Source organism: Sciurus carolinensis, chromosome 19 (genome assembly GCF_902686445.1).
Source record: "Sciurus carolinensis chromosome 19, mSciCar1.2, whole genome shotgun sequence".
NCBI lineage: Eukaryota > Metazoa > Chordata > Mammalia > Rodentia > Sciuridae > Sciurus > Sciurus carolinensis.
Window position 1 is genome coordinate 16,176,132 of NC_062231.1, and position 59,876 is coordinate 16,236,007.

General features: G+C 48.2%; 1 protein-coding gene across 2 annotated transcripts; it reads left to right on the plus strand.

Moving 5' to 3' along the window:
- The first annotated feature begins 25,826 nt into the window (after positions 1-25,826).
- On the plus strand, positions 25,827-49,440 carry Ssuh2 (ssu-2 homolog). Of its 2 annotated transcripts, none has more exons than XM_047534590.1 (12): positions 25,827-25,868; positions 33,941-34,039; positions 34,377-34,458; positions 35,853-35,985; positions 37,132-37,192; positions 38,309-38,433; positions 39,648-39,710; positions 41,277-41,362; positions 41,930-42,022; positions 42,586-42,691; positions 44,847-44,954; positions 49,077-49,440. In XM_047534590.1, exons 1-12 carry the CDS (start codon positions 25,841-25,843, stop codon positions 49,221-49,223), a joined length of 1,131 nt encoding a protein of 376 aa, XP_047390546.1. In that variant the 5' UTR covers positions 25,827-25,840; the 3' UTR covers positions 49,224-49,440. The 2 variants fall into 2 exon arrangements, with proteins under 2 accessions (XP_047390546.1, XP_047390547.1); XM_047534591.1 differs by having other exon boundaries at positions 35,856-35,985.
- The last annotated feature ends 10,436 nt before the right edge of the window (positions 49,441-59,876 follow it).

Genomic DNA, 59,876 nt, shown 5'->3' on the forward strand with positions numbered 1-59,876 from the left:
TATTGCAAATCACACTTGAAACTCTACAAGGAAACCCTTTCTCACCAGCCTTTGATCATTGCCAGATTCCCTAGAGGTATTCTTTGAACTCAAGCTTGACTTAGCAGCTAAGACAACTTAATTAAATTGACCAAAGATTTTTTTTTGAGAGTTAATTATCTCCTTGATATTCTGAATACAAGTAAGCATTCATTGTACATCATTTCTCATTTTAGCCACCATTAAAAAAGAAAAGACAGTCAACAGCCTTAATGTTGAAAGTGATCTTAGTGCTGTGTCACTTGCTACTTTTGACCAAAGAGAGAGTACCTGGGGCATACAAGCAGATTGATAATGTGAATAAAATAAAGATTCTATTCCTCTCGTAGGAAAAACAAGCAATTTTTGTCTAAAATTGCCTAACCTTGTTTCTTTTGAGTGATGATATTTAATTTGTTCAGATGTTTCATGCAACATTAAAGGGTATATTTTTTGTTGGGTTGATGTTTTGGTTAATGGTTTAGAGGCTTCCCTTGGTGATCTCTGTAGTCTTTACCTGCTCTGGCAGTCTTTGTAATAAGATTCATTTTTTTCTTAGCGAAGATGTATTTCCGACTCAGGCTGCCCTTTACCTTAAGTAGTAGGGGCTGTTGTGGAAGTTACATTACATTTTGGTTTCGCTGTGGAGTTTGGTTTTATTAGACAGTGCTAATCAGCAGTCTTTGACTGTTATGGATCCTGAGGGTGAGAAAATAAACCAATGACCCAGGGTATGTTTTAGCTACACTTTCTCCCTCTCTCCCCTATTCCTTGTTCCTTCTTTCTTTCCCCTTATTCCTTTACTCCCTTTTTCTGTCTTCATCTTCCCTCTTTTCTTCATTTTTCTTGTCCACTTTTTCTCTCTTTTGCTCTTTCTCTTGTGGTAACTGAAATGTACTATCCCCAAATAATTACAGTCAGCTTCTTATCTTTTTGACACAAATATTGCAGAACATTGGAGCAAAAGGACCCTCCCAGTTGAATGTGAAGCAGAACATCCAGTGGAAAGGGAGCAGGCAAGTAGAGGGCAGAAATGGTCCTTACGCAATGGTTATTCACAAGGAGGGAATTTGAAAGAGTGGGGTCTATTGATTTCTGATGCCAAAGACAAACACAGTGCATTAGATAGTTCACATCCAGAAATGACTTGCAGGAATCAGAAGATGCCTTTTTGAGAAATGTTTGAGTTGAGTCACTGTTAATCTTTATATCTATTACTTAATGACCTCAATTTGCATTTCTGTGAAATGGGAGCAATGATCTTCACACCTTTCCTTAGGTTGGAGGTAGTGTAGGGGTGGCTGGGCCATGGGCAGGTGACATGGTAAGCAGACCTGAGCCAGGAATCAGGAGTTGGGGCGTAGACTCTGCTCTGCTGTTCTCCAGGTTTGTAATGCTCAGTGTGTAAATGACTTTGGAAGATCTCATTTTCCTCATGTGTGAAATGAGACAGTTGGGCTTCTCAAAATGGGATGCATTTCCTTAGACATATTCAAATATATTTTTGCCCCTCTGCAGTTTCGACTAAATGTTTATAAAAAGCAAGACCTAGGCAGGGTATAGTAAAAAGTAGTTGCTCAGAAATATTCTGGAATGGATGGATGGATGAATGGATGGATGGATGGATGGCTGCTCTCAGTTAAGGCCTCCAAGCGTGGTTGGGCAGGTCATGTAATACATAGAGTCAAGGGGAAGGGGGACACTGCTCATGAAGATGATAACGGGAATCACTCTCCTTGAGTTGTGCAATATGGTGGCCTTCCCTCAGTGAACAAGCATTTAGTGACCTGAAATTGCCCAGAAAAATGTGAGGCTCTTGGGAGTTGTGACATCCCTTATGTCCCTCTCTCACTTCCTTTTCTAGGAGTTGCAAAACAAACCTCGTGTTCTTCCATCTCTCTTACCCTATAGAATCAGGGTAATGCTTTCTGGGTTGGTAGGAGTCACAGAGCTCCAGGACCTGCAGAGAGCTGTAGGGCATGTAGGATGCCTTCCATTGACATGCCTGGGTGACTTTATGAATGGTCTTCAAGTCCTTCCATTAGAAACTGTATTTTGGAAATTTAAAAAGCAAAAGTGCTGTAGCTCAGTGGTAGAGCACTTGCCTTGCACATGTGAGGCACTAAACAAATAAAGATATTGTGTCTATCTACAACTAAAAAAAAAAAAAAGCCAAAAAAATTGTCTTACTTTCTAATCAAGGAAAAAAAAATATACCAAGCCTTTTTTTTTTTTTTTTTTTGCCAGTTGCAGCTAGAAGAAAACACAATTTTCTTAGAATATTCAGAATTACTTTAAAAATCTTGGTGAGTGCACCTCCTTCAGTTACCTCGTGTGTCCTTACTGACACCCATGTCAACCACTCATCAAGTAACCCTGATAAAATAAGAGCGTCTCTGGGCTGATGGATGCCTTTGGGCCGAGTTTGCTTCTTAAATTCATAGCACCCCCTGGTGGACATCACCACTCTGACTGATGGCAGAATTTTAGACTGGACAGAGTTGGAAATCACATTTCCAGCCACGACACTAGCCACCCTCACGGCCACCGCTGTGGTCCCCACCCCACCCCAGCTCTCCATCACAGCTTCTTCATTTCCTCTGCATTTTTATATCATTTTGTGCTTGTTTCTAAGTCCCCGTGAAATGATCAGAGAACAAAGGGTGAGGGGCACAAGTCTGAATCCAGTGTGAGGGGCTTTGATGTAGGACTTCCTCTACCTGAGTACATACACTGCGCTTGTCCCACCCTATGTTCTTCTTCGTGTGGAATGAGAGGGGTGGGTGATTCCCAAGGTTCCTCACAATGTGATCAAGCTTGGGTTTTGGGCTCGGGCATACTTGCATTGACATCTGAACTTAGAACTTGAGATAAATTGTTTGACCTCCATCAACTTTAGCTTTCCATTTGGAAAATGGAGATAACATGGATAATCGCCATCCCTGGAGGTATGGCGAGGCTTAAATAGAAGCACCTATGCAAAACCCCCAGGCTGGCACATTGTGTATCATGCTCAGTTTGTGGCAGAGGCTATTTTTATTAACGCCGCTATGATCTTCCAATGCTCTGGTCCATGAGATGGCTTTTAAAGAGAGCACATGAGTTTCTAAATGATAATAGGAAGAGTAGCCTGGATGTGGCCTTGGAACCTATTTTGCATTTGGAAAGAATCTCAAATGATTCATTTATCTCAGTTTTTTAGTGGATAATGACTTGTTCCCAAGTCAGTACCTCTGGAACCTGCGGTCATCTTCAGCCATGTGGATATCATCACATCCCATCTGTGATTTGGGATAGGGAACAGAGTCAATGGTGTGGAAAATTGTATCGGCCTAAGTGGTCCAGGCAAAACCGGGGCAAAGGATGACTGGGTGGCTTGCGATGTTCTCTGATTTTTGTAGCTGTTATTCTACTTCCGGTTCCTGAGAAGTGCCAGGCCCTTCCAGTTCATGTGCTCAGCTTTCCTTTTCTCCTGTTTATGTGTTCTTTTCCCCTCTTCTCTCTCTTTCCTTCCTTCGTTTTTGCTCACACATGTAGCACTTACTGTGTGCCCACCAAAGTGTTTCACAGGCATGAACTCATTCTGTCTTCCCAGTCACCTGGTATTACTATGTGAAGCAGAACATCCAGTGGAAAGGGAGCAGGCAGTCGAGGGCAGAAATGGTTCCTATGCAATGGTTATTCACAAGGAGGGAATTTGAAAGGGTGGAGTCTATTGATTTCTGATGCATTAGGGGTAGTCCGGGTCCCAGCATCCACTGGAAGGCAGACCCCAGCAAACTCCAAGTTAGAGCTCTGACTGCTTTCTCAGTACTGATATTTGGTACTAGGAAGACAGAATGAGACCCAGGTGTGTATTTCACATTTAATAGTCACCCACCAGGTTATATTAGGGGACAATTACCCATGGGCCTCTCTCATTTCAGCATTTCTTACAAGCAAAGGCATTATCTGCCTTTTGTTCTATACTGTTTTTGCATGCTAGCCTCCCTTGGAAGACAGATAAGTGTCTCCCACTGGAACAGAAGGCAGGTGTACTTACTTCCCCTTGTGAAATATTCAGGCTCATGAGGCTGTCTTGCTCTCCTGTAATACGACTCACAGCATATACAGGTATTATCTGGCCCTCTTCATGTGGTCCTAGAGGGATTGGGGCTCAGGGAACTGGTGCAAAAGTGCTGATCGTCCAGCTACTGCTGTTGCTGTGATTAATAAAATCCTCTGTCTCTGATTCAGGAGTCTTGTGTCTTCTGCCAGCATCTATGAAACCGCCAGGCTAACCTGCAAGTTGAATAAAATCTCAGCTCATTCACAGTTCTTCACAGGTTCAAGGTTCATGACTTAGAGGAGGCAGAAGTTCACAGTCTTAAAGATGAATCAGCCATAGCCCCCGACTCTTTGCTCAAAGACCAGTGAAGACAGGCGTAGTGGTGCACACCTGTAATCCCAGTGGTTGGGAGGCTGAGGCAGGAGGATCTAAAATTCAAAATCAGCCTCAGCAAATTAGCAAGGCCCTAAGCAACTCAGCAAGACCCTGTCTGTAAATAAAATACCAAAAAAAGTGGGGGGCTGGGATGTGGTTCAGGGGTTAAGGCACCCCTGGGTTCAATCCTTGGTACAAAAAAAAAAATACTAGTGGAAATGGAGGGAAAGAAGACACCTGAGAGACTGATATAAGCATTAGACGATGAATGTTGTCTAAGCAGATAACGAAAAGGCAGAGTTTAAAAGGCAGAGGCATAGGATTTTGATGGACTGGCAGGTTGGGTCAGAAAGTCCCAGATAGAGGGAACAGAATAGGTGAAGGCACAGAGGCAGGAAGGCCAAGAGTGGAGTCAGGTGACAGTGATAATCCATGAGCACGGGAGCGAGGAATGCAGGACAGCTTATTCTGCCCCTGCAGAGTCACGCTTCACCCTTCCCACCCTGGCTCACTAACCTGGTTCCTTTGCTCTGGCTGGATTGGCCCAATGGGAGGCGCCAGCTGGACACCGGGGGTGGAAGGAGGGTGAGGTCAGGGTATCGAGCCTCTTGGCTTCCTGCTCATGAGTTTGCCTGTGGTGGCCTGTATACTTTGGCAGAAAGTCACTCTTCACTCAAGAGAGACTCTGTCCAGCTCCCTCCTTCTGCATTACTGTACCCACCCCCCATCTTTTCAGGCCCAGTGGCTGGTGGCATCTCCATTGCAACTAGCCAGGTAGCCACACTCCTCTGTGTTTCCCCCACCCGCCCCTTTATTGACAATTGTCTCTATGAAAACAAACGCTTAGGGTGGCATCCTGATGGCAAGCTAGCTTTCCTTACTGGGATCCACCTGGTACAGAGGTTGAGGGGAATGAGTTGGAGAGGGTGTTAGGTCAGACCTTAGAGGCAATGTCTTCCGGCCTGTCTGAGGAATGGGCCTCCTCATGTCACCCAGTTAACCTCCATTAATATCCAACTCAGGTGTCTCCTTCCCTGGGAGAACTCCCAGGACACCTCTCCTTCCATACCAAGTACTAGCTGTATTATTATTATTATTATTTAAAACCATTTATTTATTTATTTTTTATAGACTGCCTTTTGATTCATTGTATACAAATGGGGTACATCATTTTGTTTCTATGTTTGTACGTGATATAGATTCACACCATTCATGTAATCATACATGTACATAGCATAATGAGGTTGTCAGTGGACCTTTATTTTATTTTAAATATTTTGTTTTAGTTGTAGGTGGCCCCAATACCTTTATTTGATTTTTATGTGGTGCTGAGGATCAAACCCTGGGCCTCATGCATGCCAGGCGAGCGCTCTACCACTGAGCCACAACCCCAGCCCCTGGACCTTTATTTTATTATTTATCTATATGTGGTGCTGAGAATTGAACCCAGTGCCTCACACATGCCAGGCGAGTGCTCTACCACTGAGCCACAACCCCAGCCTCCTGACTGCATTTTTAATTGCCTCTTCCTTCTCTCTCCCCTCTGACTGTAGGTGTCTGATTAATTTCCATATCTTGCACTACGATCAAATGGATGGACAGATAAGTGGATGGCTGGATTGACAGTACCTGGGTAGGTGGATGGATGTGGATGGACACACCGTAGCACCAGAGCAGCTCCTGCCCTCCGGCACCTTCTAACAACATGGCATGGACCCGAGGAGCCTCTAACCTGTGAGTCCTCCTCTGCTGCGGTGTCCCATGTTCCTCCAGGGTGGGTGGGGGACCATATCCGACAGGAGGGAGCCCCTTCTGTTCTGGACAAGGCAAATCAGGGAAGACTGCCTGGCAGAAGTGGGACTGGGTGGGAAGAGTCAGATGGGTGGAGAGGAAGAGGGAACAGAGGCTGAGGGGACAGATGGACCAAGGTAAGCCAGCAGCAAGGAGACCAGGAAGTTAAAGTAAAAAAGTAAGGTTTTTGTCAGACAGAAGAAGAGAGGAGGTCACAGAGGCAGGAGAAATGGCACCAGGAAGCCAGTAAAAATGTTCCAGTGCAGTTTGTGATTTTAAACAAAACAAAGAAAAACCAGAGATAGCGGAGCTGGCTTCCCTAAGGCATCAGGAGAGATGAGTGAAGAAGAAACCCAGATTTCAAAGTCACACCCGTTGGGCTCACATGACCACCTTGCTGATTTTTTTTAACTATGTGACCTTGAGAAGGCTATGTCGCCTCTCTGGTTTTTTCTCCCAGAAGATGGGAGTAGTGATATGTACCTCCTTGGGCTGCTGTGATCCAGGGAAAGCAACGGGCCTGCCCTAGCGTTTGTGTGCAGTCGAGGATCTGTTTGTATTCCTGTGACTACTACTGCCTTTGCAAGTTGTGTTTTGTTTGAGGGAATGTGACATTTCAGAGACCTGTGCCTTGTCCCTGGTGATACCTGTGATTGTGGGTTACAGAAGGACAGATGCAGACACAGAGGTTTTATTCTGTCTGTCTGTCTGTCTGTCTCTCTCTTTTTTTTTTTTCTGGCCTGAAAGAATGAGAGAGTAGATTATTAATACCACTATCTGGAGTCTGACGCTGGGGCCTGGCGGGGGCTTGTTTTCACTGCCCAAAATAGTCTGGCATTTGCCTTTCCAGTGGGCAGCCTGCCAGGCCAACGAGTGAGTAAACTGTCCAGCCGAACAAAGCAAAACTATTTTTACCCTGGGGAGCCCAAGAATGCTCCGAGAGCCTGCCCCACCCAAGCCCATCGTCAGTCACCCACAGAGGCAGATCTGCAGGCATCGGGGGCTGGGAGGACAGGTATCCCAGAAAGGCCTGAGTGCTCCTCCTTCTCCCTCAGCTGGGGCTAGGAACCAGAAAATCTCTCTCGGAGCACTTCTGAAATGATCAGGAAAGAAGCAGTAGGGACTTTGTTTTATCTCCTAATATAATATTAGAAATAAAAACAATCCAGTCAATAGTAACCCCAATTTATTGAGATCCTGCTATATGCTGGACACCGTGTTAACTAAGTTCACGTCCCTTATCCTGAAACGTTTCCATGACAGACAATCCCCATCTTCCACTTGTGAAACCAAGGCTCAGAGAGGGGAAGGGACTTGCCCAGCATCACCCAGCTAGGAAGCGGTATGTCCCCAAGCACATTCACTGCAGAGTTGATCTCCTGGGAGCCTCCTCTGCTGCCTGTCCCTGCAGGGGGATGGACAGGGAGGAGTAGGGGCAGCCACTTCAGTCCTGGTCCTGCCCCTGCTGCAGACCTCACCTCTCGAGGCTCCTGCCTGCCTCAGAGTCATTGTCGGGAAACATGGGTGCTGGTGAGGGGTTGGAAGAGCCCCCAAGCATGTCCGGAATGTGCCAGGGTGAGGGTGTCACCATGCGTGATTCTTTGGTAAGGAAGAGAAAGGTTGGGTGTCAGGAGCCTGCAGAGCAGAGTCCTCTGTGAGTTCCTTCAGTGAAGGCCCACCCTCCTCCTTGTCTCCTGCTCCCTTCCTTCTAGGCTCTCCTCTTGGAGGAACGTGGTGGAGAGAGCTTGGTGTGCGTGCTCAGCCTTCCTTCCCTCTCTTCTCCCTCTAACTCTTACCATCCTTCTGTGCTCCTCTCTAGCCCCACCTCCTCCAGGCAGTCTTTCCTGACTTCTCCCCCGCTGAGCAGAGTGGGGTCCCTTGCCTCTGACCTCCTGTCACACCCACCATCTGTGAAGTTGGGGTGCCTCGGGGGCAGTGGCCTTGCTGGGGTTTCGTATGTCTGTGCTGGGACTTCCCAACAGGTTCGAAAGCTTCCTGAGGATTGAGATTGAATCTTGTGCTTCTTTATGCAACTTTATATCACTCTCCTTCTCCTAAACCTTCAATGACTCTTCACTGCCCATAAGAGTCATCCATTCATCTACCCACCAGTGACCCATCCAAGCATCTCTCCACCCATGCATCCATCTATCCACCCACCAACCCAGCCAATCATCTTCTACACTCACCTATTCCACCATTCATTTGTCTACCCCTCCACCCACCCATTCATCACATACTTTCCAAGGGCAATGTTAGGGGTGTGGAAATATGTTAGATACCATGGAGTCGAGAGTCAAGGGAGGAAGAGAGGTAAGAAAAGGAAGCAGGGCTTGGGGGTGGCTCAGTGGCAGATCACTTGCCTAGCACGTGCAAAGCCCTGAGTTCAATCCCCAGTACTGCCCAAAATAAAAAAATAAAAAAATAAAAAATAAAAGGAGGCAATTACAAATCAGGATAGTAAATCCCATGGAAGAGAAGGTAGATAGGTTGTAGGAGCCACAGAGACCTGTATTCTAATCATGGCCCCATCATTTCCCAGCTGGGGGAACTGGGTCCAGTCACTTCCCTCCCTGTGCCTCAGTTTTCCTCATTGGTAAACGGGGAATCATAATTGTTCCCATCCTGCAGGGTTGTAGTGAGGACAAAATGAGCATATCTCATTTTCACTACAAGAGCTCATGGCTCTTCTTTACGTGGCAGTTCCACTTATGCAGGGGCCGTGTCTCCCTCACTGGCCTTGGGGACGTGAGGGGGACAGGATTACTGTTTGTTGCATGGCTGCTTCCTCATCCCTGAGTCATAGACATCACATCTGCCATAGCCTGGCGATGTCCAGAGAGTCCAGACCCTAAGAATTGGCATGAATGTTCAACCAACAAGCATGCATGTTTTGTGTCAGTTTGGCCCCCAAAACACTCAGACTTCACCTGAAGAGTTCCATTTCTCTTCTTTTGGTCTGCATAATGGATTTTTTTTTTGTGGTGTGGGGGTGGTTCAAGAGTTCCCCTTCCTTGGTCTGGTCCCCACCTTCATCTCATAAGCAGAGAAACTGAAGCCCAGAGCAAGGACCAGGATTACTGGGAGGTCTTGTTTAACATTTGGATCCCAGTTCCGGATCATCATTTGCTTTTGCTGGAAGATGATGGCAAAATCATGAGGGGGCTCAACTCTTTGCATCCCTGTCCCCCCACCAACTCCTGTTTTTCAAAGGACACCTGGGGTCCAAACACACTATGCCGCAGCTCCCAGTACCTGGGAGGCCACCCACGTGACCTTGGGGAGCGAGCTTGAGGAAGTGGCATGCGGTGATTTTGGTTCATCTTTGGAATTACACCTTTCAAGCAAAGAGAAGGAGAGTAACTTTTGGTCCTGAGCCACGAACAGAGAGCTCTGGAGGCTCAGGACAGGGAGGGGTTGGAAGGGTAGAGGGAGACAGCCAGTTTCCGGAAGGTCTCGTTGCCCTGTGTTCTAGGAATAAATAGGAAAATGTGTCCTAGACAGACCTTTTGTTCCCTTTTCTGCTAGACTCACTCATGGGAAGTTTATTTAGTAGGAGATGAAATAGGGAGAGGCACGCATTCCCAGAGGTTTAAGTGTTTAAATTTTGAGCCTAAACATGAGGCCTTTTGAGTTGTGTCTTCCATTAGAGATTTGCATAAATCTGGTCTCTCTGTCTCTCTTAAACTCTGTCTCCTTTATTTTGTCTAAGTGGAACGTGAATTATTAAAAACCAAACCAAAACAACTGAAAACCTTGTTCTCATGGCGGCACAGTCTTATATTTAGTTAGAAAAATATTCCTTTGAAACTCAATTTCCCCTGCTCCAGAGTGGTACACGGGGAAGAAAAAGAAGTGGGGAAATCTAAAAATTTCCAAGCATCTTGAACTTGGAGAAGAACAGAACGAACTTCTGAAATCATGGCGTGTAGCCTGCCTCTGAGGCTCCCTGTTACTCATGGATGCTTCCAAACCCATCTAGTGTTTTGCCGACAAACCCGAATGGTTACCAGACTGCTATTAGGTTGCCCATTCTGCTATGAGCACAGGAATGGTAGTGTTGTCTCTGAGCTGTCAGCTTGCTGATGTCGCTCAGAAATTGGTTTGAGGCATGTCTGGGATTCTAACTAGAGTGTGTGTGACTAATACAAACTGCGTTTTCAATGGAATCAAGTAGAAGGAGTCGTATGGACAGGCAGGGATGGAAAGTCAGGGACCTCTGTTGCTAGCTAACTATGCCACCCACCCCCTGTGACCTTAGAAAGGTTGCCCCCTGTGACCTTGGAGAGACTGTGCACTAAGACCTAAGGTGTTCATATTTTCTAAGGCCCAGCACCTGTCTGTCCAATGAGGCAGTCACAGTAGTTCATTTCTACTAACCTGCCTTTGAACACGCGCTCACATGTTCAGGCCTATGCATAAGAGTAGTTTAAAACTCCAGCGCTGTAGTCTGAAAGAGTGGGAAACACTTTGGGTGTCTATCAAGAGGAGTACTGTTAAGTGCAGCCTGGTATATTTCCACAACGGGATCCTACAAAATGTTAAGAATAAACGAAAATGAGGCAACAGGAGAGTCTCACAAACATAATGTCAAAGCCAGACTCTAAAGAGTAGGGCTTAGGGGCTGAACCCCCAAGGGGATGAGGGATGGCATTCAGAGGTGGGGTCTTTGGGAGATAACCAGGGTTAGAGGAGATTGTGAAGGTGGCACCCTCGTGGTCTGGTTAGTGTCCTTAGTGTCTCTCTTCCCATCTTTGTTTCCCTTTCTGCTTGTCTCTGTCTCTGTCTCATTTTGTGTGTGTCTCTTTCTCTTCAGAGAGCAAGAAAATAGCTGTCTGCAAGTCAAGATGCCACCCTCACATGAACCCGACCAACCCAGATCCTGAACTATAAGAAAATGAAATTTCTTTTGTTTCAGCCACCTCACCTGCAGCTTAGGGCATGGGTAAATGACTCACTGAAGAAGGAAAGAGTGTTTTGTATCATTCTCTGGAGCCCAAGTGTAACAATCTGTGGTCACTCCACTTTCCTTCGAGTGATGGGTCATTTACCTCCACCTGTTCCTGGTCACCACCTTGTGGTTTAAAATAGCTCCCCCTGGCTGGAGAGGCTAAGCAGGTAAATAGAGGCAGAGAGACAGGACTTTCTGGGCGGTGAGGCCCAGCAGGATACAGTTGCCATGGAGATGGAGGGAGGGGAGATTGGCAGGAGGGTGAGAAGAGGCAGGAACTGAGGGCAACAGAGGCTTCCGATTGGTGTGGCTGGTGAAGGGGAAAGGAGGGTTGGCCTGGGGAGGAGAATGAGTCCATCCAAGCCATGGGGAACTCGTCCTTCCTTGCTGAGTGCTGTCTTTCCAGTTTGACGTAAGACAAGAGGTATAACATAAGATGGGAAGTCCTTTCATACCTGGGCATCAGTGCAAAATACAAGGTATATTTATGTTAGGAGAAATGGTGGCTGACACCTGGCTGCTTACTGCCATGTGGCCCTGGGCAGTGTGTTCAAGTTTACCTTCTTCTCCTGGCCTGCATTGCCCCCATGTACAATGAGAAGGTAGGATCGGAGGATTTCTGAGGTCCCAGCGAGTGTCCTCCACCCAGGATGGTGAACTAGGGCAGACCCTGAAGCATTTATGGAAGAATTCCCCCTCTGCAAACACAAGTCTTGGAGCTGATTCCATCTCTGCTCTGGAAAGACTGTCGGCGCCTTGCAAAGCAAATTGAATTTGTAGTTGGAAATTTAAGTGACCAAATGGACTGGCCTTTTAAAATTCCAAATTGGTTTTGGAGACAAATGGATCAGGAAGGGAGGGAGAAATGGAGGGACAGGGCAACGTGGGTGGAATGGCTGGCAGGCAGCCTTAAGCCTTATGAGATTAGCATCTCTGGGTTGCTGGTGACAAGCCACTTTGTTCCCCTTGCCTGCCAGCAGCTCAAAATGCAAACCTCCCCCATTTCCTAGACCAGCGAGGATCACAGCCAGAGCTGTAGAATTTGGCTCTGGATGATTTAATCTGAAGTGCCCAGGCTGGGCCTCTTTGGAGCTACCACAAAGCAAAGTGAGCAATGGCTTTAGGGTCACGGCCATGGTGTGGATCTAGAGCTGTCATGGGATGGTTTTCAGACCCTGGAGGATCAGAACTTTCCCTACTCCCAGCTTCTTGCAGGGAAGCCTCCTTAGTAAAGCAAGTGAGTCCCGACCCCACTGAGTTCCTTCCTGCTGTTCCTCTGAGGAGGCACTCTGAGCCTGGATCCCTGTTTTGGGAATCACGAAAGCCTAGAAACAGGGAGAAACTGATATTTAAAAGTTCTGGGTAGTCTTTATTTTCCTCATCATCATTCCAAAACTGGTCTTATGCTCAGAAGTCCTGGACAATGGGAAGATAAAGAATCCAGATAATATTAGAGAATATATTTCTATTCCTTTCATTACATGTTTCCAGAGTATCTCTTATCTGCTGAGTTCTGTTCATAGGTGCTAAGTGGATAGCAGGGCACTACATGGACAAACAGTTATTGCTTTTTTTTTTTTAAGCCTACATTCTGATGATGGGGTGTTGAAAACATAATAAGCAGAACAAATAGTAAGAAAGCTAATGGGTTGGATCATAATAAATTCTATGAAAAAAAAAAAAAAAAACAAACCAAAACTGGAAAGAGGAGCAGGCAGCTGGGGACTTAGGGGTGGCAGTGTGTTCAAGTTTAAGCAAAACAGACGGAACTGGAGGACATTATGAGATCGGCCAGGAGTGGAAGGAAAACTGCATGGTGTCTCTCACCTATGGAAGCTTAGAGAGTGGATGTTCAGGAAGAGGAGAGTGGAGTAGTGATTGCTAGAGGCTGGGAAGGGGAGGAGGGAAGAGGGCGGAGAGAAGTTGGAGGTCTGGTGCTGAAGCACAGTTAGGTGAAAGGAAGAAGGTCTGGTGTTTCATAGCACAGTGTGGTGATGTGATTCACCAAACACTGTTGTATATTTAATTTAATTTTTTTTAGCAATTGTGTGTTTTTTAATGTGCATTTCTTTTTTTTACTGAGCAAAATATTGTTTACTTTTTTAAAATTTATTTTTTATTGTTCATTTATTTTTTTAAATTTTTAAAAATTATTTAAAAAATTTTTTAGATTGCATTTTGATTCATTGTACACAAATGGGGTACATCATTTCATTTCTATGGTTGTGTACGATGTAGAGTCACACCATTCGTGTAATCATACACGTACATAGGGTAATGATGTCGGTCTCAGTCCACCATTTTTCATATACTGTTGTATATTTTATGAAGAACTGAAAGAGAGGAGCTCATGTCTCCAAACATAAAGAAATGACGTCAGAGAGAGAGAGGAGATTAAATTTTGAAAAGTTTTTTAAAATATATTTTTAGGGGGCTGGGGAGATAGCTCAGCTGGTAGCGTGCTTGCCTTGTAAGCACAAGGCCCTGAGTTCCATCCCCAGTACCGCAAAAAAAAAAAAAAAAAAAAAAAAAAAAATATATATATATATATATATATAAATATATACACACACACACATATATATATATATATTTTTTTTTTTCTTTTAGTTGTCTATGGACCTTTATTTTATTTATTTATATGTGGTGCTGAGGGTGGAACCCAGTGCCTCACACGTGCTAGGCAAGTGATCTACCACTAAGCCACAACCCCAGCCCGAAGGGAGGTTAATTTTTGATCAGTGCACACTGTACACTGTATTGAAATACCATTTTGTGTCCCATGGATAGGTACAGTTATTCTGTGTAAATGTAAGAGAGAAAATTAAAGAATTTGAATAAAGGGCCAAGGACATCTTCACTGGGAAGGTGACATTGGAGCAAAGACCTGAAGGAGGCAAGGGACCGAGTCATTTGGAGATGTAGAAGGGAATCCAGGCAAATGGCAGAGCAGAGGCCCTGAGGTTGGACTGTGCCCAGTGTGGCTCGGGAGCAAGGAGGGGGGCACTGAGGCTGGGTCGGGGGCAGAGGGAGGCAAGGGCAGAGACCATGCTGCGGGAGGGAGGCAAGGCCATGACAAGGAATTGGCTTTTGGTCCAAGTGAGATGGCAGTCAGGAAGAGTGTCTGAACAGAGTGAGTTTGTCATCCGACTTACAACTTTAAAGGGATCAGTCTGAGCCAGGTGCGGAGTCTGGGATGCCTATTGGCTATGCAAATGGCAATGTCCTAGCTGCTGGAGGAGTCTGAGCTCAGAGGAGAGGCCAAGCAGAGGTGAAGTCTGGAATTGTCAGTGCAGGATGCCGGGTGAGTCTCTGAGGGTGTGAGCAAAGATGGAGACAAGCTGTGTCCAGGCAGCCCAGTGTTAGAATGTCCACCTCACCTCATCCACCCCCAGGAACTGAGGGAGAGGAGAAGTTTTATTCCTACCCTCTTCCCTAGCCAAGTTCTCTTTGGCTGGATATGGTAAAAGATCCTGTCACAGGCAGCGTTCCCTGGAAGGAAGAGTCTAAGGAGGAGGGGATTTAGTTGGGGAAATTTAGTTTGGTTATATGTGGGAAGTTAGTTGGGGGTGCTCTTGGGGTCAAGTCCTATGAGGTAGTAGAGGCAGCAGAATTGGTAGAAGGGGATGTTAAGTCACAACTTAGCGGCTACAAAGACCTCAGTGGATTCCACAGAAGCTTGGGAGCTGGGGCTCTTCAGACAGAGCAGCCTTGCATGGACGAGTCACTGGATGGGGCCTTTGTAAGAGGGTGGTCAGCCAGAAGCTCTTCAGAGGGTGTGGGATTCCCTGGGATCCAGGAGCTGCAGTATGTCCAGGGTCCAGGTTGAGTTCTGCTTTGTGCTCCAAAATCTCCCCCACTGAGTTTTGGGAAGTCAGCCTGTTCTAGAGACATGGAGGATAGGCCTCACTGATCTCAAAGTGGTGTGGGAAGAGGTGCGGAGGCCCGGAGGGGTCAGAGAAGAGGCTGAGAGCTGCAGAGCAGAGTAACAGAACACAGTGGTGCACGGGTGAGCACTCCTTGGGAGCTTCCAGAAAGACTTAGGAGTGGACACCAGCTAAAGTTTGGCTTTGCTGTTAGCAAGATAACGTTGGGCGGACTACTATCACTTGCTAATACAGGGAAGAGCAGAAGGATGATGCTCCTGTGGACAGACACCAGAATTTCACAACATGCTCCACTGTTTTTCTGTTCAGTTAATTAGGTAGTCAGACTTATAGGAGCCACACCCTTTTCTAGGTAGGACAAGGAAAATTATGTCATTCCCCTTTCCCCCAGCTTCTTATAAAAACACAATTCGTGATAGTCTACATTAGGGCCTGGATGCTGACAGATCTTGCTTGAATCCTGGCTCTGCCACATCTGAACTCTGTGACTTTGGGGAAGTCACCCGACCTCTCTGAGCTGTTTCCTCACGTTTAAAGATAATGGTGTTTACTTGATGGGGTTGTTGTGGAGGCTTTGATAAGAAAGCATCTATGAAAGCATTTCCCTTCATTCCTGGAATTTGGGGGTGTCAAAAGATCTCAGTCCCTCTTCTGTCTGGGCAATCAGAAGTCCCTGGCATGGGTCTGAAGAGATGTGCCCATTTCTTGGATCTAGAGAAAGGAGGGTGCTCGGGGTCAGTTTCCAGGAACCTCCACTTGGACAAGTTTCTTATTTGTGTCAAGACCATTCTCTCGTACTCCATCCTCCATTCCTGCTCTGGGTACCACTGATCTCCACGCGCCCAGCCTGCAGATAAGCCAGTAACAATGTTATCTTGGCTGCCAGGCCTGGGGGTCAGAATTCCTTTGTTGGGCATTCTTGGCTCCTGCAGGGGTTCTGGGTGGATCCAGGTTAGATGGACAGCCAGGCGGTCCTGGGGCCGGACCTGGCTCCTGCTAGATGCTCAGTGAGTGCTCCCTGGAGGAATGAGTGAAAGATGGGGGCTCCCTGGTGGTCAGTGCTCGGGAGCTGGTGCTCACTGGAGGAGGCGCCAGCCTGGCTTCCTGCTGTGTGATCTTGGGCAAGTCACTTAACCGTTCTGAGCCTTTTAAAAGGTTTGTCAGGTGGCGATAATAATAGCAATCTGTGAACAGAATACCAGTGTGAGTGGCAATGGAGAGATGTTAGGACTGTTGTGCCATATCAGTGGGGACAAAATGACGCAGCTGCTCAGAGAGAGTGTGGCTCAAAAACTGAATCCCAGCCTCATCACGTGATGCAGCAGTTCCACTTCTCGCTATCTAGGCAAAAGAACCGAAAGCAGGGTCGCCTAGAGGCATTTGTACGTCTGTGTTCACAGCAGCATTATTCCCCAGAGCCAAAGGGCGGAAGCCACTTGAGTGTCCATGGAGGAGTGGACAAAAATGTGGTTTATACATGAACTACATGCTGAGACATGGGTGACCTTTGAAGATAGGCAAAGTTTTTTTTTAAAAAGTACAAATACTGAATGATTCCACTTGTATGAGGTCCCTGGAGGAGTCAGACACACAGACAACAAAGTGGAATGGTGGTTTCCAGGGGCTTGTTGGAGGGGAGCGGGGAGGTAGTGCTCAATGGCTACAGAATTTCAGTTTGTGTTTTTCTTTGTTTGGTACTTGGAATTGAACCCAGGGGTGCTTTACCATCGAGCCACATCTCCAGGCCTTTTTATTTTTCATTTTGAGACAGCGTCTCGCTGAGTTGCTGAGGCTGGCCTCCACTTTGTGATCCTCCTGCCTCAGCCTTTTGAGCTGCTGGGATTATAGGTTGAGAATTTCAGTTTCCTAACTTGAAAAGGTGCTGGAGATGGATGGCGGTGGTGGCTGTACAACAATGTGAGTGTTTTGTCTTAAATATTTTTTTTTTAGTTGTAGATGAACAAAATCATTTTATTTTTTAATTTTTATGTGGTGCTGAGAATCAAACCTAGTGCCTCACACATGCTAGGCAAGCGCTCTACCACTGAGTGACAGTCCAGCCCCTTGGGAGTGTTCTTAATGGCACTGAACTGTTCCCCCCAAAATGGTTAATATGATAAATGTTATATGCATTTTATTGCAATATCATTATTTTTTACAAAAGGCATATATTCTCAATGTCACTGTCAACTCCATGGAAATAGCTTACCTGGACTGGAATTGAGCCTTTCCATCTGCCTATGTATAATGCCAATGGCTGAATCTTGGAAAAATTGAAAATTCTGGGTGAATTCTCAGTGCCCTCAACTTATCAGATAGTCGCGGTGGCACTATGGGGTCAGGAGTGAGAGGAGACGTAGAATAGGTGGCATCTTTCTTCAAATGTCCTAGACTTGCTGAAATTGAAGCTGTCACCAAGACAACATATAGGAAAATGTGGTTGTAAGATTCTTTTCCAATTCTCATTATTGTTTTTTATCCTTGTCAGTCCATTAGATTAGTGTCCTGAAGGAGGAAAACAAAGGTGTTCCCCTTGAGCTCTAATGAGGAGGACCCCATTAAGGTATTTCACACAATATTCTAAGAAATCTTCCTCTGGACCCAAGAGAGCCCCTTTCATAAAGAAGGAAAAAAATCCAGAACAGTGAATGGATTAACCTCATTAAACTTCTATTGGTTGCCTGTCAAAATGTCTCTTCAAAGAAATAGAAGGTTAGATTGTTGAATTGTGCTGAACAGGTTCCCTGTGCTGGTGTTTAAGGTACAGACCACCTGCTGGGCGTTGTGGTGCCTGCCTATAATCCCAGCCACATGGGAGGCTGAGGCAGGAGGATGGCATGTTTGAGGCCAGCCTCAGCAACTCAGCAAGACCCTGTCTTAAAATAAAAAAATAAAAAGGGCTGAGGATATAGCTCAGTGGTAAAGAACCCCTGGGTTTAATTCCCAGTACCTAAATAGATAAATAAATAAATAAAGTGTAGACCACCTGAGTTGGAATTCCCTTGGGGGTTTGTTAAAAAGTCTATGATCCAGACTTCCGCCTCACTCCTGTCTGATCAGGATTTCTGGGAATGGAGCCTGGGAATTTACATCATTGAAAGATCCCTTAGTGATTCTTGTTCACTGATTGAGAAACAAGAGCCCTGGGCCAGAGTAAGCGAATTAAACAGGAAGCACAGGAGAGATGCAGTGGTCATCCTAGGTGCCGACACTTTAATGGGAGAAAAACCGCAATGGTCCCCGATCCACTGAGGTGTGGGCACAGGCAGGAGGCAGGCAGGGCTGTAGGCAAGAACTGAGCAGGAGCTGTCTTCTGTGGGGATGGGATTTCTGCATGTGGGGAGGATGTCCTTCATAGCTGCCCTTCAGTGTCCATTTCTGGGCTTTAAACCCCGATTAGCCCAACTCAGAGGCCACAGACTTCTGAGTTGTGTTCTACTACTGCCCACCTGGGTCAGTTTCCAAAGGACTCAATACAATGAGCAAATACTCTGCTCACTGGACAGAGCCTCCCTTTGTTAAGCTAAAAACAGTACCCATTCTGGATCAGCTCTTAGCGGGTCCTGAGATTTCATTCTGCTGCCTCATCTCCAGCATGGACTTTCGAATACCTGAAGGCACTTCTCTCACCATCCTATTCAACATCAGTCTCAGGATGTGGTTTCTAGGCTCCCTTTAAGAGGACTACCCACATCCTAACATTTCCTGCAGACATGACATACCCCAAGACCCAGAGACCAAGTTTATGACATTACATTGACTTTATTTCTGAGCATAAATAAGGTTTGTTTGTTCAGATTGTGAATAATGGGCAAGATGCATCTCTTGGATGGCTGTGTAAATTTAGCAAGTGTTTTTCATGAGTACTTACCACAAGGAGGACCGTTCATCAGGAGGCGGTTCATATCCACGGACCACCAAGCCCTGGTCCAGGCAAAAGAGCTCTGAAGAGCCACTCTTTGTCACCAACAGCAGCGACGCAGAATGGAAGATGCCTGGAACAATGTTGGTGATTCCCTGGGCCACAACCTTGGATTCCAGCAGAACGTGGGGACCAGTATTAGCCTCATACTAGTCTGGGTCTTAGAATTAGTGACCTTTGCACCTGCCGATGGTATGAATGCATGGCAGTGATGCATTATTTGTCCCGAGTCGCTCAAGTTCAACCTTGCACGCAGTATTCCCGTATGGAGGCCTAAGCAAGGCTAGAAAGGTCTCAAAGTTGCTTAATTCATCGCCCATGCATTTGAAGAGCTATTTATCAACTTACTACTATGTGGTCTAAATAATGTGCAGGAAAGGACTGTCTCTTCTGCCAATCAGACCCCCACCGGTCCCCCCAAGGTACAACTCATAGTGTGTACTTTTTTTATTTTTTAATTAGTTGTGTGCTTTTTTTTGGCAGCCTTGAGTTTTCCCACTTTTCAAAATACTTCTAATAGCTGTCTTTCACATTCTGTTCCTTCTTGTTTGCCATTGAAATAATTTCCTATGTTTGGTTGTTTTCAAATGCCGAGGGGAGTTTTAGGCAAGAATATAGTACCGCTTAAAAAGTTATTCAGGATAATAAATATCCTGAATATTTATTATCGGGGAGGAGGTGAGGAAAAGGTACACTCATACGTTGTTGGTGGGACTGCCGATCAGTACAACCACTCTGGAAAGCACTGTGGAGATTCCTCAGAAAAAAACTAGGAGTGGGGAGATCCAAGATGGCAGGCAGGAGGAGGCTGCTTTCCTAGTGGCTCTGTGGCTCGGGTTTCAAGCAGCAGGAGTACTGCTCCTCAGTGAGGTGGGCAAAAGAGGGATCTCACTAAAACTCAATATTGGGCAGTCAGTGTCTTAGAGACCCAGAAATTTGAGTATAAATTTAAGCCAAGAAGAAAGAGTGCGTTGGAGCCAGGTAGGTTCTGGCAGCTGCGTGGGTTTGGCACAGAGGGTGGGATAACACAAAGAGAAACACAGATTTGGTGTGGAGAAGCCTGAGATTGGAAAAAAGGCATGAACGTAGCCACATCCTTTTGTCCTTTGAGTCTGGTAGCTCCTGTGTACAGCTGCAGCAGGTGGTTATGAAAAAGTTTACCCCACGCGTAGAATTCTTGGAAGGTTCCTTAGATCCAGACTTCCTGACCTGCCAGATCTTAGGCATGTGTTGATCTAATCTGTCCAGAGGAGAGACCACCCAGCAAAGCCCCCGAGGCCTGATGAGACCTAAGCCCCAACCACCAGATCGCCCCTATAGAACACTGCAGGAGTCCCACGCTGGGAGTACATCAATCTGGTCTGGGAAAACAAAACTCCAACTGACAGTACTTCCCATCCTACCACATACTGGTGAGAAGGCAAGTGAGGACTTACTTCCACCAACTTCCATCTTAGGCCACTCCAACTGACAGTGTCGAGGAAAGGGTTAGCACCCCCCAGCCCTTGCTCTTGCTCTCAGTACATCACTCAAGAAGAAATGGAAAGGTGGTTGGGGGGCATGGTGGTGTATGCCTGCAATCCGAGCAGCTTAGGAGGCTGAAGCAGGAGGATTGAAGGTTTGAAGCCAGCCTCAGCAGCTTAATGAGGCCTATCTCAAAATAAAATAAAAATAAAAAGGTCAGTGGATGTGGCTCAGTGGTTGAGAGGCCTTGGGTTCAATCCCTGTTATAAAAAAAAATAAAAGACATTTGGGCAGAGACAGTGACTATCTATTCTTGTAGACTATTTTGAATCACCTCAGTGGAAATGATTTCCTCATTTTTCATTAAGAACCTTTTTCCTTTGTGTGTGTGTGTGTGTGTGTGTGTGTGTGTGTGTGTGTGTTCTTGCTGTCTGGTTCATGGACATAAATACATATTTGTTTTTTATTTCTCATTTTTAGCATTTTTAAAATGGAGTTATTTCTCCTTGTCTTTTGAGGGTTAGGGTTTTTTTTTTAATATTTTTTAGTTGTCAATGGACATTTATTTATTTATATGCAGTGCTGAGAACTGAACCCAGTGCCTCACACATGCTAGGCAAGCGCTCTACCACTGAGCCACAACTCCAGCCCACATTGGGGTTTTTGGTTTGCATATTTTGATTTTGTTTTGTTTTCATTTGGCTTTTTATCATTTCTCTTTCTCCCTTTTCTTCTGCTAACGACAAAGTTCTATTGTTCTTTCTCTCTCCCTTTACTCTATTGCTCCTATTTTTTTCCCTCCTTCCTTATAATCTTCTATCACATCCTACATTTCTTCTGTATTCTCTCTGCTCACCTTTTGAAATGGTAAATTCTTTTACTATTGCATTTTCTTTTCTCTTAATTTAACTGTATTTTACCATCTTTATTTTTTTGGTGGTGGTGGAGTACTAGGGATTCAGCACAGGGGTGCTTAACCACTGAGCTACACCACCAACCCTTTTTATTATTTATTTTGAGACAAGGTCTCACTGAGTTACTTAGGGCCTCACTAAGTTGCTGAGGCAGGCTTTGAAATTGCAATCCTTCTGCCTCAGCCTCCTGAGCCACTGGGATTTTAGGCCTGCATCATTGAGCCCAGCTATATTAACTGTCTTTTAGAGCTAATTGGTTTGGGGTCTTGGAATGGTGGTGCACACCTGTAATCTCCAGAACTCAGGAGGCTGAGGCAGGAGGACCACGTGTTCAAGGTCAGTCTCAGCAACTTAGTGACAACTAATTGGTTTATATAATTCCCGCCCCTACCATTCATGCTGTTGAAATTATTACTACTGCGAATGACATAGTTGTCACCTGTTGTTTGCTTTAGTCCCATATCTAAATTATGGTCACGGATTGTTATTACTGTTGGCAATTGCTGAGCCCACCATTTCTGTTTTTTGTGGAAGATGTCATTGTGGGAACCAGGTATTTAGTTTAATGCTATATGTTGTTTGCACTGGTTGTTACTATTGTTCATTTCCTCTTATTCTGTGAGATGCCGGGAACCAACAGAAATGCTACAGGTTCACAGGGTGGAGACTCTAAACTCAACCAAAAGATAGTGCTTTGTTCCCAACACAAATTAATGAAACCCAATCTTTAGCTATATTTTAATACAAAGAATAGAAGAGACAGAAAACTGAACCACTCAAGTAGGAGCACCTAGAGGGGGGACACCTGATCCCACCTATGGATGTTCACAACTATAGCAAAAAACAGAGAGAATTAACACGAAATCTGTAACTACCACACCTACAAGGAGGTCTCAATCTGGATCTCTTTAGGACCCTTTGGCAAGCAAAGACTGTGCCCTAAAAAGGCCAACACATGAGTGGAAGAGAAATCCTTCCCAACAGTTGCATACAAACCAACATAGAAATATAAGAAATATGAAAAAACACACATCCTAAAGTTCATAATTCATCAGCACCTGACTCCAAAGATATTGAAGTGGATGGAATATCAGATAAATCATTCAAAAGAATCATCAACAAAATAATCAATGAATTCCCAAAGAGCACTAAAAAACAGCTGAATGAATTAAAGAAGTCAGTACACTCTATGAATCAGAAATTCAATAAGGAGATAGAGATGGAAAAAGAACCAAAGAGAAATCTTGGAAATGAAAGACACAATAAATTAAACAAAATGTTCAGTTGAAAGTTTAATAGAGTAAACCATGCTGAAGGCGTAATCTCAGAGCTGGAAGGCAAAGTGGCCAGCCTTGAATAGTCAAACAGCATTAAAGAAGAGAAAATAAGTAGCCACGATCAGAATATACAATAATTTTGGGACAACATTAAGAGACCAAATTTAAGAATCATTATAATTGTAAGATGCAAGCTAATGGAATGGATAAACTTTTCAGGGATAATAATAGAAAAATTCCAAACTTTCAGAATGAGGTGGCTATCCAGATATAGGATGCATTCAAGAATCCAAAATAGATAAGATCAAAAAAGATCCTATTCGTGACACATTAAAAATATGTTCCTAACATAGAGAACAAGGATAGAATTTTAAAAGCTTCAAGAGAAAATGTCAGGTCACATTTAGAAGCAAACCAATCAGAATCACTTCTGATTTCTTAGTATAAACTCCAAAAACCAGGGGGTCTTGGAATGATGTGTTCAAAGTCCTGAAAGAAAATGATCGCCAACCAAGATTGCCATATCCAGCAAAACTATCCTTCAAAATCAAAGAGAAAATAAAAACCTGAGATAAGCAGAAACTAAAAGAATTCATTACTACTACATTGGCATTACAGAACTTACTTAAATGCTCCACAGAGTAAAAAGAAAAATCAGACCCCAGAGCTCACAAATGAACAAATCTCTTGGAAGAGTAATTAAGCAGATGAGAAACAGGACCAAATGATACATAATAAATAAATCAAAAAGGCAGGAATTAATACCCATCTCTGTATAATAATGTTGGATGTAAAGGGTCTCAACTCTTCAATTAAAAGACTGGCAGAGTGGATTAAAAAATAAGACCAAACTAAATGTTGTTTGTAAGACATGCACATTATAGGCAAAGATAGTCATAGGCTGAAAGTGAAAGGATAGAAATTGATACCCTATGTGAATGGAGACCCCAAACTACTGGAAGTAGCTACTCTCATATCTGACAAAGCAGACTTCAAACAAAAATTATCCAAAGAGACAAAGTCGCTTCGTACTAGTAAAGGGAACAATCCAACAAGAAGATATGACACTTGTAAATGGTTATGCCCCAAAGGTGGGTGCGACTAACTACACAAAAGTGACCCCACTTATATTGAAGCATCAGTTAGACCCCAGTACATGATACTGGGTGATTTCAACACACCTTTCTCACCATAAAATAGGTCATCCAGACATAAACTTGGTAAAGGCTGTTCAAACCTGAAAAATACTATAAATCGAATGAACCTAACAGACATGTATGGAATATTTCATCCAACAACAGCTGAATACACTTTCTTCTCAGCAACTCATAGAACCTTCTCCAAAATAGATCGTATTTTAGGCCACAAAGCAACTCTTAGCAAAAACAGAAAAAATTTTGATGTAATTCCTTGCATCTTATTAGATCATAATGAATGAAATTAGGAATCACCACAAAAAACCCTGTAGAAACTTTATAAGCACATGGAGATTGAACAATACACTTTAGAATGGTCAGTGGGTGATAGAAGAAATCAAGGGAGAAATTTAAAAATTCTTAAATAAGAATAATAATACAACATATCAGAACCTCTGAGGCACTATAAAGGCAGTTCTAAGAGTTTATAGCTATGAGAACGTACATAATAAAATCAGAAAGATCCCCAAATAAACAACCCAATGATGCATTTCAAGACCTTCAAAAAAGAACAAACCAATTCTAAAATCAGTAGAAGGAAGAAAATAATGAAGCTCAGAGCTGAACTTAATGAAATTGAGAATAAAAGCAAAGGATCAATGAAACAATGAGTTGGATCTTTGCAAACATAAACAAAGCCCTTAGTCAAACTAGCCAAAAGAAAAAGAGAGAAAGCCCAAATTAATAAAATTAGAGTTTAAAAAGGAAGAAATCACCACAGACATCACAGAAATCGAGCACATCTTTATGGATCATGTTGAAAACTTATAAACCAATACATTGGAAAACCTAGAAGAAATGAATACATTTTTAGACTGATACAAACTGCCAAAATTTAATCAAGTAGAAATGGAAAACATGAAGAGGCCAATAACTCGTAGTGAGATAGAAGCAGTAATAAAAAGTCTTCCCTGGGTGAATGCCACCCTAGTCTTTGCTAGGGAGCACCTTGGCACATCCCCAATAGCACTTCTGGGCTGGACAAGTCAAGGCAGGAAAAGAGGATCTGCTTTCCCTGTGTGGCACCGCTGCCCCAGGCCCACTGCAGAGGAGTCATTGCCAAGATGCAGTGTCATGTGTGCGTGGGTTGCGGGGGGGTGGGTAGGACCACTAGATCTGCAGGGACCAGCTCACAAACTCTCTGCTTGCAACACTAGGTGAACCCAGCTCTGGGTGTCTATTGTTTAGACTCATCTGGAGGAGAGTGATTATCCTCCAAGGGTTAGAGTTGAAGGAGTTTCTCCCATAATGCAAAAGGCTTAGGAAAAGACTTTAATTTTTTTTTTTTTTATATATGGAGCTTGGGGCTGCACGTAGCTCAGTGTCTCTTAGCATGTATGATGCATGAGGTCTTGGATTCAACTCCTGGCCACCCTACCCCTCCACAACCCACTGATGTTTCAAAGGGGACAGTGGTAATCCATGGGGGCAGTAGTGGTTTGTGCATCCTTGGTTGACAGCTAGCTCTGGCCATGATGTGCTGTGTGGCTTTGGAGCCTCACCTCATAACTCCAACCTCTGAGGAGAAAAGAGCTTGGTGCCCAAGACCTCGATCTGTGTACCCATAGGTTCTCACCCACTTGGGAAGATGATCTGCCTGTGCTGTTTAAATTGTTCTATGTGCCCCTGCCCATACTTCTCAACCTGCCTCCCACAGATGTGCAGTGTGTAGGATGGTCAAGGCTTTGAATCCCAACTCAGAGAAATGGGCAGAATCTGAGTGTCCCTCACACAGAGCTGCAGTGAAGACCCAGGTAACTCTAGAAGCATCCAGAAGCTGGTGGGAAGCCAGAACCTCTTGTGGAAAAGAACCCCAAGCACCCGGGGACTGGGTGCAGGCCAGCCTCTCTGATGGAGGCTGGGTGACTTTGCCTCTGTTGTATGCAAATCAGGTAACAAAGGGCCTGCCGTTCTGGGAGGGGCCTGAGGGTGGCCCCACAGAGTCCTGCAGCCAGCCCTCAGGAACACAGACACTGCCTTGGCTGGAGGTCCGGACCATGGACAGGGACCTGAGTGAAGAGGACAGTAAGTAGAGGCTCAGGGATGGTGTGGGTGCCTGTCCTTTGTGACCAACAACCAGCAAGATCCTGCATCAGCCCTGAAGCTGTCTTGGGTCTGCACTGGCATTGCTAATAACACCCCTTCTTTTCCTCCTTCCTGTGTCAAGGACTTTTAACAAGGACTTTTCTCCCTCCCTAGTATGATGACATGCAGCCTCTACTCTTTTCTCCTTCCTTTCTCTGGCTCTCACCCCCGAGCCAAAGGTGAGCACGAATGTCAGGTTCTTATTTCCATTGCATTCTCAGATGAGGTTCGTTGCATAGAAAAGTTGTAGTGAAAGTCTAATAAAAAAGTCTTTACGCAGGACCTTCCTTTAGCAAAAGCCGGCTCGTTCATTAGTGCTGGCAAAACACAGCCTGGGTGACCCCTTTCTACCCTTAGGACAGAAATACAGTGGAATCTAAAGACTACTTAAAACATAAGGAAGGAAATGGTATTTTAGGAAGAAATGTGCTATGTTTAAAACAGGAAAATTTTCATCCCGACTTTGGAATGGGTGAAGTGGTGGAGCGGAAAGGGCGTACGCTGGGGGAGTAGGAGGCCAGGGTTCAAGTCCTGGTTCTGATTCCAATTGGTTCTGTGCTCTTGGGAAAGTCGCTTCACTTATCAGAGCCTCAGTTTCCCCACCTACAAAGAGGATCAGGAGTCCTTAATTTGAGGACCCCAAGGGTGGGGGTAGGATGTCATGTGAATGTGCTTTTCACAGAGTGTTGAGGGGCCTGTGTCTTTCATCTGAATCCTACAGGGGCCTGTGACACTAATACATTGTCATTGTCCCTGAACCTGATGACCTTGAAGGTCCTCTGCAGGTCTGACACTCCATTATCTTTAAGGTTGGCATTTTAAAATTTTATGTTTTAGGCCTGAAGTAGAATAGAAAGTTAAGCTACGCTAATCTTGGAGAGAACTCAGTCTAAATTTTGTTGGATTCCTTTCTCATATTGAATTAGGAGACAGCATGGAGGTATTTTACCAAGTAGTTGAGGAGGACCTAATGCAATCTCTGATCTAAAGGAAACTGTGTGACCATGGTCTTACTTTGATAAGTTTGTAAATGTTTGTTTTACAAACATTCTAATGCAATCTTTCCTCTTCAAGCCATTTTTCTTTAGCAGATTTTTCCCATGCATTATTGGAGTTTCATTTGGTGGCCATGAACGACATCAGATGTGAATTCCAATTCAAGTTCTTCCTCCCTAATTGCTGGGTAACGTGGATCAAGTCACTTAACCTCTCTGACCTTTATTTGCCTTCAAAACAAAAAACGAAAAACAGATATGGTGTCATTCTGCAGAGCTGGTCGAGGATTCATTGGTTATAAAGTACGTGATACATCACCTGGGTCAGAGTAGGCATAGGGTAAACACCAACTCTCAGAAGTGACCAGGTGATGTCCTCAGAGTTTCAAAAATTAAACTGCTGTTAACAGCCATTATTATCACCTGGGAGGTTTCTGTCTGGGCCTCACACTTTTGGTAGGCACAGTGAGAACCAAGTGAAGGCTTTAGTTTCCTCACAGTCCTACAAGCCCTGGCTCTGTCTCGGGGTCGCCCGTGTGTTGGCTTCAAACTCCATGGCGCTAAAGGTCAGGGGTTGGGGTATCGAGGTTCACTAGGAAAAGATTTTAGAAATAAGCAGATGAAATCTGAAACTAGGCACTCTTTTCTGCAGGTGTCAGGACTTGCGTCATTTAAACGTGACTTTCAAGTGAGCACAGTGCCTTCCATTTCATCTGAGGGCTTTCCCTTCTTGTCACTCAGTATTGTCCCCTCAGTGTTTGGGTCTCTACTACAGGTGACCTCAGGAGAGAGAGGAAAGCTGGCTTCCTCCAAGGTAATATGGATGGGGACGTCCTTGGCTGTGGCCTCCAGGCAGGGAGTGCCTCCAGGCCTTTCAGCTTCCCTCGGGTGCTGGGACACCTCTGCAGCCTGACCAGGGCAGGCGGCTTCCTCCGGGGCTGGGCTTGTCCCCCACTTGTGTCTGAGACTGTTTCTTTCTTAAGTTGGAGTGACATCTCTCTCCATGGAACTTCTACTCTTGGTCTTGATTTTAGGTCTCCAGGGTGCTCAGAACATGGGTGTTCCTTGTTTAAAACAAGGTCTTTTCTCTGGCTTCACCAGCTCCTGCTTCTTCAGCAGTCCCAGATAGGGAGTGGTTTCAATCTCTTAGGGCGCCATGCTGTGTAGCATGGAGGAGAGAAGGAAAAACCCCTCCCTTACTCTCTGCACTGTAGGTTTTATAATATAACTACCTTTATTGCAGACTGAACACCCCTCCCAGAAATGGTGAACAAGAGCTTCTTTAAGTAAGAGAGATTTTCATTGGAGCCCCTGGCAATTTTAGGAGAGGGCTTCTCTGGCCTAGGTATGAGATCTAGGTTGCACTTCCTTACCTCTGGGAATTGGTCCCTTGGAGGAGGCGCAAGGTTGAAGTCACAAGTGAGAATCCTAACCTGAGATCACACCACCATCACCCTCTATGACCCAGTGCCCAATCGATGGGATCTTCTCTTGGATCACAGGCCAGCTCTGTTCCCAAAAGGGTTACTCAATAAAGTGCCCCACCTCTATCACCCCAAAGTTCTGAGCTGAAGATCTGAGACTGGATTTGAGGTTGTCATGGTGGGAAAGGATGCTGGACTTCCCAGTAGAGGCCCAGAGGCTAGGATCTCCAATGACTGACCTGGAGGCTCAGGGTTTTGCACACATCCTAGTGATGGAGCCTACAGCCACCAGGGATCCGGGCCTTATCTGCTGGGTCAGTCATGTTCTCTTGGGGCCTGACCTGTGTTTCCTGCAGGCTGCCACATTGCTGGAGGGGATGGTGGGTCCAGGAGCTTCCTAATAGCAGAGTACCCCATCTAACCTGGGGAGTGTGTAAGCAGCTTGAGTGAAGTCAGATAGAGCTTAGAATCACAGGGCAGTCTGGGTCTGCTTCTGGAGCCTTCTCTAATCCTTTATTCCCTCTGTTCCTGCCAGTGGCTGTACCCCCTAAGACTTATTTTTAGGAAAAGAAAAGTACAGGCCTAAAGTTAAATGACTTAAACCCCGGCCTAGCAGGCCAGGTATTTTGTGCGAAACTCAGGACTGCAGAGTGAGAATAAATCAAACACTCTCCTACCTCAGGGTGCTCAGAGTCTGGAGGGACCCCAAGTGGACATTTTATAAAGAATGTCTTGGAAAAAAAATTACGTGCATACACAAACTACTGTACGTAAATTATAATGCACCGATAAAATCATTTTAAAAAAAGCATTCTTAAAAGTCATCTAGCAAAAGCAACAACAGGAAGAGGGACAGAGTACTGAAGAGGCACTGGGGATGCCGAGGGCAGGAACAGCCAGAGCGAGGCTGGGAGGAGCGGTCTGTGTGCCAGTGAGGGCAAATGCAAATGCCAGCCTCACAAAGTCACAAGTCACTCCTGGAAGAGCAAGGACAGAGCTTAGAAAGCCCAGCCACCCCTCCCCTGGCCCTGTCTTGGCAAAATGGAGCTCTTCCCAGTGCCTGGCTGGCTCATCCCCGATAGCTGTAAAACAGCGGCAGGTCATAATCCCTGATAATTAAAAAAACAATTGTGAGTCGCAAGCCTTCATAATTAAAACCAAACTGTAATAGTCGCCTTGTTCTCTCTTGGCATGGCAGAGACCTACACAGCGCAAAGTAGGACCCCCGCCAGGTCTTAGGCCCCCAATTCTCTCCATTTTGGTCTTGGCATTTTGGTCTTTGCCATATGGTGGGCATTTGCCCCTCCGAATGGTTTTTCAGTGGCTCCCACCCCAAAGCGCCCACACCTCTCTCTCCAGCCTCGAGCAGGCTGACCTCTCTCTCTCCTTCCCTCTTTCTGACTTACCTTTATCGCTGTCTTCTCGCCACCCACTGTCAGCCAGCTTCCCTTTTCTCTTCCTGGTCTGGACCACATAGGAAGACTTTTCCCGGCCATGTGGACAGATGAGAATCCTCATTTTTTTTGGCCCTAGGTAGGGGCCAGTTGGTCCTTAATGCCAAGCTTAGGGGCTCAGATTCAGCCAGGGGTAGTCATGAGCCTTTGCAGGGTTCGAAGAAGGAGCGGGTGCCGTGGTTGGGTTTCCTAGCCTTACCAGGAAGCCCTTTAAATAGTGTGGCCAATCATTTATTTACCCATTTGTTCTTCTTGGCAAAATAGATCTCCTTTCTTTTTTTTTTAATCTTAGAATCATTGGAATCTCTGTCTTTTTAAAGTTATTTTTATTTATGGTAAAATAGATGTAACATAACTTTTGCCATCTTAGCCATGTTTTTGGAGGGGGGAGGGTTGTACTGAGGATTGAACCCAGGGGCTCTTGACCACTGAGCCACATCCCCAGCCCTTTTTATTTTTGATTTTGAGACAGAGTTTCACTAAGTTGCTGAGGCTGGCCTTGAACTTGCAATCCTCCTCCTGCCTTAGGGTCCCGAGTTGCCGGGATGACAGGCCTGGGCCACCACGCCTGGCTCCTAGCCAGCTTTAAAGGTACAATGTAGCACATTCATGGGGTTGTGTGGCCGACACTCTGTCCACTTCCAGGACTCTTTTCATCTTGCAAAACAAAACCTCTGTACCCATTAAACAAAAATTCCCCATTCCTTCCCCTTACCCCAGGCCCTCGGCGACCACTGTTTTATATTCTCTCTCTGTGAATCGGTTTATTTTGTTTGTTTCTTTGCCTTTGTTTTGGTACTGGGGATTGAACCCAGGGATGCTTAACCACTGAGCCACCTCCCCAGCCCTTTTTTATATTTTATTTAGCATGGGGCCACTGGAGCCTGATGTCAGTGTTTTTAAGATGATTAGTCTGGAATCAAGGGCAAAGGGCATGGATTCCCTTTTCCATCTGAAGTAAAGACAGTGACATTTTAAAAAATGAAAAGGTTAAAGGAGTTATCCATTAATTATGTCTTTCTCCTCAAGGGAAAAAAAAATCCTTTTACAAAAAAGAAAAATGACTGGCAACTGGGGAGCAGAAATATTCCCTTTCTGACTGTCCTTGCAAAGTTTTCTCAACAGCCACTTGCTGCCATTGCCATGGAGACCATGAGACACACTGAGTGGAGTTAAACAGCAAAGTTTTGGGGCTCGGAGTCAGGATCTGAGCTCTCGCCTCTACGGCTGTCTCTGCTGTGAACATGCTGGCTCGTTCAGCGGAATCACCTCTCTGAGCCTCCTTTTGTTCTTCTCTGAAATGGGGAACTCTGGTGACCATGAAGCGCAGAAGAGGTCACATCTCTAGCCTTCCTTTGTGAGCCACGGGTTGCAACATCTATTTCAGGGTTGGGTGGCCCCAGCTGGACAACTGCCCAACACGATGGGGACAGTGACGCGGCGGGAAGCCCCCGTCCAAGTGCCCCACGCTAGGAGTTGCACAATGCCCAGTGACGTCCACGGGCCTGTTGTGCCTGTTGGTTTCTGCACGGGAAATGACGCATCTCTCTGTGGGTCAGCCTGGAGTCCTTTATTTTTGCACATAGCATAATGGTGAGATTAATTTGGCTCTGATGAATTGCAACTGCCCCAGAGGTCAGGGCGGCTCCTGGTTGATGGATGGAGCTATGGATTTCCCACCCCTCATTCTTCCCCTCTTCCTGCTTCTTTTGTTTGGTTCCCAGCCATGTGTCAAGGAGAGCATTAATGCCCCAGTAGACCCACGGCTGCTCTGCGGGCAGGAGCCATCCCAGGGGATGTGGTGGTCTTTCTTCCTACTCTTGACATTTTCTTTGTTTTCCTCTGATTTAAAGGAACACAAAGAAAGAGGAAGACCCACCCTCATCAAGTCTAAGGCATTGACTGAGCATTTCTTATATGTCAGGCACGGGACTAGAGACTCAACAGACATTGTCTCATTACACGGCACAAATACAGTTTGCTCTATCGAGAGGCCCAAAGTCTGAAATATTTCCTGCCTGGCTCTTTAGAGCGAATGGTTGCCAATGCCAGGGTCCCCAGTAGCTGCATTTCAGCTTCGAATGCTAATGAGATCACATACAGCAAAACAGTATTGAAGACCAAGGTTTTAATAAGAATTCCAGAAGGACGGTCATGTTGGGGACATCTGTGCACATTGTCTCCTAGAAAAACACTCTCTTCATCTGCAAAAGTGCTTCTCACTTTCATTGATAGGTGTCCTGCAAGAGAAAACTACCTTAGAGATACAGAGATTATTCTCCATGTCAGAAGACCAGGGCATTCCTAACTTTGAGGGGGTGGCAGAGGGACCGCGTTCATTTGTCTTAATGACACCCCCCTCTTCCTCCTGCCCTTCCCCACCACATGCTTTAGGATCTCGGCCTTCCTGGCTCCTTGCCTTTCAGATAAACCTGGGTAGCTCTCATTTGGAACAAGACCTGCTTATTAGTCTGAACTTCAGTTTTATTCAACTTGAAAGCATGGGACATGTCACTTTTATTTTTGTGGAGGTAAAGATATGGAGGTTTTAAAGAAGTGGATCAGCTGGGAAGTGAGTCATCTGGGAAGTGGGTCAACTGGGGAAGTGGGTCAGCTGGCGAAGCCGGTCAGCTAGGGAAGTCTGACCGGAGTAAGGTAAACTGAGGCAGAAGGAATCACCTCCTAGTGACCATTTGTAGTGAATTTCCTGTGACAGACTTTCCTTCTAGGAAGACAGAGCCAAGGGATCCTAGCCCTCCAGTATGAGGGATAGTGGGAACATCTTTGAGAGGCAGGGCAGGGGGGCTAGAATTGCACCGAGCTCCCCTCTAACCCTCAGCTGTGTGATCCAGGAGCTGTGGAGAGGCCTCACTGTCAGGTGGAATTAGAAGCCCCTGCCTTCCATTCCTCCAACGAGGCAAAGGTGTAGGGAGGTGCTTCGGGGGTCCTTCATTGCTTCTCGTGGCTTACATTACACTTGCCTCCGTGGACTCTCAGGGCCATCTGGATCCATGTCACACCTGGCAGGTCAGGATGGGGTTCTGAAAGCAGATTTAGGTGCAATGGTTTCTTAATAGGGTCTTGCCTTATGAGAAGCACTCAGGAGGAGCTGGAGTTTTTGAATCAGTACTGCTCGCCACCCTCTGGCTATATGATCTTGGGCAAGTCGCAGCTTTCTGTGCCTCAGTTTCCTCCTTGGAAAAATGGGGGGGCAGGTAGTGCTAGTGTGCCAGTCTGGGTCACCCAAGGAGGAGACGCAAAGGTGGCATGAGACATGCAAGCAACTCCTGGAATACACTTGCGAGAGGAAAAGCGGAGGTGGGGGGTCTTTGGACTTCAGCACAGATCAAATACCGGGGAAGGGACAGAGGGATGGAAGGACACCGAGCAGAGACCTCACACTGTGGTGTGGCTCCAGGGCAGACTTGGCCAGGTCTGTGGGGAGTCCCAAAGCAAGGAATGACCCCTGGAAGGAGCTCACGGTAAGCCATCACACATCTGAGCCTTAAGATTTTGTGGGTCAGGAATTTGGGCAGGACTCTGCTGGGAGATTCTTATGCTCCATGGAGTGTTGAGTAGGCTCACTCAGTGGTACTCACAGGCAGCTGGTCTGACCTGGAGGGGCCCAAGATGGCTTTACTCACACGCACGGTGACTTGGCAGCGTTGGTTGGAAGGCTGGACTCCCCACGTGGTCTCAGGGCCTCTCCTCATGGCTCTTCAGCAGGACAACCCGCCTTCTCCACCAGGCAAGAGGCAACAATGCAGGCTCTTCATTGCTTCATGGGGACTGTGTTTTCTCGGTTGAAGCAGTCATGCCTGTTTCGGTTCAAGGGGAAGGGAGCACTGAAGAGTGGGCCGCCACCTGTACTTCCCCAAGGCCTCTCTCCATGAGTCTGGCACTCAACAATGCTCACAAAGCACCTGTCACGTGACGCAGAGCAAACAGGAGCCACCGCTCTTCATGTTCCCACCACCCCAGCATGTGTGCACCACATCCCGAGGACGCCAGGGAGAGGCCGGCTCATTAAACCGACTGCCATGCTTTTAGGAATGCGCCCACCCTCACTTTTCAGTGTCCTTGAAGTTGCCACCCACTCCTGGCCTCCTCCAAGGCTCAGGACGGCCATGTTCCCGCAGGTGTGGAGAGCCTGAGTTTCGAGGCCGAGAGTCCTCTGGCGCCCCCTACTGAACTCCTGGAGAGGCTGCCCAGCTATGACTGGCTTCTTCATGGAGGCGGTAAGTGCAGGGGGTCATGCTGGTTGGTGAGGACAACTGTGGAGCAGGTTGGTGGGTCTAAGCTACTCTTTCCCTGGCAGGGCTGGGAAGCCCCACATCATGGGTGGGTGGAATGGGGCGGGGCAGAGCCCTGTGCTTATGGTCTTTCCAGACTTCAGCCCAGCTTCAGACCTGAATGCAACTGGTCTTGGTCTCCCACTTGTTTGCATCAGATCCCTGATCGCACTGTTCTTTCCCCTCCTGTGTTCTTGCTCACGCACAGCCAGGCTCTCCTTCTTTTCCCCACAAACATCTGTTCCTTTGAGCTGTACTGAATCATTTCCTCCCTTTCTTCCAGGGCAGCAAATATTCTTTCCACCTTCAGAGGCCCTAGTGAGACCCCCAGAACCAACATCCTGGTCCTCGTTCCTGGAACACAGGTGACTTTTGGGTTCTGTCTGCACCTGTCACTGTTGATTCATGAGAACCCTGTGGGCGGGGGGTGGTTGTCTTAACCCAAGAGTGCATTAGGACCCCTTGGGTGGACCCTCTTCATCCTGGACCCACTGAACCAGATGCTCCAGGGATTGCCTTGCAGTCTGCATTTTACCAAGTTCTTTAGGTCACTTGCCTATAAAGCCAGGGTTGAAAATCATAATACCAGGAGTTCACAAACTCCAACCTGTGGGTCAAATCCAGTCCCCCCATGTATTTATGTAAGTCAAGCGTTACTGGAATCCAGTCACACTCATTTGTCCGGGCATGGTCTGCGGCCACTTTTACACCATGACCGCAAGTGTGGTGGTTGAGGCGCAGACTGTGTGGTCCATGAAAACTAAAGTACTTGCTACCTGGCCCTTGGCTGCAGGAGTTTGCAAGCCCTGGGTCTGGACCACATGAGCTCTGCCTGTGTTTGTTTTGAGAGGACTTGGGGAAGAGCTCTCGGTTTCCAGCCAGTTTTGTGCAGAGAGAAGGTGGAACCCCAGGGACCCCCTGCCCCTCTCTGAGTCTAGCCTGTTAGCTGGCCAGCTATTGTCTGCCGAAGAGGCGTCTCTGGGTGTCCCTGGTCCTCCTGTAGCCAGAAACACCTCAATTTCCCCTCTTGGCTGCCCAGCCTCTGTGCCCAGGGCAAGCCTTTCTTCCTCCACGGAGCTGTCTCTGGCCTCTGCTGCCCAGGGCCCCTCTTACTCTGCCATTCACAGATCTGAAGGCACATGCTGGGCCTGGTGGGTTCTGGAGACACCAGGGTGTCCATGTCGGGATCAAATGGCCCCAGGGTTGCCGTGGAGATCTAGCAGGTGTGAAGATGTGAGGGCAGAGGAAGGAGAGGGCTCCTTCTCACTAGAGGGGGTGGAGCAGGAAGAGCTTAGCCAAGGAGGTGGCCTGGCCTCAGGAGGAGGGGAAGCTTTCCAGAGGGAGGGCAGAGGAAGGGCTCCACCCACATCTGCCTCCCCGGCCTATTGACCCGTTCTCGGGGTCTCCAGTGCAAGTTGCTGCAGCTCCTCAGGTGAAGGTCAAGGTCAAGTTCTCTGAGGGCAGAAACTTCATCTTTCTGTGTGTGTGGATGTTCTGAGATTCTCTGAGCCACACGCTTGCACTAACATGCCTTTGCCATCCTTTAGAAAGACCAATCACTTCGTCACCCTGGATTCATGCTCTTCCTTTTGCTGGGGACACTGTCCCCAGTTGGACTCCTTGGGACTTCACTACTGCTGTGGCCCTCAGGACTCTTCCCCTCTCTCTGGGCCTCAGCACCCAGTTGCACACTGAGGGAGTTGGCCTGAATGAGCCCGTGGGCCCTTCCCAGAGCCCTGCTTCTCTGCTTGGCCCCCAGCAGAGTCCCTGTGGTGACAGAGGAGGTGGCCCGTGAGGCCCTTCTCAGCTTCGTGAACTCTAAATGTTGCTATGGCAGCGCAGCCGCTGATGACCTCATCATCCGGGAGCTGAGGCGCCAGACCCTCTGCAGGGTAAGGGGGCTGGGCCTAGTGGGGGCCCTGGCCAAGGGGCTGGGGCTGGGGACCTTGGGACAGAGGAGATATTTATGGGAGGCAAGGAGTCCTGGGGGTGGTGTGAATAGTAGCAAATCCCTTCTGCACCGTCTCTGCTCTGCACCTGGGAGCAATCATGAAGAGAGTGAGCCCTGTCAATCATCACTTCAAATGCACCGGGCCTCCTGGAAACGTGTGGCATCCGCGTGTTGCCCAACACTCTTGGCCACCCTGCATTCGAGACCTATCGTCCTGTTTGGAGAGGAGGGTGGGAGGCCAGGAAAAGCAAAGTGACTTACACAGAATGCGCAGGGAGACGTGAGGGAGCCCCGACCCATACCCAGGTTGCTGGCCCCAGGGTCGGCGCCTCACTGCACCCTTCCACCAGGGACGGGCTGAGAAAGGCCCTCTGCTCTTCCCACCCCTGCTCCCTCTGCTTCTCCCAAATCATGTCTGCACTGAAGAATCATTCAGTCATCACTCCAGGGAGACCCTACCTCTGGCACCCACTTCCGTCTCCTTCTGCATTGTTGGGGCAGAGGGACAGCTTTTCCATCCACATTTTTGAGTGTCATGGACACAGCTGTCCTCTGAAGAGAATGCACTCATGCAGAAACAGGGAGTGGCTAGATCCAGGATCTGGAGGAAGAGGCCACTTTGGAGTTGTGTGATCTTAGGCAAATCAACTGACCTCTCTGGGCCTGTTCTTTTACATGTAAAAGGAGGAGCCAAATTCTGAGATTCTGTGGATGAGGATCCAGAAGAATTTGACATCCATCACACAAATTCCTCAAATAGGGACCCTCAGAGCAGTGGACTCCAGTGGTCTGCATCTATCAAAGGGCAACTGATGCCTCCAAGTGTGCCTCCTAGAACATTTCTGTGTAGAGATTCATGGGGAACCGAAAGGGTTCTGGTTGGGGGCCAGTCAGAGGGCTTCCCAGGGCTGCCTGAGCTCTCTGCAGATGTCTCAGGGCATCTGTAATAAAAATCGCAGTTGCCAACCTATTCTAAGCAATTAAAGGGCCCCATGCTTGGGAGCCTTGGGTGTCCCCAGCCAACCCTGGCAGGTGGGCCCCCTTCACAGGAGCAGGAAAGTGAATATGCTGGGTTTTTCCTCTGTAGTATCGACTGGAGACCTTCAGTGAATCCAGGATAAGCGAGTGGACATTTCAACCTTTTACTAGTAAGTGAATTGAAAGCCGTTTGATGGGTAGCAAACAAGGCAGGAGGTTGGTGAAAAATCTCAGGACTTGGCTCGGCCACAAACCTGGAATAAGATGCTCGTCTGCTGGGAGCCTCGGTTTCCCCACTCTCCGTGGAATGAGGGGGTGGACGTTTATCTCGGAGACTCCCCAGTGTTGATCCCAGTTTATGCTTCCTGCCTCCTGGAGGTGGTGTGCAAGTGGCCTGAGGAAGTCCAGGCTTGCCTTTGGCTGCAGGCTGGTGCTGGCACACAGGTCCCCGCCTCCCGTGCCACCCCAGCACCTCTAAGTCTTCAGACTCTTGAGCCCCCACATAGCGGTGCCCTCCCGCCTTCCGCTGAAACCCACGAGAGGATTATGCTTGTCTCTCTGGGAAGCCTCTGTCCCGCCTGTGTCCTCTGCTGGGCCATTCTGGTTCCTTCCTCAAGACTTAGCTCAGGTCCCCTCGTCTGTGACACCTGTTAGGATTTCTCATTTGCTGTCCCCTGCCCTGCAGGATGGATCAGCCTTCTGCACTCCTACAGCTAGCTGTTCATGCGGCACCTACCCAGAGAACTTTACGTAGCTCATGACATAAAAGTGAGATCGTATGCTGTGACTCCTGGGAACAGAGAGGAGGAGGAAGGTGAGGGGATGGTGGGGATAAGGATCACAGCTGGTATTTATTCATTCCTCAGCGTATGGGAGCCCTGTGCTCAGCATTTTATATATTCTTTTTTTTTTTAAAATTTTTTAATTTTTTAATTTTATTTTTTTAGATACTCTTATAAGAGAAAAATACGAGCGTAGAGGAGGTACCAACATTGGCCCCATTTTAGCAAAGAGGCAACTGAAGCTCAGAGAGATTAAATAACTTGCCTGGAGTCACACAGCTAGGAAGCAGTGGAGCCAGGAATTAAAGCCGGACCTGTCCAACTCTACAGATCGAGTTCTTAATCATGGTCTCCAAAGGGGGCTCTTTTATACCTAGTTCTATAACCCCAGAATCTAACCTAAGGCCTGGGCATGAATGGATGGCTTAGTGCGGTTTGTTGAATAAGTGAAAGTTAATTCCTTCCGTCCTTAGCTGCTCTGACGATGGCTTCTTTTTGTGTCAGATCACTCAGTAGATGGGCCACAAAGAGGCACCTCTCCCAGGCTTTGGGATATCAAGGTCCAGGTCCCTCCAATGTTTCGGGAGGACACCAAGAAGTTCCAAGTCCCTCATTCTTCACTAGTCAAGGTAATGTGCTCATTGGAATATTTGCCCTTCTCTCTGAGCTCATTTTTCAGGTGTGACAAGTTTCTTCCAACTTTATCCCTTTTGAAAAGAAACCCCCAATCCAGCCTGGTGGCTCATTCCTGGGTATAAATAAGCCTCAGTCGAGAACATCCAGGACATGGAATGTAGTCTCATACAAAATTCCACACAAATTGGGGAGTGAGTCCTCACATAGCAATTTCAGAATTGTCCCCAGGTTTAAATAGTGAACAGTAACATTTCTAGACCATTTGAGTTTATTTTTATCTCTCTCTCTCTTTGACCTGCCAAAAATAACTGGAGAGGGTGAGTGAAACCAGCATGAAATAAAAAGTTTAAAACATTGGTATTTTCTTGGAAGTCAGTAGGCAAACAGAATTTCACTTCCACTCTATTTGATAGAAATATAATCATAGGTGGGTACAGTGGTGCATTTCTGTAATCCCAGTGACTCAGGAGGCTGAGGCAGGAGGATCACAAGTATGAGGCCAGCCTCAATAACTTAGTGAGACCCTTTAAATATTTTTTAAAAAGGACCAGGAGGGGTGAAGCTCAGTGATATAGCACCCCTGGGTTCAATCCCTAGAACCAAAACAAAAAGAAATATAATCATGGCATAGGGTGAGGGGGAACCGGGAACATTTTATATTCTGCTCTCATCTAATTCCTGCCTGTTTTCATCTTAGGACTTGACCGAGGATCTAATTTCATTCTCTTGAGTTTTTATAGAGTCTCAGAGAGGTTAAAAAAAAAAAGGACATTCTTTTTCAAGGGTGGAAAAGCTATTTTCACTCAGTGATGAAATTCCAGTAGCTCCCTTGTGGCCTTTCATAAAAACGGTGTCCATTCCGTGTGACTGCTCTTCCTGAAGACCACTTTTAGCCTCGATGGGCAAATGCCATCAGACGTGGCATTTCAGCCTGGTAGGAAATCGAGGGGCATGAGTTAGTACCAAGTGAACCCCAAGAGTCCCCTTCTTAGCCCGCAGGACGGAGGGGCTGGGCTTGCAGACAGTGCTGGGGACCCTGGTAGTGTCCTTGACTGTGCCTTCCAAGCCTTTGGGGATCCTGCTCCTTCCTCCTCCTGCCTTCCTCTCCTGGCTCTCAACGGGCACCTCTGTTCAAGATGGTGACCTCCTGGGGACGGGAGGGGTGGCGCTCAGGAAACTGGGTCTAAGGAGAGCATCTCGCCTTTAGGAATGCCACAGATGTCACGGGCGTGGGCGGTACAAGTGCAGCGGCTGCCATGGGTCTGGCATGGTGAGTCACGTGTGGGTCGTGGGTGGGTGATAACCAGCACATGGGAGGGCTGGGCTGGGCTGGGGGGCTCCCTGAACTAATAGCATCAGTATCGCCTTCCCTTTCTGGGCCTCCACTTTTCCATCTGTCCAATGGGAGACCTAGATCGGGTGGTCTCTTGTGACCTTTGCAGTTGGACATTCTGACTCCGAGTGTTCTGTCCTTTTCTCGTTCATCTCCCAGTATTCACTGAGCACCTGCTTAGCGCTTGGCCCTGTAAGAGGACTGAGACCAGGGACTCCCTCTGTCAGGGAGAGTGACAAGCCACCAGCATTTGTGGTCCGGGGTGATGAGGGCTTTGACAGACAAGGTAGACAGGTGCCTTCTACTGGTTTCCCAGGGTTGCTCTAATGATTTTAGCACGTCTGGTGGCTTAAAACAACAGAGGTCTGTTAGGCCATGGTTCTGGCAGCCAGAATTGCACAATCGAGGCGTGGGCAGGTGAGTTCTGGAAGGCTCTGAAGGAGAGGCCATCTCTGCCTCTCCCACAGTCCCTGGTGTCCCATCTGGTGGCTGCAGCACTGTGGTCTCTGCCTCTCTTGCCCCCTGGCCTCCTTCTGGATGTGACTTTTTGCCTTCATCTGGTCTTCTAAGGACACCAGGCACTGGCGTGGGGGCCCAGGCTAGTCTGGATGAGACTGTTGTGCCTCTTCTTACCCAAAGACATCTCCAAATAAGGTCATGAGCTGCAGCTCCCAGGCACTTGAGTGGGGCTGAGTTTGAATCCAACACAGGCCTGGAGCAGGTGGCCAGACTGTGGGTCCACCAGACCTTCAGAGCCACGTCTGGGAGCAAAACCAGGCTCCTCTGTGTTCTCAGCTCTGCCAGTTTGAGTCTGATATTTGGACACCTACTGACGGCCGCCATTCTAAAAGGTGTCCAGCTCCATCCTCCCCTCTGCCAGTCAGCCCTCTGCCCTTTCCATGTCCCATCCCCTACCCCGGCTGGGTGCTGGCCTCCCGCCTGCTCACACACTGTCTGTGGGTTCCAGCAGTGGCCTGTGCCTGGCTTCTCTCTGTCCCCTCCTGTGTCCTCATCCCTGTGACCTGCCTCCTTGGCTGTCCCAGGACACCCTCCCCTAGAGTTTTTCTGTTCCTTCTTCCACCTCTGCTCCTTTCCTCCTCCTCTCTGGGCAGTGCCTGGGCCCCTTCTGGGGCCATTGTTGGAAGGGATCTCTCCCATTCCCTGTCTCCTGTCCCCAGTTCCAACACCAGATCCCCATCTGGCCAACCTGCTCCCAGCTCCCTCTCCGCACTTGTTTGGGGAAGGTCTCCAGGGTCCTGGGAGTCAGGGGGAAAGCAGGGGGCGCCATTGGCTCAGAAGAAACAGCCGCCTTAAGATGCGGAGTTTTTGAAAACTGTAACTGGAAGAGTTCAAAGCCACCCCTCCAACCCTCCCATGTTTGAGGAGGGGACTGTGGCCCAGGAGGCAGGGAGTGACGTGTGTGCCAAGGTCACCAGGCTGGGATCTGAGCCTGGTCTTGGGATGGCGAGGAGCCATGGGGCTGAAGCCATGGTGTGTCTGCAGGTGAGGTGCTTGACCTGCAGCGGAGCCAAGCGCAAAGCCATGCAGCCCCGGAGGTGTCCGATGTGCTCGGGCTCTGGCAGGCGCAGGTAAGAGCCCGTGGGTGTCCCTGGCATGCAAGCCCAGGGTCTCGTGTACTGGCTTTCTTGCTTTGTACCCTCTGCTCATCTGGAAGGGGAGCAGGCACCCTGTCTCATTACTGCTAGGTCCCCAGGGGTATTTTTCTGGGATGGCTTCAGGTCGAGCTGAATCCAGGGGCTTCAACAATGTCCCCAGGCTGGAGTGGTGGAGGTAGCCCCAGGCTTAGTAACCCCAGGAGACAAGGATGCTCTTCCTGATTGTCCCAACAGGTGCCATCGGGTGGTTCTCACTGCATTCACCTGGACCCCAGGTTCCCCTTGGTATCAGTTATCATTGCCAGAGAGATGGAACGATTGTCCAGGCAGAGGTCCCAGGCTGGTCACAGAGGGTGGGAGGACAAAGGCCCAAGGACCAAGTAGACTGGGTTGGGTGGTCCCCAAAGACACCCTGCCACCAGGGTGAGGCGGGGAGAGGTGGTGGGCACACAATGCAGACCCCTCCTAGTCTTCCTCTCTGAGGAAGGATTTGGGGAGGGGCCCCTCGGAAGTCACAGAACCCCGTGACACTGATGGCAGGTGCAGCACGTGCTCGGGGAGAGGGAGCAAGACGTGTGCCACCTGCAAGGGGCAGAGGAGGCTGGTGCACTTCCTCCAGCTGGTCGTCACGTGGTAGGTGGCCGAGCTCAGTGTGGGGGCCCAAGGAGGTGGCTGGGGGTCACGTCCCGGACTGGCCTCCGCAGAGCAAGTCCACTGGGCAGGGAGCTGCCAGAGCTTAGAAGCGGGAAGAATTCCCTGGGAGAGGTGGCGTGGGGCGGTGGATCCCAACGGGCTTCAGGACAGGCAGATCCGAGTTCAAATTCTGATGGAACCGCTCTGAGGTGCAGCAGTCACTCAGCAACCCGAGTCCTGGCGCCAGGGAACGGAGTCCCAGTGCCCTGAAGGCTGCAGTCCAAAGTCGGTCAGTGTTCCCAGGCACTGAGGGTCTCTCCTGGGCCGGCACCTTGCTAAGTGCTGCACAGGCAAAGATGAAGTAAGAACTCTCAGAACTGAGCGGTCAGTCTGCCCTGCAGGCTTCCAGCTGCTGCTCCCAGGAGCGGCCCAGGCCGGGAGGGGCCAGGAACTCCCCCAGATCCCACCAATCAGTGCGGGCCCCTCCTGCCCAGGTGCGCCTGATGGCAAAGCTCGTGGTGTTCACGCATGCGCGCTTCCCTACCCCTCCCCTGTGCTTCCAGGAGAAACAGCCTGTTTGAGTTCGTGTCCGACCACCAGCTCCACTGTCCCCCGGAGCTGCTGGGGAAAGCCAAGGGAGAAAACCTCTTTAGGGATGAAAACTCCGCGGTAAGAAGGACTTTGTGGGCAGGGGACCAAGGACGCAGGGTTCCTTGTCCCTCCTTCTGTGGGAAGATGGGCTGGGTGGGGGCAGGAAAGGGAAGAGGCTGCTGGGACCCCAGGGGGCTGCTGGTTCTCTGCTCAATTTCAGTCCTGGACCCTTTGTCCCTGTTTCTGTCCCTCTCCACCTTCTTCCTCCCTCTTTTCCTCTCTCCCTGACTCCTCTTTCTCTTCCACGAGGTGTGAGAGCTTCCAGTGCATAAACAAAGCGCTGGCCTGGGTGCTGGGGTTTCATGGCAAAGAAAGCAAACTTCTGTCCTCATGGCTCTTACAGTCTGGAGCGGGGAATAATGGCCACTGCCAGATGGTGGCAGATCAGGTCACTGAGGAACACTCAGGAAGGGTGAGGGACCAGGCAGGGCCGGAAAGTTGCCTTAGCTAGGGTCAGGGAAGGCCAAGCTGTGGAAGTGACCTTGGGTAAAAACCTACACACCTGGCGCAGTGGGGGAGTGGACTGAGTGACCATGGGAGCCAGGGGACAGCTGGGCACGGCAGAGGACAATGAGCAGGGCTGAGTGAGGAGCCGAGGTCTGGCAAGTGCCTGACAGCAGCCAGATCATGGAGGTCTGCAGACCTGGCCTACTGCCCGCTGTTATAAATAAAGGTGTATTTTTTTTTTTAAAACCAGGGATTGAACCCAGGGGTGCTTAACCTCTGAGCCACTTCTGCCCTTTTCTGTATTTTATTTAGCGACAGGGTCTTGTTGAGTTGCCTAGGACCTCACTAAGTTGCTGAGGCTGGCTTTGAACTCTTGATCCTCCTGCTTCAGCCTCCCAAGCTGCTTGGATTACAGGTGTGCACCACCATGCCTGGCTATAAATAAAGTTTCACTGGAACACAGCCCTCCATTTGTTTATATATTATCTTTGGCTGTGTTCCTGCTACTAGAGCAGAGTTGACTTAAAACAGACTATGTAGGCTACAAAGCCTTCCTGTCTGGGCCTCTGCACAAAATGTTTGCTGAGGGCTGGGGTTGTAGCTCAGTGGCAGAGCGCTTGCCTGGCACCTGTGAGGCCCTGGGTTCGATCCTCAGCACCACATAAAAATAAATAAAGGTAAAAAATAAAAAAAGAACACAATTATCATAGAAGAAATGTCTTCTGCCTCTGCTGCTGTCCTTGGCAGATAGATGGGCTTCCGTGGGACTTCCGGGCAGGGTCCTTGTGCTGTTTCTTCTTAGAGAGCCTTGCAAGCCCTAAGCTCTGTCTTTGCTGTAGTAATTCTGTCTTTCTAAAGCTTGAAGCTTAGGCAGCATTCCACAAGAAGTGGGAGCCCTGAACCCTGCCCTCTGTCCCTCAGCTCACCCCAGCCCAAGGCTCAGCGACAGAATGTCACTGCAGAGAGGGCTCTGTGTGCAGAGCCTGCCGGGTGGTGCACTCTGGGAGGCAGGGCCGTGTGGCGGTCACCTCCCCGCCCTCAGCTTCCATGGCAGCACCAGGCTCAGGTGGACAGGAAGGAGTTATGGTGGGGGTGGGTGGAAGGAAAGGCCTGTGGCTGAGCAGTTCTGAGCAGAGCGAGGAGACCCAGGGGGTGGCAGCACCTGCCCTGAATGTGTGCCAGGGTGTCGAGGGTGGCAGGCAGGGACTCGGAGGCCCAAGGGTAGATGCCCTCACGCGTGGACTTGGTCAGCTGACCGAAAGCAACTTGGGTTGACTTTGGGTCATCGTATAGGCTCGCAGACAGGGCCTGGCACTCAGTAGGCAGTTCCGGTATCGAGTGAGAAATCATCTGAGTTCCTCTCCACTGCACATGTCTGTGACCAAGGCAAGTGTGGTCCCTGCTGCGTCCCAGCCCTTAGCACGATGCCTGGCACCCAGTAGGTACTCAGAGAGGGTTTTCTGGGGGAAGGTAGGCTTCAGGTGAAGGGGTGCTCTTCCTGGTTACAGCTCTCGTCCTCTCTGCATTGGCATTCCTGGGCCTCTAAGGTCTGTAATCAGGGTCCCCAGAGGTGGGAAACGGGCTTGCTGCGTGGCCCTGGGCTCCCTCTGCTACCTCTCTGGGCCTCCTCCTCTGTCTGGCTCGATTCAGTTCCAGCGTCTTCCAAGGCTCCAAGTTCCAATGCTCTGAGTCTGAGAAAGTGAAATGGTCCACATCTCTGTCCCAGGTGTACCCCATTGTCGACTTCCCCCTGAGGGAGATCTCTCTGGCCTCCCAGAGGGGCATCGCAGAGCACAGCGCCTCCCTGGCCTCCCGCGCCCGCATCCTGCAGCAGGTGAGCTGGACAGGAACCTGGAGGGGCTGCCTGGCCCTGACCTCTCTTCTTGGGGCCGGTGACCTTTTCGGGATTGGGCCTGGGGCTGTTGAAGGGGAGGCTCCCGGACCAGGCTTGGGCACTTCCTCAGCTCAGCACAAAGGGGAACCTGAGCCACCTTCTCTGTCTGGAGGCTTTCCTGAGAATGTCAGAGTGGACACAACCAGGAGGGCAGACGGGAGGAGTCTCAGGTGAGGAACACCTGGATGCCAGCCTGAGCCAGTGTGGCTGTAGGGCATACGCAATGGGCAGGACCTTAGGCTACCAGGAGAGGGTTGGGGTTTTATTCTGAAAGACTGGAAGCTGTTTGCAGGGTTTCAAGCACGAATGAGGCCTGGTGTGCTTTAGATTCGGACTGCCCAGAATTCAGATAAAGGAACAGGAGGTTGGCAAATCAGCACAGGCTGCTGGTGGCCACTAGGTGGCGCTGGTGTCTGCCGCTTCTCTGGGTCCAACTCAGCTTGGATTACGGGATCTGGCTCTGGAGCTCCTGTGAGGGAGGACCTGGTAGCCATGGCCTGAGGCTTGCAGACAGGGCATCTTGATGTGGTCCTGGGCCAGCGACATCATCCTCCTTTGAGTCTTGATTTTCATTGTTACACCATACTAGAGGCTAGGGGTTGGTTTGCAGAGAGAAAATACTTTGCTTAAAGTGATTGGCAACTGGTGCTTGAAATGTCCTTTTTCTTCTCAGCCTTTGCAATGAACATTTCCCCTCCTTTTCTCTTGCATGTGTGCATGCATATTCTCCCTCTCTCTCCCCCTCTCCTCTCTCCCTCCCTTCCTCCCCACCCCCCATCGGTTTGCATGATAGAAAAGGACACATTTAGTAAAAATTAACAAGGGCCATTGGGGACCTGGAAGGGAACTTAGAAATCATGCAGTTCAGACACTGTAAACACAAATGCCCACTAGGGTCAGCTGGTGACGTGGATGGGAGAGCCCCTCATCCAAAGGGGCCAGCCACCCCTCAGCTTTGTTGGCACAATGCCCAGAGTGTCTAAACCTTCCAACATCCAGATTCTTACATGAAACCTTCCAGTTTTTCAGTATTCACAGAATTCCACCAAAGATGTGAGCATTGCCTGGGCTGCTGGGGTTGCTTGGGACTTCTGATTCAAATGCATGACTTTTCTGAGAGGAGCCCCAGAGGAGAAGGGCTTTGCCAGAGTCACACAGCCGCTTAGGAGCATCTCAGAGAGCTGATGCAGACAGGCGTGTGCATCACCCGCTAGCGGGATGTGGGATTTAGACCCCTTTTCATTGGACCAGATGCTGCAGGGACAATCCACTCATCACTTAGCGCCCACCCCATTCCCAGCTGTCACTCACTCCCAGCTGTCACTCACTCCTGATTTTGACCCCCCTTTTCCCCTTTCTTGGGCCTCACTGTCCTCGCTTGTAAAAGGCAGGGCATTGGCGCTTGTCTTGGGCTCTGCAGATGCAGCTCCTGAGATGAGGACTTGCATGCCCATCATTTTGGGGGGAAACTGGGAAGGAGTGGGGGGTGAGGAAAAGGAAGAAGCCAATAATAAAGGCCCCAGTTCAGGTGGCAGCCCAGCCTCTCTCTGTCCCCACTCTGAGCTTAAATCACCACCCCTACCAGCAACTGTTCACCTGCAGGCAAGGGAGTGGACTGTGTTCTTGGAAATGTGCAGTCACCAGGTGCATCCTCTGGGACACTCTCTGGTGTCACTGGCTCTTTGCGGTGCCAAATCCACGGGTATTTGTCACTGCCTGCAGCAACAATTTGCACGGGTCTTTATGGGTGGTGGACTGGAAACTGAGCTACTTTTATTTCTGAGCTACTTCCTTCCTTGCTTGCTTGTATATAGAGGATAGAGGAAATGAGGTTTACTTGCTTTGAGAGGAGAGAGAGAGAGACTACACTTTCAGAGATCCATGTCTTCTTAGTTTTGCTGCTTCTGCTTACAGGTGCGTCCTGCATCCTGTGAACTAAGGGTGCCTCTATCTGAGGTGCTTTAGTGATGTGTCCCGCGAACTGCCATCTGTGATCTGCAACCTAAAGATGTGTTCTCAGTTCTCTGCTCTGTGACCTGCCTTCTGCCGCTGCTTCTCTCTGCGAGCCGCTTCTATCTGCTTGCTGCATTTTCTTCTTCCTTTCTGCTAGTGGCTTCTCTTCGCTTCTTGCTGCTAGCTGCTGCTCTGCTTACTGCTGCTCCTTACTTACTCCTTACTGTCCCGCCCCAGCCCACCGCCCACTTATATTCCCTCCAGGAGGCGGAGGGCAGGGCCTCGCCAGTTGCCCTATCACGGCAAGGGTCAAAACGAGCAGGCCCGAGCAGGCGCACCTGTCCACACGTTGTGTGGGTGGACTTAACTGAATATGGCCAGTGATAAATCACCTGAGTGTGCTTATGCTAATTAACCTCCTCACTGCCTTGTGATCAGGCACCGTTCTGGCTGGCACAGCCCCCAACACTCTGGCCCGTGCAGAGGAGGCAAAGGGCCATACCTCCAGGTCGCGACTCAGGAGGGCGGAGCTGTGAGCAGCTGGGCACCCGAGAAAGGGCTGGTGAGCAGACTGGAGGAAGCCTGGGTGACTGGCACGGGGACCACCCACTGAACAGTCTCCGAGGGGGTTGGCTCTTACCGTACTGGCGTGCTGTGACTTCGGTTACAATTAAGAGCCCCAAATATTGAGGCCTCTGCGAATGGGCAGAGGGTATGCAGACTCTGAGGAGGTGAGGAAATGATGCTCGCAGCTGGCAGATACTTGGTGTTAACCAGCGACTTCTGCAGTCGAGAGGTGGACAATCTGAGTCCTCTTTGGACCCTGAATTTGGCAGGTGGGGAAACTGAGGCACAAGGAAGGGAAGCCAGTCACCTGCTGCCTAAGGTCACACTGTATGAGAGGGGCAAGACCAGGACTAGAACAGGGGTCTCCTGAGTTGTTCCTTGCCTCCTTAATGTCCCCCAGGCAGTATGAGCCATCTGTGGACAAATTCTAAAGCCGGAAAGGGTAAACCAGGCAGCATGCACGTTTTCTTTAAAATGGAGCATAAGAGCCTAAGAGGTCAGTTCCGTGAAACATTTTTCTAAATCGGCCTTGGTCTGGAGCTGAAGATAAAGATTCACACTGACACTTTACTGAAGATGCAGAAGGTGGCAAATGGGATCCAATCACGTGGAGAGATCTGCCATTGCTCAGGGCCAGGTCGGTTACTTAGAAACGTGGAGTCTGTTTCCCACAGGGGCGTGGCTAAGCCTTCAGGGACAAGATGACCACTTAATGGCCACGGAGCTCTTGAGCAATTTGTGGTCTCAAACTCGGACACCTCTCAACCCTCTAGCAGATGGAGGCTGGTGGAAGCGGGGATGGTGTTGCCGTATCCTCTCTTTGATCTTAGTAGAGAATTCTGGAAGCCATAGTGGTCCTGACCCCATAGTCCAGGCCTTCTGAGCAGCGATGTGAATTCTCATTTCCTTATGCCCCTTAGTTGGGACCATTCACAGTGGAATTTCAAGAGGACTCTTCTGCCTTTTGTTTCCAGAATTATCATTTGGATACATACCAGCTCCTGGCATGTGAAGAAAAAAACTGAGTCCTCAGATTTCCATTGGTTGTGTCAATGGTGCTGTGAAGTAGTTTTCATTCCCTTTTCACAGATGAGGAAACTGAGACCCAGAGAAACGGGGTGCAGGATCACAAAGAGAGCTTAACAGGCACTACCCTCCCTGACCCTGATTCCCCACTTCTTTTCCCAGTGTCCTGCTGCCCGACTCCTCTTCCAGTTAGAGTTGAGCGCCTGCTTCTTGAGTCCCCCTGCCTGCCCTGTTCTCTAGGGAAGGTTTTCTGCTGTGCAGAGAAGTTACGCAGCTGCATGGCCTGAGCCTGATCTCCCTTCCAGCCCCTTCCCCCCGGGGGCCTCTGATCCTGTCAGCTACCACAGGAGTGCTCTGGGCTCATTTCCCAACTGGAAGTAATTCCTGCAAGTGCATGCCAATTCCAGAGAATGAACTTTATTCCATAGGAAGTAGGGAGCCACTGAAGATTCTTGAGCAGGTGAGTGATATGAACAAAACACTGAAGTTTTTGTTTTTGGCCATTTGTTTCCTCAGCGCCAGACCATCGAGCTCATCCCCCTTACAGAAGTTCACTACTGGTACCAAGGGAAGACTTATGTCTACTACATCTATGGCACCGACCACCAGGTGTATGTGGTGGACTACCCTGAGCGATACTGCTGTGGCTGTACAATTCTCTGACACAGTGGCATGGCTCTTCCCAGAGCCCACCACTCATATTTGCCCAGGAGGATACCGAGGTCTCTGAGTTTTCTCCTCATTGGCTAAATTGGACAATTACACACACACCCTGACTGTCCTTCTAGAAAACTCAATCATGTATCAAGCAATAACTGTTCTCTGATAGAATCCATATTTAACCTACAAGAATACAACTGCACACAGTTCTTTAGAACAAATTTTATATATATGTGCATATATATATATATGTTTGGCACTTAGATTGAACCCAGGGGGCCTCAATCACTGTCCCACATTACCAGCCCTTTTTATTTTTTAAGAGAGGGTCTTGCTAAGTTGCTTAGGGCTTCACTAAGTTGCTGAGGCTAGTCTCGAACTTGTGACCCTCCTGCCTAAGCCTCCCAAGTTGCTGGGATTGCAGGTGTGCATCACCATGCCTGGCCGAGGGAAATAATTTAAATGGCAGGGGCTTTGCCTCTGGTGTCCAAACTAACGCCCCTGTGGAGCTCGTGGTTTTATTTTGCTGTTTCCTCTGTGCGTCTGGGTTTTGCAGGGCTGTGCCTGGAGTGACCCTCATGCTGAGTGCACATTATTGAAATGTTTAAAGATACAAGTTGACTGCTCCTAATCCATAGCAAGTAGTGTGCTTAGGCCTACAGTGCCATATTTTACTACCTGTTCTATGGGTTAGGAATTTAGGGGTGGTTTATTTGTGCCCCATGAGAATATGGGTCCTCACCTGGAAGATTCCAAGGCTGTGGAGGCCCATCCGAAGGTTGTTTTACTCAGACATCTGGTGGTTGGTGGTGATGGTTGTCTGGGACACCTCTTCATGCAGCCTGGGCTTCCTTCCAACATGGCGACTCTGATGGTGCACACTCCTCATGCGTGCCTCAGTTGAAGAGATGCAGATTTGTCCCCAGGCCAGAGAACGAACAGGCTGTGTTGGATGGACTGAGACTCTGTTTCCTGATCCCTAGCTTGGGGCCCATGCAAAGGAGTTTAGAGAGTGATTTTGAGTAAGATGTAGTTTTCAATGTCACAGGTGGCAGCCATGGAACCTGCCCACTGAGCAAAATGAACTGGGGGTGCCCTGAACCCAGGCACAGGTAGGGACCCCCACCTGGTAGAGCAAAGCTGAGCAGTTGGAGGGATGCCCTGAAGACACAGTGACGTGTCAACTTTGGAGAGGCAGCGCTTGGACGGTCACTGTATACCTGGTTGTAGGGAACTGGAGGCCCCCAGCACCTTGACTCCTGCCCTGGATGCAGAAGAAGATGCTACAGAGGGTGTGTCCCCTGGCAGCTGACCGGGAGAGGGTCAGTCGGATCCTGTCTTGATGTTGAAGCTGCAGCCTTCCTGCACTCTGCCCGCTCACCTCCACCCTAGGAATGTATGTGGAGCTAGGAGGCCTGGTTGGGGGAAGTCAAAAGGACACAGACCGTCTCCCCAGGCATTCCTGATACATGTTGTGATGAACACTTGAATCCTCACCGGCCACTGTTGGGATGTTGCTGTTTCCTTGGGCCGGGCTGAGCCACACGCTGCTCTTGTTAGGGTCCAGCGTGGGAGGGGTGGTTTCTAAGTCCATCAGGTCTGCGCAGAACCCCAGGGGAAACTGGACTGAGAAGAAAAGGGACGTGAACGTGGCAACTCTGAGAAGCCTGTATCCCGCCAACTTCCCCCACTCAGATTTTGGCTCCTGCGCTGGCTGCCTTCCGCTGCTTCTGGGGTACAGAATGTGGAGGAGGCCAAGGGCAGGATGGGACATACAGTTGGGTTGAAGTGCCCTAGGGCTGGAACACAGTGAGGTGGGGAAAGAGGAACGCTGCACCTTCTCTCCCCACTGGAGATCCACTGTGCTCACGTCTGGGAAGCCCCTGCTCTTGTCCCCAGGGTCCATCTTTATGATCCTCAAGAGGAATGCGTCTGTGACTTGGACTTTGTACACACGGAGGGGGATGATGCTTGGTCGTTGCAATGGTGGTAGTGACAGTATGGGGTTTAGGTGGATGGAATCCAGGAAAGCTAGTTGTCCAGAAACACTTGAGGACCTTCATACTGTGGAGTAGTTTCCCTCATTGTACACAACCCAGAAATACTCCACTGAAACTCCTGGAGAATGTTTCTTAGCTACATCCAGAGGCCTCAACAGGTAGCATGAGGTATCGCTAAGCTCCATGGAACCTCCTGCTCTGAGCTCTGATTTCTCCCGTGCATTGTGTTTGAAATGATATCTGATCTCGTTTCAAATGTGTGCATTCTAAGTGGGTTTTAGTCAACCTTGTTCATCGTTGTGACCAAAAGACCTGACAAGGACCATGTAGAGGAGGAAGAGTTTATTTTGACTTCTGGTTTCAGGGGTTCAGTTTGTGGTCCGCTGACTCCATGGCTCTGTGTCTGAGGTGAGACAAAACATCATGGCAGAAGAGTGTGGTGGAGGAAAGCAGCTCAGGACATGGCACCAGGAAGCAGAGAGCTCCCCTCACCAGGGACAAAATATATACCCCGAGGGCACCTTCATGGTGACCTACTTCCTCCAACACCACCCACCCTACCTACCTACAGTTATAGCCCAGTTAATCCATATCAGTGGATTAATCCACTGGTTAGGTTACACTTCCCATAATCTAATCATTGGACCTGTAAACTTTCTTACATTGCCTCACACAAGAGCTTTTGGGGGACACCTCATATCTAAACCCTAACTGCGTGTAATCATCCGACAATTTATTAATCATCAGACAATGTCATTACAGTTTCTTGTGTGACGGTGCCTTTACAGATTGAAATACACATAATTTAAGAAATGACTTTCTTTTCATTTCTGTGTTACATTTCCATTTGGGTATTAACTTACTTTTTATAAAATTGTATGTAAGTGGGCTCTGTATATACAGCTTATTTCAGGATATAAAGGAAGCATCGAGTAGGTCAAGGTTGACATGCAATGTCACATATACACCATTGGCTTGTGAACCCAGCAAGCACAGTCCAGCCAGAAGGAAGTGGGCCCCAAGGGATACTCTGTGCTTGAGTAGCAAACACAGTGAGCCACCAGCCAAGGGGTCCTTAGCTGAGATGGTTTGGGAAGGGAACCCAGCTGGATACTGGGCTCTCCTGCCATTGGATAACTTGCATATTTTTTTTGCTACTGGGTCCTCTTGTTTTTATGATAGTCACTGGGGCAAGGATCGGACTTATTTTGCTATTTTTGCCTCTCCGTTACCCTTGAGCAGATTTGCTACCACTGTGTAGCCCTAGACCCAGCCGAAGTCACTGGGGGTAGAGTAGAATGGAGAACACCCCAATCCTATGTCCTTTGTCCCAAATGACATCTCTCCTGAGTCCTGCGTTTTTCTTCCCTGTTAGGGTTTCAGCCTGCTATACCGCCATATTTTGGTTATCAGAAATGAGAACTTGGGCTGACCTTGGGCTTCCTGTGGGTCTCGGAAAGGAATAGGAAAGCGTGTGTGTAGGTGCAAGTGTGTGTGCGGGTGTGTGTGGGGTGTTTCTAGGCAGGGTCACTGCCTAGAAAGCAGGAGGGACCTCTTCCCCCCACTGATTTTATTCCCCCATGAGTTCTCTGTAATTCTCAATTCCTTGACCTTCAGCATGTGGTCAGCTTATAATGGCTGACCTCAATTTGTAGTTCATGGTTAGTCCTTTAAGAAATAAATGGTGAAAAAACTGTGTTTTTACAGTCAGGGTGAACAAAATTCCACTTCTAGATATATTGCCTAGAACCTTCTAGAATTTCTTGGTACAGTAGCTTGATTTACATTCAGATTTTCAATGTCTCCTCTGCCTCCTTCCTTCCTTCCTTCCTCCCTTCCTCCCTTCCTCTCCTTCCTCTCCTTCCTCTCCTTCCTCTCCTTCCTCTCCTTCCTCTCCTTCTCCCTCACCCTCTCCCTCTCCCTCCCCCTCTCCCTCCCTCCCTTTCTTTCTTTTCCTTTGATTGAAACTAGTAGTGTTTTAACTTTAAGCTACACCCCATCCATTTTTATTTTATTTTAAGATTTCTAGATACAGTAGTTAGAACCTTCTACATACCGTAGCTTAAATCCTACTGGTTTATCTTCAGATTTTCAATGTCTCCCCTTACCCACCCCACACCCTCCCCCTGCCCCTGGGTACTTTACCACTGAACGACATTCTCAGCCCTTTTTAATTGTATTTTGAGGCAGGACCTCACTAATTTCCTGAGACTGGCTTTGAACTTATATCCTCCTGTTTCAGCCTTCCCAGTTGCTGGGATTACAAGCATGTGCCACGGCACCTGGCTTCAAAGTCTCCCCCTTTCCATCTGCATGTAACGCTCAGGAATTGTGGAAAGAACTTGGGTGTGGAGATCAGACACACTCGGGTTCAAATTTTGCCGGGCATATCAGCAGCTCTGTGACCCTTAGGCATCTCAGTTAACCTCACCAAGTCTATTTCCTCATCTGTGGAATGGGATGGTGCCATTTGCTGTGCAGGATGGGGAGGAAAGATCAAGAGAGGCCAGGAGCTCGGAGGCCAGCCCCAGGAAAGGCCCTGGTACCCGGGAGAGCCCATTTCTTCCTGGATTCAGCTCTTGGGGGTGGGTCAGTGAAGATGGCTTGTCCCAGGGCCCCTCCAGGGGGCTGGTGAGCTGGCCTTGTACACTGCAGTGACAGGCCTCATGTCCCCTCTTCATTCATCCTTCAGCTCAGCTCGGGTGTCCCTTCCCTGGGGAAGTGTCCCCTCACCCTTCGCCCTGGTCAGACACTATTGCCCTTCTTTAGAGCTCGGCTCCCGGCCACCATGGTACAGATCTTTGCCCCCGGGTTGTCTTGCGTCTGCCTCCCCCATCAGAAACTGTAGGGCCTGTGTATGCTTGTCCCTGGGTCCCTGCTGCCTGTCTCCAGACACTACCAAGTGTGGCCGGATGGTGGGATGAAGACACAGAGTGTGGGTGTGATACAGTGTGATCTCAATGCCAGCCTGGCCCCTACAGCCCCGCGATCCTCACTCTGTCCTTTCACATGCATCTCAGTTTTCCTTTTTTTGTGCTAGAAGAAATTAGGTGGAATCCCACTTCCCCCTCTTTTTTTTCCCTTTGCAAGGGAAACGTGACTCCTCTCTCAAAGTATCATGGTGGACATGGATATATTTAGATTAAATCAAGTGGAACTGGAGGTCGAGGTATGGCAAGGGGCCCAGCTCCCCTTCTCCCAACACCCAGCCCTGCTCACGCCTAGCTTCTGGGAACTCACTGAACATGGCCAGACCAGAGTCACTCTGTAGCTGTGGTGTCCCAGAGATTGTCCTGTGGGTCAGAAACGTAGGCTGCAATTCTTGTAGACCACAGGCCTCTCCTGGAAGTTTTTCTTTTTCTTTTTCTCTTCTTCCTCTTTTTCCACATCCTCCTCCTCCAAGAGTTAAACACCTGGCACAAGCTGAATTTCTCAATGACACATGTTTGGGACTATGGAAAGTTGAGCCGAGGAATAATCGGGGCAGCCGACTGCTTTACTGTACTTTATCTGGAGCAGAAGGGGCCTGGGGCATCCTGATTTGGGGGTCCCCTCTCTCTCTCCTTCTCCCTGTCACCAAGATGACTTATCTTCAAGCCCTGGGCACTTCTTTGTTTCTCCCAACCCAATTGGCTGACGGAATTTCCAGCTAAAAGAAAGCTGTGGTTGGGGATGGGGTGGGGGTGTGTGCTAATCTATCAGGTGAGAAGCAATTGCTGTGCTTTTTAGCAATAGGTTCTGTTCCATGATCAGAAAATAAGATAGGAGGTTCAGGGGACTAGGACACAGGATGGGGACTTTTTTAGGGAAGACAGAAGAGTAGGCTCCAAAGACAGACTGAGTGTGGCCTCCGAGGTCACAGCCTGATGTTCGCATCCTGGCTCAGCTGAGGATCACTGCTTGATTTCACACACCTCTGCTTGCCCACTCTGTGCATGGGGGTCCCCATGACTGTTGGCACCGTGCTAGGGACCCAGTGCAGTGGCATGTGATGGGGGCAGTGGTTTCTAAAAACCAGTCAAAGCATTGAGACCTATTTGTACCAGATTCACCTAGAAAGTTTGTCAGAATGCATATTCCATCTCTCCTTAGGTCCTTGTGGGGCACAGTAATGATGACTGATATTCTGTAGTTTCAACCAGTGTCTTAGGGGATTTATATGCCCCCTCAGAATGGGAAATTAGAATCAAAGGAATTGGGCTTTGGAACCACAATAGCTAAGCTTGTACTAGTTAGCTTTGTGTTATGCCAACATAATTCCTGAGACAACTGACTTTATAAAGAGAAAAGGTTTATTTAATGCATAAATAAGTTTGGAGATTTGAAAGTCTGAGATTGGGCAGGGGTCACATTGGTTTGGCCTCCGGTCAGAACAGCAGATAGCAATGTCCTCAAACTGAGCAGAGAGAAAGATGTAAGTCCCAGGATCTTCTTCAAGGGCACATTCCCAAAGATCTGAGAATGTCCCACAAGCTCCACCTCCTAGTGGTGGCCCCAACTACCAATAGTGCCATGTGTGGATCAAACCTTTAATCACAGACCTTTGGAGGAAAATATCAAGGCCTTAAATTTCAATTCTTAGCTCACTTTGCTTGGCCTCCTCCAAGCCTCAGTTTCTTCATTTCTGAAATGAAGATAATCTGTAACTACTTTGCACTACTATTTTAGGACTCACACAAGGCTTTGAATGTGAAAGCTCTTTGCAAATCAAAGCAATGTTTGCACACCAACCCCCCCCCTCCCCGCCCCAATTAGGAGCTGGCTTCCAAGGCGCCCTGCTGTTTTTGACTTTGTCCACCAGGGGGCAGATGATGCATACACATGAAACCTGCCCGCGATTCTGCACAAGTTCAATGTCCCTGTCAAATCTCTTTTTAGTCATGGAGCCCCTGGGCAGGGATCAGAGCCTCAGGGAAATCGAGGTAGCTCCAGAAAATTTGTTCAGGAGTGGGTTTAGTATGTCCTCTATTATTTGGAGACGGCAGTTAAAGTGTTTCATCTTCCCAAAGGAAGGACCGAAGGGTGTAAGAAGACAGGCTTGAGATACCAAACTGGAGTCCCCCATCCCGTTAACGGCGCTAGCTCTTTAATCTAGTTCATTCATTTATTAGTACAGACTTGAACTGAGCCCCTTCCCCGTGCTGGACACCAACTAGGTCAGACTCCAGGGAGACTCAGGCCAGGCAAGTGCTGACCTTGCCTTGATGGTTCAGGAGGGAACTGAGTCCTAGAGAAGTTAACTCAGTGTCACTCATGTGGGGTAGGGACAGGGATTTGGAGATAAATCCTTGGGCTCCAAGGTCCTTGAACTGCCACACTCTCTCTGGGTTAGCAGGGGAAGCAGAGGTGCAATAAGAGTCACAGAGGCCTGAGCCATATATGATTCCTGGGCAGGCTGCTGCTGTCTTACTGTGCACCTCTGGGCTCTCCATCTGCCACCTTTCTCCTGTGGAGAGTGCTGGGCAGTAAGGGTACTGCCCCTGGGAGTGACCCTCAGTCAATGACCCCAGCTCCTGGGGTGGGTCAGCTCAGTAGTAGGTTCTTTACTGCCTCCTAGTGTCTCCCAATGGGACTGCATCCCAAGTGTCCTCAGAGCTACCCCATTCAATACTGTGTCCTCCCTGGCTCCCTTCCTTACACTCCCACCTGCTTCCTGGGATTGCCTTCCAAATAAACTATTCCTATGGAAGGTCTTGGTGCAGGGAGCCCTGCCTGTGAAACTGTATCTTCCAGACTTTTCTATCTTTTAAGGAACAAAAGGTTGAATCTTATTTTTAGCTGTAGTCCACCTCAGAACACAGTAGGGACAAACAGAGTAGAGTCAGACTCACTACAAACATTTGGGGTCATTGGTGGGACAGAGAAGGCCTCTTGGTGGGATATCATTTAAGCTGCCAGTTCTGAACACTCCCGATCCCCGCCTTTCCTCCCTTTAAAGGGGATCCTTTCTCTGATATCCTCTTTGTCTTTAGAACTCATGCACTTCTCTGAAGTCATAGGAAGCCATGAGGCCAAGCCCCTAAAGTCCCAGTACCCTCTGTACCTCCACTTTTATTCTTAAAGCCTTTGCTTACAATATATTTATCAGGCATATTGAATGGTTGGCTATTTCTATTCAACTTTTCTTTTTTTCTTTTTCTTTTTTTTTTGGGGTGGGGGAGTGGTAACTGGGGATTGAACTCAGGGACACTTGACCACTAAGCCACACCCCCAGCCTTATTTTCTATTTTATTTAGAAACAGGTTCTCAATGAGTTGCTTAGCATCTTCTTTTGCTGGTTTTGAACTCAAGATCTTCCTGCCTCAGCCTCCCAAGCAGCTGGGATTACAGGAGTGTGCCACCACGCCCGGCTTTTCTGTGACCATCTGAGGCCACAGAGAGTCTCCCAGAATCTCCGTTCCTGTGTCAGTAAAATGGGGATGATAAGGCCTCCCTCACAAGGGACTCATGAGTCTCCAGTGGGAGGTTGGGAACAGCTCAGGGCTGTCCCGAGTGGAGGCCTTGGCCCTCCCTGGCCCTGGCCGTGGGCTCGTCTGGTATAGTGCTCAGCCTTGGTGCACAAAGGTGGCTCAGTCACCGGCTGCTTGTCTTCAGCCCTGCTCTGGAAGTTGGGCACTTCTTCAGTCTCATCCTTGACCTCCTTTTTGGTGTCCTGAGTTTCTTAGAAGAACCAGGAGGGATGTTCTACTTCATTCTCATCTTTTATATGTCTCCAGACCCCCAGAAGAAACCCAGGTACCTCTGTTGAAGGACTCGGGTCCAAGCAGTCTCCCTGACACCATGCCCAATTTCTGTGTCTGTTTTTTTTCTTTTCAATACTGATTCCTGCAGGTAATCTTTCAAAAAAATTTGATTGGTTAGATAACAGATAAACAGAATAGTGGGTTTCACTGTGGCACATTATTGCACGATTTGAACTATTGCATTTGCTAGCACCTCCCGCTTCCTTTCCCTTCCCTTCTTCCCATTGGCCTCTTCCTCAGTTATGCTGGTTTTCCTTCTATTCTCATGAGATTTCTATTTTTTTTTTTTTTTACATTTTTCTCTTTAGAAAACATTTGCCCTTGAAATTCTGAATGTGGCTTATTTCCCTTAACATGAGGCTCAGTTCCACCCCTTTTCCTCCACATGACATAATTCCATTCTTTTTTGACTGAATAAAACCCTATTGTGTATTTATAACACATTTTCTTTATCTGTCCATCTGTTGATGGACACCTAGGCTGGTTCCCTAATTTCAGATATTGAGAATTGTGCTGCTATAAACATTTCTGTGTGCATGTGTCACTGTTGTCTGATGACTTTAATTCTTCAGGATAAACACTGAGGAGTGGTCTAGCTGGGTCACATGGTATTTCCATGCCCAGTGTTTTGAGGATCCTCCACACTGATTTCCATAGTGGTTGTACTAATTGATCTTCCCAGAAAGAGCCTGTCAGAATTTCTTTTCCTTGTCAGTATTTATTGTTATTTATATTCTTGACTGCCATTCTGACTACCATGAGGTAGAATCTCAGTGTAGTTTTGCTTTGCATTCCCCTGGTTGCTAAAAATGTTGAATATTTTTTCATGCATTTATTGGCCATTTGCACTTCTTTTGAAAAGTAGTTGATTTGCCTACTTACTGATTTTTTTTGGAGTTAAATTTTTTGAGTTCTTTATAATTTCTGCATATTCATCTCCTAGGGGAAGAGCAGCTGGCAAAGGTTTTCTCCCATTCTGTAAGCTTTGTCTTCACACTCTTGTTTCCGTTGCTATGCTGAAGGTTTTTAATTGACATCATTCTTGGTAGTATTTCCTGAGTATAGGAGTCCTATCAAGGAAGCTGTTGCCTGCATCTCTGTGTTGCAGAGTTTCCCCTATGTCCTTCTAGCAGTTGCTAAATTTCTGGTCTTCCTTCAGGTAATCCTAATGGCAGACAATGATTAATTCTTCCTCAATTGCTAAGCACCATTTGAACCATTTTATGAGTGAAACCCTTCCTCTTCACAATGATCTTATGAAGCAGATACTCTTTATGTTCCCATTTTACAGATGTGGAGATCGAGGTCCAGAGAGTTTAAATCACTTACCCAAAGTTATGGAGCTGGGGGTTGCAAAGCCAGACTTCTTAACTTTGAATCCTGGGGGTAACTGCAAAGCACCAGCCTAGCTCTTGTGCCTGTGTGTATGTTGTATGAGAAAAGTTGGCCCCCAGAGATGCCCAGGGATAAATGTGCAGATCAGCAGGCAGGGACAGCCGACTCCCCTACCCCCTCAGAACCTGGTTGGGGAGCCTGGGGCCAGCAGAGCAGCTTCCCTGCCAGCAACAGTTGTGACTGCCAGGAGGCCTCAACTGGCAGCTGCTGGGTGGAGCTGGGTCGATCTTCTTGGGTAAAAATTTTGGTCTCCTTTGCTTGCTGGTCAAGGCTGGCTTGGCCTCTTGGCAAGGTGAACTAGACCCAGGTACCCTTTCTAACCACACCTGAGAGTAGAAACATCTTCATTTTGGAAGGCAAGTAACAAGTCTATCTATGGCTTCCTGTTGATGTTATTGCCCAGGGCGGGGCGACTAGCAAAGCCCTGTGTGGATCAGCTCACTGCCAATCACGTACCCAACTAGACCTCCTGGAAACTTACATTATGCAAGATGGTATATTTATACAACACATGAGTG

What these genes read in the sequence shown, in the direction of transcription:
- Ssuh2 (XM_047534590.1), top strand. Translation starts at nt 25,841, where the DNA reads ATGGACAGGGACCTGAGTGAAGAGGACA. An exon ending in CTCATTCTTCACTAGTCAAG is followed by an intron (nt 38,434 to 39,647) that starts GTAATGTGCTCA and finishes TCTCGCCTTTAG; the next exon opens with GAATGCCACAGATGTCACGG. An exon ending in CTCCAGCTGGTCGTCACGTG is followed by an intron (nt 42,023 to 42,585) that starts GTAGGTGGCCGA and finishes CTGTGCTTCCAG; the next exon opens with GAGAAACAGCCTGTTTGAGT.